Raw genomic sequence first — 72,089 nt, forward strand, 5'->3', positions numbered from 1 at the left:
AAGAAAAAAATATTCTAAAATATTTTACAACATGCTTCTGGTAATTTCAATCCAGCTTGCTGCACTCATGACTTCTTCCAAAAGCAACTAGAAAGCTTGAACAACATACATAGAAAAGAAAAAAAATCTATTATAAGTTGTCAGAGACCTATCCAGACAGCAAGGAATTGAGGGGCCAAGCACAGAGAAGTGAACTCAACATTCATTGCCACTGTTCTCACTGAGGCATCTGCTGTCTTAGAAGCAGATACTGAGTGAATGAAAAGCTGAGCAGAGCTTCCATTTGTCTTTTAAGCATAGAGATCAAGACCAGGAGGAGTTGAGGGTCTCGTAAACACCCAGGCAGTCAGTTGGAATACCAAAGGGCGATATTCTAGGAATAGCAATGAATTAAAAATAAACACAAACTCTGGAGTCCAGCTTTGTAACAGGTGTACTCTCTAGTTAAATTGAAATAATCTGTCCCAATCTTAACCACCTGACAAAGTAAATCCCCTCTAAGAAACGATTTTTCTTTAAAAAAAAAAAAATTAGTCATCAGGGAGAAGAATGCAAATAAAAAACACAATAAGACACCATTACATACCACCAGAATGTAAACAATTAAGGAGACTGATGATGCCAAGTGCTAGCAAGGATTTGAAACCGTTATATGTTGTTGGTAGAAATACAAACTGGTCACTTTGAAAAACTGTTCTGCAGAATTGGTTAATTGCAGAAAAGGCACATACTTTATCCCCAAGCAATTCCACTCCTAGGTATCTCACCAGCAGAAATTAATATATATGCACAAAAGGACACGCATGAGTGTGACACACATTATTATCTGAAAAAGCAACAAACAATAAAAATCTAAATGCCCATCACCATAGAAAGGATAAATAATTTGCAGCGTGCTAATACAATGGGATACTATAAACAATGAAAATGGCCAAACTATTGCTACACACAACATGGATGAATTTCATCAATATAATATTGAACAAAATGTGAAATCAAAGAATGCATACTATATTTACATAAAGTTTGCGAACAGGCAGCACTTATCTCTGGTGTGAGATGTCAAGACGGAAGTTACCTCTGGAAATAAGGGAGAAGGGACGGTCACAAGATGGTCTCTGTCTTGATCTGAGTAACGGTTACACACAGTGGTGTTGCTTGTGATCACCCATAAAATTGAATACTCGTGAACTATTAGTAGTGTACATCAGATTTCAATAAAAATTATTTTAAAAGATATATTTTTCATGCCAGGCATTAAATCACACCTGTAATTCCAGCACTTGGAGAGGCCGGGGTGAGAGGGCTGCCTGAGTCCAGGAGTTCAAGACCAGCTTGGGCAACTTGGCAAGACCTTGTCTCTACAATAAATACAAACATTTAACCGGGCGTGGTGGCACATGCCTATAGTTTCAGCTACTTGGAAGGCTGAGGTGGAAGGATTGTCTGAGCAAGGAGATAGAGGCTGCAGTGGCTGTGAGTATGTCATTACACTCTAGCCTGGGCGACAGAGTGAGACTCCAATGAAAAAAGAAAAAAAAAAGAGATATATTTATAAAATATGCATAGTGAAAATACCTTTCAAATATGAGGGCAAAATAAAGACATTTCCAAACATAAACTGACTGAGCTTATTATAGCAAACTCTCAATAGATGAAGTTCTAAAGAATGTACCTCACTTAGAAGGAAGGTGATATCAAATGGAATATGTGAAGAGCAGGAAGGAATAATGAACAAATACATGATTAAATACATAGATAAATGTAAACAATTAGGCTGTAAATAATAAAAACAATGCTAGTTTCTTGTCCCATTTTTTAAAAAGCTGAAAATGAAGCACAGGACATTGATTAACTTTAGATTTTGAAAAGTTAAAATGCATGTAATAATTTTTGGCCTAGCTTCTTGTAAATAAAAAAGAAGGTGTAACATTTTCAAACTGTTAGTGGGGAAAAAAAGCAAGAGAAATAGCATTCAGTCAGTCCAGAGGAAACTAGTGAGCAGAGGGAAATAAAAAATAGAAAAGGCAGAACAAATAAAAAGTAAAAAATAATATGGTACATACAAACCAAAATATATCAGCAATCACAATAACTATGAATAACTTAAATCCTTCAGTTTACAAACCAAAAAATGCAGGTTAAATAATATAAAAACAAAACGTAGGTATAAACTCTATACAAAAAAATTTAAAAGATAAGGATACAGAAAAACTAAAAGGATAAAAATGACATTTTAGTCAAATATTAACAAAAAGGAAACTACTGAAAAACTATGCAAATATCAGATAAATGGACTTTGAGGCAGAGGTATTCATAGAAATGGTGATGACTTTACCAAATTTGCAATTCATCAAAAAGAATTTACTATTTAAAGAATGTGGTCACTTAAAACAACGGAAGATTTTTATCACACATTTATTTCTTTTTCTGTGAATTTTTGCTGTGCAAGTATTGAGGATATGGTTCTTTCCCTAAATGATAAGTTAAGCAGATAAAAACCAGCCAGTTATACAAAATTTGAATAAAAGAATAAACTAAATGTAATGGACAGAACATAAAACACTGAACCACATAACAACAGGGTATGGATTTGTTTTGTCTAGCCTACAAAGAGCACTTAAAAAATAAACTGCAGCCTGAACAATAAAACAAGCCATATTTCAAAGAAAAGGAATCATAGAGATTTTTATCTGACATCAATAACATTAAAATAGGAATAATGACAAAAAGATAAAAGGATGCCAAATGTTGGGAAATGAATAAGCATAAAGAACATTTAAAAATATTTAGAATATAACAATGACTATATATCAGAATGTATGGGCTGCTGTTAAAACAATAATGGTGTTCACAACCTTAATAGATTATATTAAAAAAAGAAAAATGACTAATATTTATTGAGCTAGGCATCCACCTTTAGCAGTTAGAAAAATAACAGCAAAATAAGCACAGAAAATGGGTAGACAGGAAGCCATAAAAGCAGGTTCGGGGAAACCAAGTAGAGATGAGGAAGCATTAACTTGGAAGAAGGTCTTAGTAACGTTAGAGATGAAGAAGAGATAAACTCCAGAAATACGAAGCAGGAAAGCAGATCTCAGTGAATCAACTGACACCAAAGAGTGAGGGGAGGGGAGTCTTAAGGATGATTCCCCAACTCTGGAATTAATTCCAACTGTTTTTCACTGTGAGCTGGTGAACAACTTGGCTAAGTGTAGAAAATGGGGGTGAAGGAAGCTACCATTTCATGGATGCAAATGCAAACGAGAATATAGAAATGTGACTAGTCAGTTCTACACCATTCCACAGGGTGGGTCTTCTTAGTTCTCACAATAGTCCTTCGAGCTGCATCTGTTTATATTCTCATCTGAGCTTCAGATCGATCTCATTTTTTTCAGATATGTCACATTTGCTTTGTCAGAAAACCACCTAAGATGTTTGGACAAAGTGCGTATGATCTGACCATCAAAAGGAAAATAGTCAAATATAGTTTGAAGATAGATTCCAAACGGACAAGCGTTATCAACATGCCACTGAATTCCATCTGTGAGTCTCCTGATTCATTTTATTTTCCATGATGATACAGGTGTACTCCTTTGCCTAATAATAGCTATGATGCAGGTTAAAAAAAAAAGCAAGAACTTGAGAAATGCCATTCTTACAAACTCCAAATCCTTATTTCAATGTGTTCTGCTTGTTGGTTTATGAATCACTTGCAGAATTCTGTGGAAGCAGAAATAAATGAATGAAAGTTAAATCTGATGTCCTTAAAAGTCCCCAAACCAAAATGGGGCAGCTGTTTTTTGGTCAATAAATTAGAGTGCTTTATCAGACATAAGACAAGGCTCAAAGGTGAGTAGATTCCACCCAGCAAATAAAATAATATTGAAAGACAATCTTATCAGAATAAAAACCAGGAATTGTTTAGGAGAATTTCCTGTAGATAATAACTTTACATGAATAGTTGTTTTTTCCACAAATCTTCTCATGCCTGTCTAATCATACAATGAGGAAGTAAGTCAATAGAAATGTATTCTTCTGCCATGTTAATTTTGGACAGCAAAATCGCTTACTGTATCTTGAAGAATATTTATCCACACATGGCTACTTCTTCCTGGTGAAACCACAATGGTTATTAAAGTAAAAATGAAAGTACAAAAGGACTCAGGAGGAAGATTATTTTAGAAAAGCAGTTTCTAGAACAAGAAGTCAATTTTCAGCATAGAGTACATAAAGTTAGAAACACAGAAACTTCACTTCTAACAGTCAACTCAAATATTCAGGGTTAAAAACAAAGCTATACTTTATTACAAGAGAATATGCCCACAAATAACAGCGGGCATTAGAGGTCAACTATCAGGAGGCAGAAAAGATGTTGGTCTTGTTTTATAAATGAAGGTAAGTGAGAAGTAAAGTCTTTTATGTATGACAACTACATTGCAGATATCACAGAAAAACATCAGAAGGGAGAATGGATACCTGGTAAAACAATGAGTATATGAAGTATTAAACATTTTCTATATATGTCTGGTTTTTTGTTCTGCTTTTTGAGTTTTTTTGTGAGTCAGGATCTCACCGTGTAGCCCAGACTAAAGTGCAGTGGCAACATCACAGCTCACTGTAGCCTCAAATTACTGGGTTCAGGTGATCCTGTCATCTCAGTCTCCTGAGTAGCTGGGACTACAGGCATGTGCCACCGTGCTTGGCTATTTTAAAAAAATTCTATTTATTATTTATTTTATATTTTTGTTGTAGAGATAAGATCTTGCTATGCTGCCTGACTTGGTCTTGAACTCCTGGGCTCAAGCAGTCCTCCCACCTTGGCCTCTCAAAGTGCTAAGATTAAAGCATAAGTCCATAGTATTCAGACGTTATTGTTATTTTTCTCCGGGATCGATTTATCCCTTAAGCAAATTTTATACCAACAAAATTTAGTGTTTAAGTGCTGCCTCACAGATGATACCAGGATTATCAGCAGCAGTCTATTAGGCCAAGGAGGCTAGAGGAAGGAGCAATGAGTCATGAGTTAGAACACTTCAATCAAAATTCTAGCTTTACCACTGAGGCTGACACTGTGCATTGTTTACCAACAGCCTTTGTGCCTTCTCTATGCTTCCAACACCCTCTGTTTTAATCCATATCTTATTTATGTAAATACATACTACCCTTTTATATAATGAAATAAAGCTTTACAGTCTGAATTCAATAACTGGCTAATTAGTTCATTTGCTAAATATTTATTATGCATTTGCTATAAGCCATATGATAAGCATTACAATAAAACAGTGAACAAAACATGTCTATCTCCTCAAGTAATGTGTTGCAGGTAACATTTCTGTGACCTTATATTTGTATGTGCCTTTTGATAAGCAACATGGACTTCATTTTTTATTTTTGTCAGAACTGACAATCTTTACCTTTTACTTCAAGTTTAGATCATTTACATTTATTAGGATAACTGATATAGTCCGTTTTCTGTTGCTATAATAAAATACTTGAGGACTGGATAATCCATAAAGTGTCTGTTGGTTCACAGATCTGGATACTGGAAGGTCCAAGATTGGGCAGCGGCATCTGGTTGGCTTCTGGTGAGGAGCTTGTGCTGCATCATAACGTGGCAGAAAAGCAGAAGGGAAAGCAGACACCTGCCATGAATGTGGAGCAAACTCACTTTACAACAACGCGTTCTTGGGTAAGTAACTGGCTCCTGCTACAATGTTAATGCATTCATGAGGGCTCTGCCTCTGTGACCCAGACAACTTCTACTAGGCTCCAGGTGCAATGGAAATCGAGCTTCCAACACATGAATTCTGGTGGACAGACACTCAAACCACAGCAATATATAAACACACCCACAAATGCACACAACTTTCTCTGTCTTCCATATTTCTTATCCTCTGTTTCATATCTTTCAGCTTCTTGTTTCGCCATGTAGTTGTCAGATAATTTATTCAGGTTTATATTCATGTTTAAAGAGACTCTCTTCACCTGTAACTAATATTCTGTTTATGCATTAAGTTTTTAATATAAAATTTTATTTTTTATATCTAAAATTTCTATTTTGTTCTTTTACAAATATACCTAGTATTTTGGTGATCTTTTATTTCTTGACCTTCCTTCCTTCCTTTCTCTTTCTTCTTTCTTTCTTTCTTACTTTTCTTTCTTTGCTTCTTTTTTATTTTTGAGTTGGAGTCTTGCTCTATTGCCCAGACTGGAGTGCAGTGGCCGCTCCCGGCCACCGCAGCCTCGACCTGCTGGGCTCCGGCGATCCTTCCACCTCCGCCTTCTGAGTAGCCGGAATGACAGGCATGCGCTATGATGCCCGGCTGATTTTTTGATTTATTGTAGAGATGAGGTCTCGCTGCCCAGGTGGGTCTCGAACCCGCGGGCTCAGGCAATCCACTCACCTCGGCCTCCTAAAGGCGCGGGATTACAGGCTGAGCCACTGAGCCCGGCTTATTTGCTTCTTATTTGTATAAATGTATGAGGGTACAAGTGTAATTTTGTTATATGGATATTTTGAGTAGTGGTGAAGTCAGAGCTTCTAGTGTATGCGTCATATGAATAACATGCATTTTGGCTGCTAAGATTTCTCATCATTGACTCCCTTCCCACTGCCCCACCCTTCTGAATCTCCATTTCCTATATGTCCATACTCTACGTCCATGAGTATAAGTGAGAGTATGTGGTATTTGTCTTTCTGTGTCTGAGTTGTTTCACTTAAAATAATGGCTTCCAATTCCATCCATGTTGCTGCAGAAGACATGATTTCATTCTCTTTTTTATGTCTGAGTTAGTATTCTATTATGCATATAAAGCACATTTTATTGATCTAATTACCCATTGATGGACACTTAAATCGGCTCCATATCTTTGTTGCTGTGAATAGTGCTGCAATAAACATACAAGTGCAGGTATCTTTTTGATATAAGTATTTCTTTTCCTCCAGGTGGATCCCAGTAGTGGGACTGCTGGATCAAATGGAAGATCTACTTTTTTCTTTCTTTCTATTTTACTTCTTGAAGCATTTTTATACATGTTTATTTTACATATGGAACTTAATAACCCTAATATCTAAGAGTCTTTGGTGTCCAAATATATTGTTTATTGATTTTGCTGACTCTCTGTAATGATTTGTTATCTTGTAGATTTGGTAGTGGTTTTTTCTTCTGAGTTCACATTCTGTTGACCTTAATCTGGAATCATATTACAGTGAAAATGACTTCTTCCAAGAACATTCACATATTATGATATACTACTGATTGTTTATGGCTTAATTTCCCTAGTACATCACCAATCTTCAGGACTTCATTGCCTTTCGGGTTCACAGTTTTGTCTTGGCGAGGTTGGGAGCTGAAAGCAAGTCTGTAGATTTCAATACTTTCTGAAAGTCAAGAAATTCAGGGGAGAATGTTCTTTTTGTAACATGCATGATCTAGTGACATTTCAGCAGACAGAATCTTTGTAAAATCTTGCCTGTCTTAATACCAATAAAAAAATCCTTTATTTTTCCAACTGAGATAGTCAAAGTATAAAGTTCATTTGTCCAACAATAAATAGATTAAATCACATATGCTCCCTTAGCTACATAATTAAGGTAAGTAGTAATAGCCAAAGAGTTTCTTAAATACAGAATTAAAGCTGGTATTGAAAGACATCTGCACACATCCATGAAAATTTTGGGTGAGTCATTTTACTTGAGTATACAAGTACAAGTATTTGTTAGGATACTAGCTACTGAAAGAGTTTTGTCTTCAAATGAGAAGGATGAGAAGTTAGAAAACACAGGATGAGGAACAAACATTTGAACAAAAATTATGTAACTTACAATATAGTTATATGTAGGATTATCACAAAAATAAGATATATTCCATTTGTATATATTTCTAAACCTGGTAAATCACTTTCTTTCTTAAAACCCTTAAATGACTTCCCATTTTTTAATGATAAAATTAAACTCCTCAGCAGCACATGCAAGGACCTCTCATCCCTCATGATCTGTTTCCTCATTTAGAGGTCAGCCTTAATTTTTAATACTCTCCTCTTTATGGTTTGCACTCCATCCACGTGGGATTACTGAATGTGGCAGACATCTTCCCCAGAGCCAATCTTTCCCTCTTTCTTCCAAACAGAATCTTGAGTTTGTTACAATATTGAAAAGAGAACTTGTTCTCGGGGAATCCTGACCTATTACATAAACTGGAGGTGGGAATATCCCTTAGTCCTGGATGAGAAGTCTTCTTGAAAGTATCTAGACAAAAAGATCTCTTACTAATAAACTAAAATATATATTTTTTCATTACTTTGTTGGTGAAAAGTCAGGATGCCTGGTGCTAGAGTAGCCATCTTATAGCCGTTGAGACCATACGATTGGAGCCGAGATCATCAGATTTTGATGCTTACACTTTTCACGACCTCTTCGCCTCTTGGGTAGCCTTGAGGTCATTCAGCTAAGAAGGCCATGTAACCCATAAAAAATGAGTACAGGTGTCTAACTTAACATGTTAAAGCTAAACCATAGATCAACCCGGCCTACCTGTGACATAAGGCAATCCCAATTCACCTACAGTGTTCCCACTGCAGTTGCTGTGACTCAGTCATTTTAGTTGCTGGGGCCATAAACTTGGGAATTGTCTTTGGCTTCTCTTTCTGCTCATATCTCACAGACAATCTGACAAGGAAGTCTAGTTGGCTCCATCTTCAAAATATACCCAGAATCGGACCCCTTCTCACCATTTCTGCCACCACCCTTGTCTGACGCACTATCACCTCTTATTTCAGTTTTTACAACACAGTAGTGTGAAGCTTTAAAAATCAACAATCCAGTTCATGTCATTCTTTAAGCTTAAAACCTTCCAAAAGTGCTCCAAAGCTAAGTTCTGCCCGCCAATTCTCCCTGTACCTTCTTCCATGCAGACCCTGAAGTTAGAAGCTAAAGGTCTCACCCAAAGTCACAGGGTCTGCAGTGATAAGGCAAAGCCTAGAATTCAACTCAACACAACAAGACGAGAAGGGCAAGTTTGGAGTTCTTAAGTCATGTTCAACACCGACAATTTAATTCACAATGGAGAAAATGTGGGAAAGGATTGTCTTTCCTAACAAAATGAAAATTGGTCAAAGGCAGAGATTAGCTCTCCTAACTCTAGGATCTTTCTTAAATGAACAAACCATTTATTCTCAAAACGACCAAGTGTCTCGCATAATGATTGACTTTCTGAGTGGATAATACATTTCAGAGAATAGATGCTTTCCATTAATATCCATCACAGTCAGGAGTTTACTATTATTCTTCACTGTGCTACACCGAGCAAGTCGTTGAGAAAATCTTTTGATGGTATAGACAGTTATAAACAAGAAGTGGTGAATAATTATATAATAATTATACATATAACAAATTATGAAAGCATTGGTTCAATAACATCTTTATATCTCTGACATCTTCACTAAGGTCTCCTACTTGGCTAAAAGTGTCTCGTTCCTCTCATTCTCCCGTCTATTCCTACACACATTTGAAATACACTGTTAACCTGAACTTCTTCCTTAGGAAAACAAACACTAATCACCCACTTTGCACTAGGTCTGGTCCACAATGTTATTAACCCGCTGTGAATGCTAAAAATGGAAGTTCCCTTTTCTTACTGTGTAACATGAGACCTCACTTGCACGTTTTTCTACCCTGAATTAGTGCACATCGAGTAGGTAAAGTTATAAAGACAAATGCCCATTGCCCGTTGTCATGATTCCAACTCTGCCTGATTCTAGGAAGGGGGTTCAGGTGATGTTCCTTGTTCGGCTAGTATTTCCATCTTGATAGTGACGAGAGACCGATGGGACTAGACCACCAGAACAAATACTGTGTTACATATTTACACGTTTTAACAGCCCCAGATTCTACCTTTAAAATGACACTGTTTTCCATCAGTTTGAAAAAGCATTCTAAAAAGTAATATAACCAGTACTGTTTTGATTTCAGTATTCTAAGTTAAAAGTCTCCTGAATGCTTTGTGTCATGTCATCCTAGAGAGCAATATGTATAAGTCACTCGTTCTTCCTCATTTCATAGATGGGTTAAAAGGAGGATGAAATCATTTTTCCAAAGGTACAGAACAAACAATGCCAGCACCAAGCCACATGATTCTGTCACCAGTCCAGATTCCGACAAGGCCACCTGTTACATTCCCATGAACAACGCATCGATGGAGAGAGGTGGAACCAGAGACCCTAAAAGCTTTCCTTGCTCAAATTTCCTTGATCGGAAGTAGCATCAAAATTGCTCCCCATTTTCCACTGTGAAAATGCTGCTCTTGAAGTCATTTTTAAAAGGTTATATTATGGGATGCTGTCTGAGAAACAAGCATTTCCCAGGTTGTCCGCGTTCCTAAAAACCACTTGCATTCAAGAGGGTAGTTTGATTTTTACTTACTTAAGGGATTTGCTTCAGAAAGTGGAAAATAGACAGAATATGCTCAACTAAGAGCTTCTTTCATCTTTTTAAAGGTAAGATGGAAAACAAAATCAACAAAAGTCTTTCAATAACAAGAGCACGGTGCCTAGGGAGGTCAGTTAAACACAGTGTCTCCTGTGGCTTCAGTGAGACGTGCCATAGAGAAAAGGGGCTAGAGAATAAACTTGAGTCATCGTTGACCTAATCCCTCATGGTCCTGGAAGGACACAGGGTAAGAACCAAGAAAGCTCTGTACGAAGATCCAAAGGAACTGATATTCATCCCTCATCTGCTATCTACTAGCTGGGCGACTTTGAGTAAGTCATTTCACCTCTCTGAGTCTCAGTTTACTCAGATGATCAATGAGAGGGTTAAGTTAAAATGGTCACACGGGTTCTTTTTAGTGACACAATTCTAAACCCTGTACTTCAGCCTCGACAATTCCACTCTGGACCTCATCGCACCCCCTACTCACAACTAATACACCTTATCCAAGTGTTCTCCACAATGGAAAAGCTCACAGCTGCATGAACTGCAGTTCTGAGAAGCCGTTTCCCCTTCTGAAGTCAGAGTGATCATTTTACACCACAAATCTAATCATAGCATTCCCTAGATTGAAATACGTCGTAATTCCATAACTAGCATTTATGGCGTACTTATTGTGTTCTAGGTACCTTTCTTTTTTTTTTTTTTTTTTTTGAGTTGGAGTCTCACTCGGTCGCCCAGACTGGCGTGCAGTGGCCGCTCCCGGCCACCGCAGCCTCGACCTGCTGGGCTCCGGAGATCCTTCCGCCTCCGCCTTCCAAGTAGCAGGAATTACAGGCATGCGCTACCACGCCCGGCTGATTTTTTGCTTTATTGTAGAGATGAGGTCTCGCTGCCCAGGCGGGTCTCGAACCTGCGGGCTCGGGCAATCCACTCACCTCAGCCTCCCAAAGCGCAGGATTACAGGCTGAGCCACCGAGCCCGGCTTCTAGGTAACTTTCTAAGTGCTTTGTGTGGCTTAAGCTGTTCAGTTCTTTCAACAACCCTATCAAGGAAGTTTTATCATTATCATCCCCATTTTACAGATAAGGAAACAGAGGCATGGAACCCATAATCCCAAATACTTCCTCTTGAAATCTCTTTTCATAAGGTTGTTGAAAATGCATTGCTTTCGTCGACCTTAGGATAAGTTCAGTTCCTGACACAGGTGCGTTCAGTCCATGTTCAACAGCCTAATATCTGGTCATGTCCCCTTCCCAATACTCTGGACTCATGACAGCTCTTCTGAAACGCAGCCCTGGAGAGATAGGGAGAGCTTGCTGGCGTCCTTACCTCTGCCATTCTTTGCTTTGCCTAGATCATAAAAATGTCATAGACCAGAAGTCATGTTTTCCAAGAAGAGGCTAGTGTCGGGAGGTTCAGCAACTCCTCTCCCGTGCTCCTGTGCCGCCCTGTGCCACCCCCACTGTGAGATACCACCCCTCACTGGTTACCTTTATGTCTTCCACTCCTGTAAGCTTTTGGGGAGTGGAAATGATGCATCCCTGTGTTTGTGCTCCCAAACATTTGCTGAACGAATGGAAAGAAAGAAGCATATTTGCCTTTTTCCTCTCCTCGTTTCTCATTCCCAGTGCCATCTTGTTACTTTCGAGAAAGTCCAGTGGATTCCATAGTGATCTGAATACATTTTTTTCCCTTCCCCATTAAAAGTTCCCCATTCTATGACCTTTTCTAACAGGATTCCAATCTGTATGCTTGCTCACTTCTCGAATACGGCTCACATTTTCCAATCAGTTTCACAGAGTAGAGACAACAGGTGATCTGAGCACTGAGGCTGACAAGATAATTCTGATCAAGCCATAAATAGGCCACAGGCCACCTGCTTAACCAACACAGAAGGAAGGCCTCTGTTGCAGCATTATGAGACTCCTGGCTTTCAGAAATGCATGGGCTTTGATGTTCTGTCTACAGGTTGATCAGTTTTTTCCTGGAAATAATGTGGAGAAATATTTATAATTCAGAGAAAAGTTATTTTACTGATTATAAATGTTTGCCTGACATTTCCAGATTTTGGAAAAATCATTATCTTTCCAAAATAATTGAAAAGGTCATTTTTGAGATTCATATTTTTATTGTTTTAAACTCTTGCATGTATCTATCCATGGCAGTGTTTATAAAAGCATAACTTTGACAATTCTATCTAGAGCAAACAATGCAAAAAAGATTTGGGGTCAGAAAGCTGAATTGTTTCTCCCCATGGGAGAAAGCATACAAAATATTGGGAAGATAATTCTGCTCCTCACTGTCAGTCCCAGGTCCGTTTGAAAGTCCAGGCTTCTTGACACTTTGCACTTCTACTGCTCATGGCCTCACACAGCTTCTTGGTCTCAAGGTTTGAGAATTCTAGACTGTAAACACAGAAATAGGACAGAATGTGACCACAGCAGCCCATATTGTTTGCGGTCAATTTGCACCATTCTAAGGCTCCCTGACACTTCCAATACTGTTTACTAGAAAATGAAGAAAACAGGTTCCCAAAAAGGAATAGGAAGCAGCATATTGGTAGTCTGGAAGGTTCTCCTGAAAGCCAGGCAAGCACAGATTGACTGGAGGTGTGTTGTGGGAAGCAACAATATCCGCAAATCCACTCAAATTTGGTGGCATTTGATTGGAGATATCCAGGTTTGGACTGGGCATCTAGGGTTTAGACCTGCATGGAATGCTAATTTATTTGGCAGCATTGAGGCTATGAGAATTGTCACAGAAACTTTTGCTTGCAACCAGTAAACTTCTTTTTCTAAGACACATTACCATACACAAGTTCAACTTTTACATTTGATGCAGATATCCTCTTTGGAGTTTAGATGGTTTTGACTTTTAGAGCTTTGCAAAAATAGAATTCCAAAAGCAAGGAGGTGGACGTCTGAATAACAGATTTCTGCTAGTCCATTTCTCAGGTGATCGTTCGCATAGGTGAATTCTTAGTGCACTGAAGAATTCCTTCCCTTCTGTCCCTTCAGCCTGGGAATAGTGGCAAACTGTTATCAATAATAATACTTGGCGACTGGGCTCAGTGGCTCAAGCCTGTCATCCCAGCACTTTGGGAGGCCGAGGTGAGAGAATTGCCTGAGCCCATGGGTTCAAGACCAGCCTGAGCAATTTGCCAAGACCTCATCTCTACAATAAATCAAAAAATAAGCCAGGCATGGTGGCTTGAGCCTGTAGTTCCAGCTACTTGGAAGGCTGAGGTGGAAGGATCTCCTGAGCCCAGCAGGTCGAGGCTGTGGTGGTTTGGAGCGTGCCACTGCCCTCCAGCCTGGGTGACAGAGTGAGAATCCAACTCAAAAATAAATCAATAAATAACACTTGGCAATATACACAGAACCTTCACATGTATTACCGTGGTCCTATCACTACCCAGGAAGTCAGGCTGGGAAGTTTCCACTCTTTCAGTTTAGGAGATAAAGAAACTAACTATCCAAAATTAAATGACTTAGTCATTTTCACAAAGCTAAAGGATACTGAAACTAAGATGATAATCCCGGACTTTTATCTCTAGGTCCAGTGATTGTTCCACAGTCCTTGTGGCCTCTGTCATTCTACTTATGAGATCTTGATATATATAATTATCTATGAGGAATAAGCACATCTCAGGCTCTTAATACATATTGCTAGAATAAATGAATGTCTATCATAAAGGAGGGAGAAGGAAACTTGCCATATGTCTAGGGAATTAAAAGGTACCTTCCACATGGACCCTCAGGTAATCCTCACAGCTACCGCATGACGTAGCTACTATTACCAGCTCCACCTCACAGAAGCAAAAAATGAATGTTTGAGATGCTTAGTATGTAACATATTGGAATATTGCCATGAGCCAGGCACTGTGTACCTTGCTTTGCATATTATCCCATTTAATCTTTACAACAATCTTATCTGAAAGCACTATTATCCTGTGACAGAAAACCAAAGCTTGAAGAAGTGAAGCGATTTGTCCCCGGACAGACAGAGCTGAGTGAGATCCTGAGGCTTTACCCCCGCAGAGGTGTAGGTGTCCTCTGCCCGGACGAGTCCTGGCTCTCAAGGCCTGTGAGGGCTGGAATCAGGATCTAAGTTCAGCCTTTCTGACCCCTTCTGCTTCATCGAGAGCACGCTGTCGGCTGGGTCACTGTGGGCACTCTTTAGGGTTGAAGTTCATTAACAATCGGACATGGTCGAAATCTTTGTTCTCATTTTAAATGTTCTACAGGAATTATGGACCTAACATCAAGGAGATAAAATTTCAAAACTAGTCTTGCAGAAATTGTCTAAAGGGAAAGATCATCCAGATTCTTATTTTGTAGCGAAGACTCAGGGGAACACAAAATCCCTACAAATGAGATCAGGATCTCAAGACCTGCATGGGAGTTCCAATGTTGTCTTTCCTCTAGCGGACAAGAACATCTAAAACTCTCACACACAGTTTGGCGCTGTGAAATTCTGTCGTGCAGTTGTTTACATTTTAAAACATCTGCGCCTCCCTCTTCTTAAAAGAGACATGGGAATATGTGCACGTTTTCTAAAGTTAGAGTAAATCTTATGTTAAGATCTTTTTGAAATTTAATGGCACTACCTGAGATAGTTGTGCCAGGCTGCACAGTAAGAGTTTGGAATCACTGGTTGAGTGTTCCCAAAAACCCCAGCTCTATAATTTCAATAAGCAATGAGTCATGGGAAGACTTATCTGTGGAAGTGAAACGCCAAAAACCTCACTCCATAAACAAAGGCGATTCCATCAGCACTGAGTCAAACAGAGGAGATGAGTAGTCTCCACAAGAACAGTAAGGCCATTCCTCTGCAAATATTTATTAAGAATCTATTTTACACCTAGAACTCCATGGGTCTTGTTTTCGATAACACTGGTGAGTAATACAGGCTTTCTGCCGTCTTGTGATTTGCAATCTAGTGGTGGATATGAAAAACACATTATGTGCTAGAAAAAGTAGGGGGAGCCGGGCTCGGTGGCTCAGCCTGTCATCCCGCGCCTTTGGGAGGCTGAGGTGAGTGGATTGCCTGAGCCCACAGGTTCGAGACCCGCCTGGGCAGCGAGACCTCATCTCTACAATAAATCAAAAAATAAGCCGGGCGTGGTAGCGTATGCCTGTCATTCCGGCTACTCAGAAGGCTGAGGCGGAAGGATCGCCGGAGCCCAGCAGGTCGAGGCTGCGGTGGCCGGGAGCGGCCACTGCACTCCAGTCTGGGCGACAGAGTTAGACTCTAACTCAAAAAAAAAAAAGAAAGAAAAAGTAGGGGGGACATAAAATTGTAAATAACATGCCACGAAAGTACTGGGCTAACAGAGATCAGCTCCAGGGAGGAAAATCTGGAAGGCACCTTTGTATTAGATATTCGAGGTGTGCTTCCCACTCACCTGCAAATCACAGGGAAGACGGAGGTATCCATCAGCGAGGCCACCAATTCAGTGGGATGCTCCTCTGCCTTAATCCTACCTGCCCATCCTGCAGCATATGATGCTTTTAGCTACTCTGTCCTTCTTCCCAGTTTCCCTTCCAGTTTTCCTTTTATCCCTCTCCGTCCCTCGCTCCTTCTTCCTCTCCCCTCCCTCTTTGTATTCCCTCCTTTCCCCTCAACCCCTTTCTCAATTTCCTCCTCCTTTTCTTCCCCTTAACACCGCTTCCTCTCCACATGCCTACGAGTTTCTCCCTCTGGTGAACACTCCTCATAATGTCACCATATGCCGATGTCTCCAAATCGACATGCCCTGTCGTACCTGTGGTCTGAGTTCCAAACCCGTACATCAAATGCCTTGATTATCCTATTGACACCTCAACAAAGTATGTTCAAAACCATATTCAGTTTCTCTCAACTGTGCTTCTCCTCCTGAAACCCCATGAGTGGCACACTGTCCACTGAGATATTGGGGATAAAAGACAGAGGAGTAGCCTAACTTCTCTTTTATTTTTCTTTCATCAAGTGAGCAAGGCCTAGATTCTACTTCAGTGTGCCCTCACCTAGCTTCTTGCTGCAGAGTAAGACTTTACATGTCAAATCAAACAGTCTTGACTCAATGTCCTGAATATTATGCAGAGCAACAGGATTTCACACTCTGGTTGACTTTGTACATACAAATCTCATCTACTTCTATAGGCTCAGTACACAGGCCTCCTCATCAGCACGTTCTGCTGTCTGGCTTCCATATGCTTCATCATCACTCCATAGCTCCTACTTATACCAAATTGCTTTCAGAGACCAAACGTATTCTACTGGAGAATGCCTTCATGCTTACCAACACAGTTCTGCCGAGGACTTTCTTCTAGCCTTCCTTGTGGTTGCCCAGCCTTCAAAAGTCAGCTCACTTAGAATCTATTCCTCCACTGCCCATAGTTGCATTTGTGTGACCTTTCTCTGCTACCCCAGAACGGATCCATAATTTTATCAGAATTCTTCTTCTTTTGCACACATTCCCTTCTCCTTAGACTGCCAGATTTTAGCCTTTTGGTCGAGCCGTTTGCACCTAAATCGTTGCCATTCTGACAAACACTTTAGGCCCACTTCCTAGAAAAAGGTGCCCACAGTTTCAGGTGGCACACAGATACCTCGCCAAGGACTCTCTGAGGAATCTCCACAGACTCCAGGTCAAGTGGCCCTATTTAGATAGTAACTTGGTGAAGACAGAGGCGATATGTTTTTCTTTAATTGACTTTATTTTCCTAATACATAATGCCAAGCACAGAGTACTGCAGTCTCTCAATAAGTGAGTGAAGAATAGATCTTTAAGTGAGTGGAGCATAGATCTCTGATGTGTGTGTATGTCAGAGAGCTGGAGGAAGGAAAGACAGATGGAACAGCTTGATGGACAGCACATTCCATAAAACAAGGGACTAGTTGTAACTATATAGACAATGTGGACTTAGTTTCCTTTGTCAGGGCTTCAAACAGTAGAGGTAACATTTAGGGCTCAATGAATGCTTCCTATAATTAAGAAAATATAAACTGGAGGCCTTATAATCACAACTGGCGATCTGAAAATTGCTGAATGGATAAAGTCTGAGAATATCTCATTTTAGGCTGCTTACTCCCTACCCACCTGCTTTCAGTGCCTCCAGTGGAAGGATAAGTAATATCACCAAACAACACGGAACTAAGGATTTATCACATTTTCAACATCATGTGGCATGCATAGCATCTCCTAAATCTGATTCAAGGAGTATGTGTGTTTTCACATGGTTCACTAGACATAGATAATTGTATGGGGTGCTCTGAAAATTTATTTTTACTTCCCCAAGAGGAGTGACAGATTGATTACAATAGCATGTGTCAAAACAACTGAATACAGTGGCATAAGAATTCCGTCTAATAAACGTACTCAAGTGAGTCTTTCTCTGACTTATAACTTTCTTTTCTAAAATTGTCCCTGCTTGGGAGTAGTGTTTTGATTATTATCATCATGATTCATTCCCCAAATTGAATGCACATGAATACCTCCTTTCCTTTGACAGTCTAGATTCCACTTAATAATAACAAATTAAATATGTAATAACATTATATATATACTTCTATTTGAAAAACACTATATTGGTAGTGAGTCACAGGCTAGATTTCGAGGTCAGACAAACTGGGATTCAAGCCCCTGTTCCAATCATTTCAGCTGTGGTATTCTGAACAAGTGATTTCACAGTTGGAAAATTAGGGTTTTAAGTGGTTAAACAAAGAAAAGTTAATTTTATGAAATGATGCCTCTACTTCATTATTATTTCAGCAAGTACATTTTGCACATTAAATCAGAAAGTAATTGCATAAAGTTAGTTTTGTGTCTGCAGGAAAAATTTCCTTTCATTGTATCTAATCAGACAACCATGAGTGCAATATTGTAGCGGCCCAAGCTTTAGAATTTCCAGTAATCACTTAAAGTAACATAAATTGCAAATGCACAGTCCAGTGATTGCTCACTAGAGACTCTCAATAAATATTTATTGGATGAATAAATGAATTTAAGGGGAACGCATGACAAAGATATTGATACACTGAATGTTGATAGCCTTCCCAATGATATTTGCACATGATCATTTCACAAATATGAAAGTGGCATATAAAAATAAGTTCCCTGTTGTCACAAAAACTATTAGAATTTGATATGTGGGGAAAACATGGATCTGTGGGCCTAGAAATAACCTTAGAAGGAGATTAAATTTGCTGTGTAACAACCAACACTTTCAAACTTTATGTCAATTGTCTAAGACTTAGAATAATTTCCATTTTTTTTCATGTTCTACAAAAGGAAAGGAAAAGCTTTCACTTCCATTTCAAATCTTCCTCTCTTTTAACCAAGAGATGATACGGGCAAGAGAAGTCAAAAGCTTTGCTGGCTTTGGATCAGTTAACAAATATGGCATCTGATTCTTGTTGGTGGAGAGAGGGTAAATATTGGGTTGGTGGTGAAGCATGCCCCTACCAATGAAAGCAGCAGCCCGAAACCGAGTAGCATCTCTGGGCACTGGACGTGCAGGCAGGAGATAAGAAATAGTTAGGGAGCTTCAGCTTGAGGACAGCAAGAGGTTTGCGCACCACAATGTCACGCTGACCACACCTGGGGGCAGACTTGCATCTCCCCCTGGACACTTTATCATGATCCCTGAAGGGGAGCCCTGAATGCTCACTCCCATGTGACACACACATCAAGACGAATTTTAGTTAGGTCCAGTCCCTCTGGCACACCTACTGGACAAACCAGGAAGATGCTTATTACGAAGACCAGCTCAGCATTCCTGTATGCTCTGAATACTGGTATGCATCCAGTTTTTTCCAGAAGGAGGAATTTATAGCCACAGCATGGTAGCTTTCCAGGAGAAGAAAATTAGGCATACACATCTAAAGATGTTGCCTCTATCTTAGTGGATGGATTGGATAGCCTCACCCAACATCATGATAGTGGGAGGAGTTTCCCTCTACAAATTTAAATGAACATGTTCCCCATCTAGATCCCAGGGGGAAAAAAGATGTATTAGGAACCTCTAAAGCACCACGTGGGATCCTCCACTCATTCACTGTGTCTGGGTCTGGCTGCTGTCACAGTGATCATCTTTTTGGGGATGTGAGGCCACCCGAGAACCTTACCTGGGTGGATGCACTGTACCACTCACCTTCTCCCTAGTGGGAGATGCAGGCACCCCACATTATTTTCACACGTGCATAACAAGTCCATCCATGTCCGGTAGACCAAACCTTGGAATATAAAATGGGAAAGAGAATCCTTGGGTAATTCTTTATCGTTCCTCTCCACTAATGGATCATTCTGAAAAGCAGTTGATGTGACTTCTTGAGGACTCTCTCTTAGGACCAAACATTCTCGTCTTGACTCTTCCTCCTTTTCTGCTTTGCTGCCTACAGTGTAAGGGAGGGGCATGCCACCGTTAAGATGAAAGTCCTTTTGTACGCGTCATTCAGAAGTCACTGTCATAAAGTAAAGCTAGCATAAATCATGCGGCCACCTATGATGAAGTTTCTTAAATTTGAGATGGCATGGTGGTGTGATAAACAAAATAATAATGAGAGAGTGCCTGGAATAAAAAAGGGTAAAAATCCAAACTGTTATTGCTCCAGTTGTCCTTATAGGTGGCTTGTTCAACCCCTGCATTTTAGAAATGAGGAAACTGTAGCTTGGAGAAATTAAGCGACTTCTCTAAGCACAGTCAATTGGTGGCAAGGCTGGGAAAGCATCCAGGCCTCCATGCGTCTCAACACTGGGCTTCACCCATGACATCACAACACTGACTTCTGACCGACCAGTGACGTCAGCATTCTGTCCACTTGGCTGGTTTGGCTACAGCACAAAGGATGAATCGCCACATCCCCAGAGTTCACTGAGGAATTTTCTTGGGGCTCCGATTTCGCATTCTTGGTTCTCCCTCATTCTTTTGGTCGCTAGTCGCTTTTCATAGTTGCTTTGATTCCAGAAAGAGGTAACTATGATTTTTGTACACAAATATTCACCCTTCCGAATAGCTACATAACAAATATACATTATTTTGAATCAGTTCCCCAGAGCCCAATGTCTCTAAGTAAATGAGCAGATAAAATTTACTCTGTTGGTTACACTGGAGAGCACAAAACTTCAGAGCATGCAACTACAGCAATATTTGAACATCTTTCCAAAACAGAAGCCAGACTCCAATCCACATGGCTTTTTCCTCCTTCATCCCAGCCTATGAATGGAAAGTTTGCTCCAAAATTCATGTCAGTTCAACTCAACAGATGCCTGTTTAGGGTCCACTATATGCAAGGGGCCAAGTGAATGGATACCAATCCTTCTTTTAAGAATCTTCTCAAGTCTTTTCTAATCCACAAACATTATCCGCAGATACTTTGGATCTCTCTCCCTGAGTGCCAAAAGCACTTAACCAAGTCACTGTGTGGCATAATCAGTGTTACGTTTTCTTTCATTAGAGCAGAGACCTTGAACTCCCATAAGGGCAGGAACTGTACATGTGTGTTTGCTCACTCCTTTCATCTCTGGTATCCAACCCAGCACACACAGCATGTACTGGCCACTGAATAAGTATTTGTTAAATTAATTTGCCTTTCTCCTTGCCTGTAGGATAAGCAACTTGTCTCAATTTGCTAGAGACTGTCTTGGTTTTGCATAAAAGTCCTGCATCGCGGGAAGCCTCTCAGTCCCAGGCCAACGGAGAAGGCTAGTGATTCTCCTGTTCATACACTGGTCAACTTGTGAAAACCATGTCATCTAAGAGTGTCTTCCCTGAGCCTCTGCTGGGTATGTAATAAATAGTGAATATATATTTATCTGGATTTTTCTCCGTAGACACTAACTGGAACTCTTTCAAAACAGATTGTCTTCCCAGACTATTCCCCAAACTCCACTAACACTACCCTCATATGGCTAGAGTTATCTCGGAGAAACTTTTCTCTGGCAGAAAATAAATAAATTCCTCATTGTTAAAATCTGACCCCCATAGCTGCTCAAGTGACCAGGGGTTAGGGCGGATCAGAAGGAAGAGAAGAGCATAGTGACCCAGGAAGTCTCTGTGACGGGCCGCAGAGGTTTCACAGAACATTCAGGAGAGGAGTGGCAACTTCTCTTAGTCATCAGGAAGTGACTGCATCTTGTAAGCCTTTTTTGATGCAGCAGAATTAACAGGCCTTTTTTTTTTTGACCCCACATTCTGGAAGTGTGGTATTAAAAACTATAGAAGAGCCGGGCTCGGTGGCTCAGCCTGTCATCCCGCGCCTTTGGGAGGCTGAGGTGAGTGGATTGCCTGAGCCCGTGGGTTCGAGACCCGCCTGGGCAGCGAGACCTCATCTCTACAACAAATCAAAAATTCAGCCGGGCATGGTAGCGCATGCCTGTCATTCCGGCTACTTGGAAAGCTGAGGCGGAAGGATCGCCGGAGCCCAGCAGGTCGAGGCTGCGGTGGCCGGGAGCGGCCACTGCACTCCAGTCTGGGCGATTGAGCGAGACTCCAACTCAAAAAAAAAAAAAAACCCAAAAAACTATAGAAGGCATTCTGCGTTGTTTCAAGATTTTATATTAGCTTGCCTGATCCCATATTCTTTTTATCTTATGTCTCAGATAAGTAACGCAATGCATACATTCTAATTACTTTAAAAGTAGGAAAGCATACAAAGTAAACACTTTCAAGTACTGCCCAGGCCTCCCAAAGTTCTTCCCTCTCTATGGAAGAGGGCTCATAAAAGGTTTAGTGTGTTTCATTCTTGTGCTTTTCTTGTGAAATCCATGCAGATATTATATAAGAGAATTCTCCCCCCAGAAACAGAATCATTTATCTGCATTTGGTTTGACACACATGTATACAAATGAACTTTCTTTCTTTATTCATATAGATTTACCCCATTATTTTTTTAGTTTGAGGCTGTACCATTATATGGATGCAACGATGTGACTTCTTTCCCATTGGTGCATATTTATCTTGCTTTTTCGCTGTCACTGTTGATGGTACAAAGAACATCTGTGCATGTTTTATTGCTGCACCGAAAGGTATGTGGATTTTAAATTTGATATATTCGATGAACAAGTTTATAATTGGTGATTTCTTTGGAGGGCAATTTTGGCAGTATTTGGAATTCCCTAAAAAAACCGTCAGTCTGACAGGTAAAATATATCACACTATTATTTTAATGCTGCTTTCCCCGATTACTAGTTGGATAAGTTTTCTTCATTAGATCAACAACTCCTTTTTGAGTACTTACAATAGGCAAGGCCTCTGCTTGGTGCTGGTGGCATGGAGCTAGGTAAGCCTTCTCATTCTCATGGAGTTTCTATGGTTTGGGAAACAGACAATATACAAATAGACCCCCTCCCCACCCATGGCAGGTGTTTACAGATCCTGTGAGTCAACATAGTGAAGAGGAGGCAGAGAGTAAGTTGGGGGCCCAATTTTTACAGAGTGAGCATGAGACAGCTCAGACAAGAGACCTGAAGGAAGCGAGAAAAGCCTTGCGGATATCTGTGGGCCATCATGCTTCGAGCAGAGGGGACAGAAAAACAGCCAGGCAGAAGAAACATTCTTGGCATGTTCAATATCTTGGCCATTTTGATTTCTTCTGAGAGTTGCTTATTCATACATTTTTTTGTGTGTTCCCTGGGGTATTACTTTTTTCTTATTAATAAACAGGAAATCAATATACTGTGGATGGTCAAGATACTACTCATCCTTTACCCTTTATTTATGTTGCAAATCTTTCCATCTAGTTTGTTTTCCTGCAAGAGTTCTATTTATTGTGTTTCTTTCTTGTGTCTTGTATAAGAAGGTTTTCCTGGACACGCCACTTTGATTTTTTTCCTGTGAAAATAGAGGTCACATGCATTCCAAACCAATGACTCTCCACTGCCTCCATTCTGAGGACTCCTCATCCCTTCTGGTTTTCCTGCAAAAGCTCTTGGATTTAGCGGCAGGACCTGGGAATCCCCACCCCAGCTGTCAGCCTAAGGCATGGGTCTGCTCTGTGAACCCCACAGCTCTGGATTGGATACAGGGTTTTTCCCCCCGGCATGCCATGAATAAATGAGATTTGGATTAATGTACTGGGGTTCAGAGATAACACCAGAGGGGACGTATGTTTAGGCTCTCCTCTGGTGGGTTTCTGGAAATGGTTCCATAAATAGCTCAGTCATAAAATTGTCCCTACCCTATATTCCCCAAATTCCAAGAAAGCCTATGGCAGGGGAGCGCAGAGTATGAGGAAGTGATCCTTCAAACCTTTGGAGGACATTCAGAAGCTTGAAGTGGAATGCAAACTCCCTGGGTAGATTCTAGATCTGGCATATATCAGCTTTGAAACGAACCCCTAGGGCAGAGGTCCCCAGTGCCCGGCCACGGACAGTACCAGTCTGTGAACTGTTAGGATCAAGGTCGCGGAGCAGGAGGTGAGCAGAGGGGGAGCTCTGTCTTCTGTCAGATCAGTGGCGGAATTAGAGTCTCATGGGAGCCCGAACCTGAACTGTGCACGCGTGGGAGGGATCTGAGTTGCACGCTCTTTAGGAGAGTCTAATGCCTGTGGATTCCCCCGCCTCCCGTGGAAAAATTGCATTCCACGAAACCGGCCCGATGCCCAAAATGTCAGGGACCACTGCCCTTGGGCACAGGTCTCAGTTCCAGCCAAGCATCAGAGAACCATGTGCACAACTTTCTGAAAATGCAAACCAAATGCTGATTCACAGGGCCTGGACTGAACCCTGGAAACAGTATTTTTAATGCCTATGGGTAATTCTAGTGTCCACCCATGTGTGGGAAGCCTGAATGCAAGCATGGAGCTCACATCTGGCCATTTTGCCAATTATCTATATCTGTCCACCACATCTGTTCTATTTCCAAAACAACTTTGGAGCATTGGATTATTATGAGCCATTCGTTAATCTTTTGTAAGAATTCTGAGTGGCAAATGTCTTGCAAAATCAAGTGCACGCGCCTCTAATTATTCAGTTTTGTGATAATGAAACACTAAGTTTTGCCCCCCAGAGGGTGGCAACACACCCTTACACTGCCTCATGTCTGTAAATTTTGAGGCATTCTTTCTGAATATGGAGGATTTTAACTTGCCTTTGTTCTATTTTTCCCACTAATTTGTTATTTTCTCAGAAGTATACATAATTTCTACTTTTACCCCATTTCGTTACATCCAACAAGGTCAAGAACAATACTGGAAGCAGAATGGTGGTTTATAAACACATACCATCTGACCACACGCTACAGAAATCAGGAAACTGAATAAATCACTAATCATTTTTCAAGGGCCAGTTGTCTAAACAGCATAATGAGGATCTCTGTGTTCTATCCACAAAAGAAGATGTCTTATTAATTAATAATCATCATAAAAAAGACATCAACACTAAGGAAAAATAAAAGAGCAGCCTTACCTTGAGTAAAGCCCTAAAATAGAAAGAGGGTGTCCAACTTGTGTGGTTAGAAAATAAGACACCTACGGAAATATCAGAATATATATAATATCAGAAGATATAAATAAACACATATTTAGCTATCAGAATATATAAAGTGATTTTTTTCTGAAAGATTGAATTTTAGGGGCAGGGTTAACACAGGAAACATGTAAAGAACATAGTTGGGGGCGGCTTTCTCTATTTTTATGATTCTACAGAATCATCGTCGGAGTATGTCATTCCAATCCTAATCACAAGACAGAAAAACACGCTCCTTTGCTCTAACTTCCGGACAACGGGAAACCAAGTTTACGATGCTCTCAGGAGTCCATGATTCAATTTGGACAACTCAGAGGCCAACACAAACTATCAAGTCTTCTGAACCACATGGAAACAAGAGAAGTTTATGTTTTCAGACCTCCATCTGAGAAACTCTGTCTTCCGGAATCCATTCTGGAATGCTTTTCTGTGTCCCATCCCCGGCGTCCCAAATACCTCTCCAGCCTCAGCTTCTTCCCATCCCCTCTCCACCTCCACACACACACTCTGCACTCCTGCAGGACCGAGAAAGGCATCCCAGCATAAACATCCATGTTTTCTTCCCCTTTCAGCTTTCTCAGGAGGCATCTGTATTTGTATTGCTCAGCTCTGGACAATAATTGTGTGATCAAAATAATAGAGACAAAGAAGAAGAAGGGGCTGAAATGGCATGTGTCAGATCCAGGAACGTGAACTCCCAACATTATGCCTCCTGCCAATGACTGGCTGTCATGGGTGCAGAAAAGCAGGCCTTTTCTTGAAGAGCAGGGGGCAATTCAGGTGTGATTTATGCTACAACTCCACTTCCCCACCATAGATCAGCTGAGACTAGATCGCACCTGAAGCCACATGCTTGCTGGGCCCTACCTCCTTGTTATCCTGCTTCCTTACGAGTTCTTTCTGAAGGACATTCCTGAATGAATCACCTGCACCCAATCCTTGCCTCAGGCTCTGCTTCTCAGGAAACTGCACAGGTACTATGTCTAAAAAGGACTTTTAAAATGTTGCCATGTGTTGCGTGACTGACCGCAATGCCAAGCTGAAAGGGCCCAGGCAGTCCACATGACCATGAACTTCTCTGAGTTCCATCAGGTGTACCTCACCTTCTCACCTCAGCAGATCTTTGTACATGCGGTTTCCTACATTGAGGACAATTTCCACTTTATTTGTTGTCTAGAAAACTGACTTATCCTCAGCTTTGACTCCTACAAAAGTTCTCCCAGCTCTTCCTGCACACTGCCCTCCTCAATCTATGTCGGATGTCTGACTCTCTCTTGTGTAGTCCCGTAACACCCTGTACATTCTCTAGCCGTGTTAGCTTATAAGCTCAGGAAGGATGGGGGAACGAGTCTATTTTGGTCATTTCTGAATTTCCAGAATCAAGCATCATACCTGAAATCCAATGGGGATCCAATTTCCAATATTAAATTAAAAATGAGCAAATGTGTGAATGTCAACAAAATGGAAGCTGTGTTGGGTGATAGTGTGTATTATGTGGTACCTAGAAAGGCCTTAGGCATAATGTGGGTTGGGGGGAGTTTTCTGAACAGGTGGACAACAGTTCTCTACTCCACCTTGGCCTTCTTCCCAGCTACTCTTTGTCACCTTTCCAAAGCTGTGTTGGGGTGGCATACAGAGCTCCTTGTTGCACTTGGAAAGATCTTGAATTACAACCACTAGACTGCACGCTAATGAAACAGACTGTGTCTTATTTACCTCTTTATTCTAAAACCCTAACACAGAGCTTGGCACACAGAAGATGTTCAAGAAATGTGGAACAGGCAAATGAGTTTAGTTTTCTGGAGTACAGCCTAAAGACATGTATATGTATTTATTCAAAATAAACTCCTGGCAGAATAAGAGAAGATTTATTAGGGAGATTTATCATAAAGCCTTTAAGACTTATTATGGACACTCAGAAAAGTGGGAGAGTGGGAGGGGAGCCAGGAATGAGAAATTACCTAGTGGGTACAATGTTCACAATGAAGATGATGGGTACACCAAAAGCTCAGATTTTAACATGAGGCAATGCATCCATGTAAAAAAAAACTACCCTCATACCCCTAAGTCTATAAAAATGAAAATCACATAGATTTTTAAAAAGAATGAATGTCTTTATGGACTTTGCAGCAACTTAGATGGATTTAGCGTCTATCATACTCAGGGATCTGTCGCAGAAACAAAGGACTGAGTATCACATGTTCTCAGTCATAAGAGGACCCTGAACATTTATCATAATGAAAGGGATAAGAAAGGGATTGGTGGTAGTGGACACCGGATACCTGATCTCAAACCAAGCGAGGTGGGGACCAAAGAGAGGCCCTACTTCACCTGCATGATGACCACTTATCTACCTAATCCTGAATTGCGTCCTCCATCTTTAAAATCAAATTTAAAATAAATAAAAGTCAAAGAATGAACTTCTGAGCCTGATTTTCCTACCTATCTTTTTCATCGTTAATTCTAAAGACTGTGCTGGTCTTCCTCCTCTAGCATTGACTTACTCTCCTTTTCTGCAGCCAGCTCTATCTCCAAACCTCCATATGTGCTGTTGCTACCTTGAGCTGGAACACCTTCCCTGTGTCTTCCGTGCTCCCACATCTCACAGAATCCACTGAAGTCTTCGGTTGCATCCTGTGGCTTTCCCAGACTCTTTCGGGTCTGGTTGACATCATTCTCTGTGGGGTTTCATAAAAGAAAAACCACAGAAATGCTGTCATCTCCTCTAGGGCAGAAGTTCTGTCTTAGACACTGGGAATGCAGAGATAAATGACACAGTGCCCAGGGCGTAATTGGCATCCAGTAAATGTTTTTGGGGTTTTTAATAAGTCAATATACCAGAATGGGATTGAGCCAAAGATGCTTTCATCAATTCCTGCAGTCTAGACCCCAACTTAAGTGAGAGAAAAACAGTTTGACCCTGGGGCCACTCAGTGGCAGTTCATGTAGAGAAGTTTACAAATAGACCTAATGTAGTGAGAAGGATAATTCACAGTTAACACTAAAAGTTTGGGGTTGCTTTATCTCAAGAAGAGGTGTCGACATCATATTAACTTGAAAAATGTGAATTTCTCATTTAGAATCAATGGGGATTTCAGAAAGGAAATAGCTCATACTGTAGTGAAGTATGCTTGATTACTGGAAGAAAAGGACAGTTGTAGCCCAGACTTGAAGCCATCCCACCCCTCCCTGCCCCCCTCCACTGGTCCCTCCTCAAAACAGCAAGCACTGTGACCAGAACTCGCCTGTCTCCTCAAATGCATTGCCATCCTGCAGTTGCCAGAAGCCATGACATGTTCAGAACCCAATAAGGAAGGACGGAGCACACAGTGTGGAGAGGAATGGAGCTTGCTGGGGAAAGGGAGGGTGTGAGGAAAACTGACAGGGAAAAGGCTAAAAATGAGAAATACTAAGTGTGAACGAGAGTGTCTGAAGTTGAAGGCATGTCCATGTGGAACTCTGTGTGTTCTGTGTGAGGGATCACAGCTTAAATGACTTCAAGAGGCAAAAGGGTGCTGGAGTCTCTAAGAAACCAAAGAAGGTTTGCATAACCTACTGGCATTTAAATTAAAAAAAAAAAATCTGACCACAAGCTCGCAATTCACAGTCCGGGCAGTGGAATTTATGCTTTTTGTTACTCAGAGAAATACACTCAATCTGCCCCAAATCTTAGGCTTTTTTGTGGCTTGATGAATATCGCTGGAGTCCAAGTAAGAACAGACAACCTCACTACCTGCACCATCAAGGTCAGCCAATGGGGATTAACAGCACCTTGAGTCCACTGTTACCGAGGTGAGAAAATAGTCACCTATAGACAGTGCCTAGAGAGAGAGACAGATACAATCTACATGTGCACCTTGACTTTCCACTGATCAGAGGCTGGCTTCAAGCACGCTTGGCGTCCCCAGAATGTGGGTTCAAGTCTTGGCTGGGCTACTCACTAGCTGTGTGTCTTTGGACAAATCATTGATTCCCTCTTAGCCTCCACTGTTCACCTGTGTATGATCATTTGGACTGGAAGTGCCTTCAAATTCCTTTCAACTCTAAAAGTGAACGATTCTGGAGAAGCTTTAATTATTATAAAGTTGTTTATAATAAGCAAAAATCTTGACTGCAACTTCTTCCAGTATTTTGTATAATTTTTAAGGGAAGAAAGTATACCAAATGATTTGCCTTCCTATTATTATATTCATATAGTTAAACATCTCTCACACAGGATGTCATTGCTGTCCTCAGGAGAAAAGCAGTGAGGACTTTGCCAGGGCTTTAATATGCAAACATACCTATAAAATGCTCTGCATAAGCAAGCCAAAAATTTTTCTTAGAAGAGAAGAAAAGTTTTTGTAAAGCTTGATTAATTCTTAGTTGACATACACCCTGTTGATAATTACATCCTTTTAAATTGTTAGTAATAATAATAATAAAATCAGTAAATACCTAATTGTATAGAGTACTTACTATGTAGCGGGAATCTTCTACATGCCTTATGAGTATTTAATCTTCACAACCTTCTTATAAGACAGTTGCTAAGACTCTTCTGATTTTGCAGTGAAGGAAACAGGCACTATGAGGTCATATAACTCACTGAAAGCCATACAGCTGGAAGGTGATAGAGCCATTCAGCCAAGTCAGTCTGGCTTTGCCTAATCACAAATTCTAGAATTTTGCTGAAAATCATCGAATGTGGTATCTAGACCATAATGTTTTACAATTCACCCCCCCCCAAGCAATTGTGTAGCATTTTCACATCTCCAGAAGTCTGGCACTTTTGTTTCCTGTGACCGTCCAAACACTTCAACATCGGTACCTTTTCCCCAAGACCTTTAAATGAGTGAAGTGTTCTCTTGCTGGATCTGCACTTGAATGTGAACCAATTATAAGATCCTTATTGGAAATTAAGGAGGCACAGGGAGAGGTAACTAACGACATCTGTCATTGGCAAACTCAGGTTGGGTCAACCTTCTTCATCATTTGCTAATCCCCAAGCACTCCTACGAGTCATTTGCCCTTTCATTAGAAATTCTACCATTCCAGTTCCTTCTGGTCTTGGTTACTTGTGTGCATTGAGTGTCATTTTCTTGCCTCTGATTATTTAACAAATATTTATTGAGTGTCTGCTGTGTCCCAGTCACTATAATAGACTCTGGGGGGATCAAAGATGAAAATAGCACAGCCCCTGCCCTTGAAGAGCTTACAGTCTAGTAAAAGAGAAAAATCACTTAGAGACCTCACATATCTCGCTTTCTGTTTTACAGGATGAGTAGGAGTCCTCCTTGTCCGGCCTGGAACTCTCACCTCCAAATCCATCTTTCTTCCCTCCTCTCCTCCCAAGAATTGCTGGTCCGCCTCCCTCTAGGGATCAGTCTTGCACCACGGGAAAGTAATATGCCCAAACGTGAAGAGGAATTAACTTCCTGGATGTGACACTATAGACGATTTTTACTTTCTTCTTTAAATTTTTATCTATCCTGTCTAGAGCTTGTCCTGGACTAGCTAACATTCTTTTCTTCCTGCCAAGTTCAATATCAAGAAGCAATGCTGGGAGAGCTGCCTCTCTTGGGGAATACATATTTCTGCCCAAGGCCAAACTCATGCTCTCCTTGCACTGAAATCATGTTGTGTTGAGGATATTTTCCAGTTTTCTTAGAGCTTGTCCTGTCATTTGCTGACATCTTTCCATTAGGTGTTCCCCCACCCCATCTCATATTTGCTCACCTGTTTTCTGAGCAAAGCTCATAGCTTTTCTACAGCATAGATTATGTTTGAAGTATCACTGCTGTTTAGGCAATAAACAGTCTTTTCTCCCAGAATCAATTTTTTTTTCCTTATTATAGTCCTTTGAAAATTCTACATTCTAGAGACAATAACCAAATGTTTCTAGAGCCAATGATATGGAAAAAGCACAAAGAAATCAATGGAAATATGGACATTGGGCTTGGAAGCTGAACAATGTTACATCAGATGTGCAGCAGTCATCTGGCGCTGCCCAGGCTAACTTTATTCCTGAATTTTTCTTTGTAAGTCTTGAGATTTGAAGGTGTGGTTCTTAGGTCTGCTGGTTTATCTTTGGGCAACTCATATTAAGTCACCTAAAATCCCTAGGTGAGGAAATACACTCCTACCCATCTTGCAGTCTTGACTATTATTTTTTTTAATGTGAGAAAGTAACATAATATTTCAAAAATATTAATTATTCCTTTGGACTTTCATGTGCTTTTATTGTGGAAAAAAAACAAAACCTGACAATTTTTTTCTATAATATGCTTTATCTCACACCTCATATTGGCAATCTATTCCAGAAAAATTTTCAAAGAAGTTACATCTTTATAAAAGCTGATTTTCTTATTTTAATTTGGCCACACACTCCTCTTTTTAACTCAGAAAAACAATCACAGGACATTCGTGTTCTGGAACTTTGCAGATCCTCTTGTCCAGACTCCCGAGGAAGGTGAAGCCTATCAGGGCACCCGATGGAGAGAAATGCAGTACTGGCTTGGTAGGAGGTGATAGAGGTTGGCCATACATTGTATTTTGAAATACATATACATTGGGAAATGGCTGGAGCAAGCTAAGTCATCTATTATCATTTTTATAAATAAATGTTAATAGAGTCATACACACATACATGCACACATATATATGCATGCACACACATTTTTTTTCACAGATTTCTTCCACTGCAATGCCAGTAAGATGTCACCAGTTCATTAATGAGCTAGAAAGAGAGAATAAAAAAGAAAGTTTGAGGTGAGATTTAGGAAAAGTCAAAACTGCTGGATAATACAGAAAAGCAGGAGGGGATGAACTGGAGACAAAGTATTCAAGGAAGTTGGCTGTGGGGTTGAAGGCAGGGCCCTGGCTTCCAGCGCGTGTGCTCTTTGCTCTGAAATGCTATGAGATGCCATAAGTTGCAACAGAACAGCTTATCACAAAGAAGAGCTCGTTGAAATTACTTTTTTTAGGCATCCATCCGTTGGAGGCCAGCATGAGAAAGAAAAAGATCTAAACCGCTTTTCAGTACATGATGTGACTCGACAAAAGCATGCTTCACAGTCACATAGCAAGCTCCGGCAATTAAATTCGCGAACTCCTCCTAGAAAAAGTGCTACACGCCTCATTGCTGAATATCACTATGGTCACCTTTGCAGTACTCTTTAGGGGAAGCTACGCACCGATGCCAGAGCCTAGGCCACTTGTCAAAGTCATTTTGGAACGTTTTTCTGGAGTGGCCATCAGAGCCATCGTCGTAATGCCCTTGATGTCCCGAATGTCATCAAAATGTCTTCCTTTCAGTATTTCCTTTATTTTTGGATAAAGAAAGAAGTCATTGAGGGCCAGATCAGGTGAGTAGGGAGGGTATTCCAATACAGTTAACCGTATAGTGTTGCCAATGTAAGCACACAGTGGCAAGTTTGCAAACTTGATTGTCAGACTTCAACAAATAACGACAGCACTGAAGGCCATTCCAGAAAAGACTCCAAAATGTCTTTGACCTGGGGACTAGGCATTGCCATTGGTGCATAGCTTCCCAAGGGGCATACTTCAAAAGGTGACCGTAATGATTTATAGCAGTGAAGTGTGTAGCACCTTTTCTAGGATGGTTGACAAACATAATTGTTGGACCTGGGACATGTTAAGTACATAAGTTGAATAACACCTCACTCTTCTCTGGATCTTGATCTTAAGAGAAGGCTCTTATTGAGGGGTTTAATGGAGTGTGTTAGAAATTGAGGCTCCCAGCCAGACTCGGTGGCTCAGCCTGTAATCCCACACCTTGGGAGGCTGAAGTGAGTGGATTGCCTGAGCCTGCGGGTTTGAGACCCGCCTGGGCAAATTGGCGAGACCTCATCTCTACAATAAATAAAAAAATCAGCCAGATGTGGTAGCGCGCGCCTGTAGTTCCAGCTACCTGGAAGGCTGAGGCGGAAGGATCGCCGGAGCGCAGCAGGTCGAGGCTGCGGTGGCCGGGAGCGGCCACTGCACTCCAGTCTGGGCGACAGAGTGAGACTCCAACTCAAAAAAAAAAAAAAGGGAAAGAAAAGAAATTGAGGTTCCCAAAGTTCAATGTAAGGATGAAGGAAAGATTACTTAAATTTTTGGTAAAATATCTGGAAACTCAGAATATGAACTCCCGACAATTCTGTTACCAGATGCCCACAAAAGGATGACTAGGAATCTTTTGATCATCACCTTGCCTCTCTCTAGCTTCATTTAATTTTACAGATTTCCTTCTGAACCAATTATACAGAGATGGCATACATATCCCCAGTAGTATGATCTGTAAAAAGCCTGCGTGGTCTAAAATCTCCAACTACTTTAATGGATATCATTAAATACTATCTTATACTTCTTTCATAACTGTATTCAAGTGTCTAGAGAAGAAACACACATTAAAAGTTTAATAAATACATGTGAAATGTATTTTTCTCAGATCTTGTTTCTGAATTTCATTCTCCCAAGTCCAAATATTCATCCAACAATCCCTGGGAACTACAAATACATCATGGCGGAAACTCAATTTATGGTTTTTTTCTTTTTCTCCTACCCCCACCCCAACCACCCAAATGTGCGTCTTTGCCTGCGTTCCCTAACCCAATACATGGCTCTCTAACCCAATACATGGCTCCCCATCTATTTATCTATGACAGAGACCTTGAAAATCATCCCCGGCCATCCCTTCCTTCTTCTCTAGACCATTTGTTGCATCTTCTAGTCGTGACTGTTCAACCACTAAAACATTTCTCAAATCCATCCAACTCTCTGCATTGCCAAGTGCTGCCATCTTTTTCCTGGAGTACTACAGTAGCCTCCTCCATCCTGAGTTTCTCACGCACTCCTGCTAGATCCTTGCTTCCCAGTCTCCTCCTTCAGACATCAATCACAGCTATCAAGCTAAAATATAAATTTGATGAAGGCCTCCACGGCTTAAACTCATTCTCTAAATTCTTATTGCTCTTATGGCAGAATTTTAAATATTCCCCATAGCTTGTCAATCTCTTGATGTGTTCCCTGCTCTCATGAAAAACTCTCGGTCCCTTCGTTTCTGCCTCTATAAAATGGAGATAATAACAGTACATACCTTGTAAGATCACGATAAGGACTCAGTGAATATCTGGAAAGCCCTTTCAGCTGTTCCTGGTGCAGAGTCGATGCTGTATGCACGTTTATCAAACACACACATCGATAACCCTCACCTGGAGCTATTTTCCCCTATTTGGTTTCTCCGTCACATGGCCTCCCTTTAATTCCTCTGCGTCTTCAAGCCTGCTCGCCCTCAGGCACCTCTGTCCAAGTTCATTTCTCTGCAGGGAATTCTCACTTCCCACCTCTTCCTCATTATCTCCTCTCATTTTTTCTTTCACTCCCAGTTTAGAAAGGAAAGCTTGGTTGACACCCCGCCCTCCCCCAGTACCTATTCTTAGAGAAGCCTTTACTTTTTCTTTATAGGATTCCTCATAGTTCTCATTATGCACGTGACTTCCTGCTTAATGCCCCTTGGACTTGGGTTAGAAACCTAAGTCCAAGGACGCAAGCACTAAGGTTGTGTTGTGCTGTTTATATTCTAGCCCTGGCGTCGAGTACAGTGTCTAGCACACGGTAGGTTCTCAAGACAAATTTAGTAAATGAATGAATGAATGATCAATGGTATCCCAACTCTCCACCTATGTACATGATAACATGATACTGCACCCCTAGAGTTTGCTGACACCGTGGGGAAGAAACGGCCATGTAGTCTTGTCAGTTTTCTGAAAGGTGGATGTGACAAAGCCGAGCTTGAAGCACCCGGTTGAATGGCTTTGCGCAGTGGGACTATCTGTGCCTAAGCCTGAATATTTACACTCAGGGGATGCAAGTGTGTTATTCTCCCTAAAGTTCTGTCTCAAAAGCTGCAGCAAATGAAGTGAATTTCCAGTCCAGTGACAGTTTTTCTTGTCATAAAGAGTTCCGAAAGGTCATTTTGGGTTTTTTTATTTTTATTTTCAAGATGTGGGGTATGATTCAGGGTTAGGTATACAAATGGTCATTGAGCAGGTGAAGTTTGGGCCTCCCTTTGGTCCCCATGTCACCTGATTTGAGATCAGGTACCCTCACTGATGAAGTGTGCCCCCTCTGCTCCCTCCCCTGGCAGTTTCCCACTACTGCCAACCCCTTTCTTGTGGTATTATGATAATTGTTCACCATTTTGTTTATAATGCTTTGTTGCTGGTGACTTTATATAGAGATGAAAAATTCCTAAAGGAAAGAGCTTGTTTCAGGGCCCCCAATGGATCAAACCCCCTTTTCCAGATGTGGGGTTTCAAAAAAGGAAACGGAGAAAGTCATTCACAGAGCATCCAGCTGCTAGGCGTGTGAGAGTGAACTGCAGTCCTGTAGATTAGTGAGAAAAGGTTCCTTTCCTTGTTAACTATTTGAACATTAAAAAAAACCCTTTGTTTCTAAGGGAGCCGTGTAGTTAAATAACAATCTATGAAGGGACTCCCGATCACCCCCTTAAAACAATCACCTATTCATTTGTGCACTGGCTCGTATGCCCTGAATCATCTCAGCCTTGGACTGGGATGATTTACGAAAGGATCGGCTTGACGGTGAGCCAAGCACTCTTCTCACAGCAAACCCGGGATATAACCACTTTCGTGGCAGCAGGGTGTCTTGACATTACGAGGTAAATTACCTCCTCATGGATACCAAGTGGTACCAGGAAAAAGTAATTTATCCTCCTCAGGCTACACACACACAAAGGATAAAGCACTCTCCTAGAAGAGCAAATTGCTTTTTCCTCATCATTAAGAAATGCCATCCTGACACTGTGTTCTCTGTGTCCCGGTCCATCAGAGGGCTGGCTTTGATCATTCATTTTATACACCTCTCTCCCTTTAGTGGACAGCTTGGAAAAGAACTCAGTGACAAAATGAAGAGAGCTGCTTCCACTGAACATCAAAGGCAATGACTCCATGGAGTAATACTGGCTCTGTTACTCCTCTGATCTGTATCCCTGAAACATGGACTGCAACTATGCTGAAGAAAAAAATGTGCATTTCCTAAGTGGAGCAGAACACGTGCTACTTACTTTCAGTCACGCACGGATAGCCCGAGAAGAAGCATCCTGAATGGTGTCTCTCACAGCTCGTTACACCTGCTTTACCAAACTCTGTGGAACGGACCCTGGACTTCAACTTGACCACAGCTCGGTATCCCCTTGGTGAGAATAAGACGACCTTTGCCAGGAGATCCATGAGTTATTTTCAGTCACGAGGCATCAAGCTATGTCCTCAAAACCTCAATTTCATAAATTATCCTTTGTGTCTTCCAAGAGTTAATGTGACTGCCCTCCTCCCAAATGACTCACTCCCTTTCTCTCCACAGAGACAGGTGTGCCACAGATTTGATTGCATCAAAAATAAGCACTTACTAAGGATAGAATGTTTACAGAATTAAAGACTGGCAAAACTGTTAGACATCTATCAAGATGGGCAGGTATAAAAATACACAAGGGTGTCCTGACCCATCACAGTTTCCAGGGAAGAATTAACTTCAAAATGGCAGTGATTTTTGTGGTTTGTTTTATTGTGCTTTCTGGGAACACTGCTATATTAATTGAAATAAATAAAACATAGACCACAAGCCTTCATATGCACAATTATTATTTTGGTAATATAATTTTGCCCCAAGCTTTATTTATTTTTAAATAAGGCCTGAGTTTGCGGACATGAAAAATTAACATTTACAAAGTAATAAATACAGCATTTAAAATGTGAAATGGTTCTAAATTAATAACATCTTCAATTAAAGTAATGCTTTGGAGGAACACCAAATTAAAAGAAAAATGGTATGAAATTATCCTGCCATCAGTAAATGCATGAAGCAGAGCTCATCCCATGTAATGAGAACCCTGTCCTTGTCATGAAAACTCTCTCCATGTAATGAGGACCTCTCATGCAATGAGGACCCCCCCTTTAATGAGAAACCCCTCTGTGTCATGAGAACCCTCATGTGACGAGAATCCCCTCTTCCATGTAATGAGAACCCACCCAGGTAACAAGAACCCCCCCATGTCATGAAAGCCCCCTCCATGTAATGAGAACCCGAAGTCATGAGAAATGCCCTCCCCGTGTCATGAGAACCCCCTCCCCCGTGTAGCAAGAACCTCCTCCATGTAATAAAAACCTGCTCCATGTAATGAGAACTCCTCATGTAACGAGAAACCCCTCTTCCATGCAACAAGAATCCCCTCCGTGTCATGAGAACCCCTTCCATCATGGAACGAGAGCTCCCATGTCATAAGAACCCCCCTCCGTGTCGTGAAAATTCCCTCCATGTGATGAGAACCCCCTCCATCATGCAAGAAGAACTCCCTCCTCCATGTCATGAGAACCCTCTCCTCCATATCATGAAAACTCCATGTCATGAGAACCCCCATGTCATGAGAATCCCCTCCTCCATGAAATGAAGACCCCCTCCGTGTCATGAGAACCCCCTCCTCCATGAAATGAGAACACCCTCCATGTAATGACAACCCCCTCTTCCATGTAATGAAAACTCCCTCCATGCCATGACAACCCCCTTCTCCATGTAGCGAGAACCCCCTCCACTCATGAGAACCCCCATGTCATGAGAATCCCTTCCTTCATGTCATGAGAACCCCCTCCATGTCATGAGAACCTCCTCCTCCATGAAATGAGAACACCCTCGTGTCACGAGAACCCCCTCCTCCATGTAACAAGAACCCTTCCATGTAATGAGAAACCCCCATGTAATGAGGGTCCCTTCCTCCATGTCATGAGGATCCCCTCCATGTAGTGAGAACCCCTCCATGTCATGAACATCCCCTCCATGTCATGAGCACCTCCTCCATGTCATGAGAACTCCCCCTGTGTCATAAGAACCCCATCCTTATCATGAGAACCCCCTCCATGTAGTGAGAACCCTCTCTGTGTGATCCTGAGGACTGTTCACTTCTCCCTTGGATTCCACAGGTAAAGACAGACACAGACAGAAGAACCTTACCGTCACCTTGGTCCGTTCTGCAGCTACAGATAGCACTTCTGTTCTCGTGAGAGTCATACTTAATCTAGCAAGTCCTTCCCAATCTCTAACAACATAATTATTTGGCTGATGAATTTTATACTTGTTAAATGTAGCACATGTAATATCAGGCATGAAAGACAAGGGAGGGAGGGAGGGAGAGAGAGAGAGAGAGAGAGAGAGAGAAAGCAGAAATGAAATAAGGAGGGACTTGAAAGTATGTACCCGACCCTGACTCCCTGCCCCTTGGGACTCTGGCTTGTTGCACACTCTACTTCTTCTTGGGAGGTTCCCTTTCCTCTTCACTTTTAAGCAAGGATTAATAACTTATGCAAGTCTTTCTCTCTTTTTTTAAAATAACTTTTTTAAGTCGGGGTCTTACTCTGTTGCCCAGGCTGGAGTGCAGTGGCACAATCACGGTTCACTGAAGCCTCCAATTCTTCGGAGATCTTCTATCTCAGCCTCCTGAGTAACTGGGACCACAGGTGAGCTACAACATCCAGCAATTGTTTTGTTTTGTTTTGTTTTTTTGAGTTGGAGTCTCACTCTGTCGCCCAGACTGGAGTGCAGTGGCCGCTCCCGGCCACCGCAGCCGCGACCTGCTGAGCTCCGGCGATCCTTCCGCCTCAGCCTTCCAAGTAGCTGGAACTACAGGCGTGTGCTACCACGCCCGGCTCATTTTTCGGTTTATTGCAGAAATGAGGTCTCGCTGCCCAGGCGGGTCTCGAACCCGTGGGCTCAGGCAATCCACTCACCTCAGCCTCCCAAAGGCACGGGATGACAGGCTGAGCCACCGAGCCCGGCGCAATTTTTTTTTTAAGAGATGGGGTTTTTTTTTTTATGTTGCCCAGGCTGGTCTCAAGCTCCTGGGCTCAAGCAACCACCCACGTCGGCCTCCCAAAGTGCTGGGATTACAGGCATGAGCCACCGTGTCTGCCCCTTATTTAAGTCTTTCTTGTATTTCCCTTCTGCATTCCTCTTTTCACTTCTATTTCAATGCCATTGTATGAAAGGAATTTTAAAACGATATGCATTGCATAGACATCTTATTTGTATTTCATTCCCCCAGTGTGGCTGGGATTTTATGTAATGCTTTACTTATTTAGTTATCCAATCAAACATTTATAGAGTGAATGCTATCTGCTGGAAACTGCGCTGTATAGTGGGGTTGCTCACTGGAGAAGATATTGTTGCTTCCACTCCAACATATAAAAAGTCTATAGACCGAGAGTTACTGTGTGAATACACAAATTAGCAAAGCGCAAAAAAAAGAAGAGCACTTTTATATTCATTTTTTATTTCCAAAGATCTTCTGAGTTGACAAAGATGAGCAAGAAAAGGATAAGAGACTTTTGCTTCTGGTGATTAAGTCACAGCAACTACATTTACCTCCTTGTCTGAAATCACCAAGCATTGGCAAAACACACAAAGCAAAGGTGTCAGCCACTGAATATCAGGCAGTGAAATCCAGAGACGGGAAACCAATGAGATGAGCCCTACACATTTTTCAGTTTACGACCTTGAGATCATTTCCAGGCTCTAACTGAGCAGGGGGGATCCTGGGCAGAGTCTAGCAGGCTCTCAGAGTTGGAAACTCAAACTCTAAGTCCAGAGGTGCCAAGGTAGCTGAAACTGGCAAAACAAGGGACTGAAAAGGAGAAAGCTGCACAAAGGTTTCCATAGGGTCTCCTTGAGCAACTGGAAGACTATTAACAAACTCACAAATGTTAGAAAACTACTCAAGGTAATGGAAGAAACATCCAGAAGTTTTAGAAGCAACCATTCTCTGAGTACTTATACAGGACAAGGATGTTGCCTTTCCCCATCAGTCAGACTACAAAGCCTCCCTATTTCTGGGTAGATACCAGAAATGTCTTGCCTTTGTGTGGGCATAATTAGCGCTAAATACATCACTGCTCTGAGCCCACCAAAATATTTCAAAAGCAAGTCCCTAAAAAGATCAGCCTGCTTCCAAGTAACTTAACTGCACCCAGAGCTAACCTTGACTATTTATAGCAACACAAAAAATATCCGGCACCAGAAAAGGTAAAAATTACAATGTCAGGTATCCCGTTCAAATCCAATTAAAATGTGCAGAAATGCAAAGAAATAAGAAAAATACAAATCATGAGGAAAAGAAAAATCAATCAATCTAAACAACCCAGAATTGGCATAGATGTCAAAAGCGATAGGCAAGGATATTAAATGAGTCCTTATAAATGTACTCCATATGCTCAAGAAGTTAAGCAGTGACATGGAAAATATAAAAATAACAAACTCAGTTTCTAGGATTGAAAACTGCGATATCTGAAAATTAAAAAAAAAAACAGGATGGGAATAATGACAGATCAGACATTGTATAGATAAATGGATTAATGAAATTGAAGAAATAGAAACAGACGTTTTAAAAAGTAAACAGAGAAAGAAAAAAATATTTGGGAGGCCAAGGTGGGAGGATCATTTGGGCCCGGCCGGGAGTTTGAGACCAGCCTAGGCAACATAGCGAGATCTTCGTTTCTAAATAATAAATACATTTTAAAAGAAAAAAAAAAAAAAGAGCACAGTGAGGAAGACTTCCAGCAGCCCAGCATTATATAATTGCTAACCCTTGAAGGGAAAGGATGAGCAGAAAACAATATTTGAAAATATGATCACATTGAGATACCACCTAACTCCAATAAGGATGGCCATCATTAATAAATCAAAAAACAACAGATGCTGGTGTGGGTGCAGAGAAAAGGGGACACTTTGACACTGCTGGTGGGAGGGCAAGCTAGTCCAACCTCTATGAAAAACAGTGCGGTGATATCTAAAGCAACAAGAAATTGACCTTCCATGTGATCCAGCAATCTCCCTCCTTGGAATATACCTGGAGGAACATAAATCATTCTATAAAAATGTTGCCTGCACACGCATATTTATTGATGCACTTTTCACAATAGCAAAAACATGGAACCAACCCTACTGCGCATCAAAAGTGAACTGGAAAAAGAAAACATGGTACATATATATGATGGAATATGACGTAGCCATAAAGAAGGACAAAATAATGGACTCTGCAGCAAACTGAATGGAATTGGAGACCATCATCCTTAGTGATCGATCACAGAAACCAAGAACCGAGTACCGCATATTCTCACTCATAAGTGGGACCTGAACATCAGTCACACCAGCGCACAAGGGAGGGATCGGCGATCACTGGACTTTGCTAGGGGAGGGGTCAGGGAACAACACAAAGGGTACCTGGTCCTAAACCAGGGAAAGTCAGCACCAGTGAGGAGTCCAAACTTCACCTGCACATACACTACTTTATGTACCAAATCCTGACTTGTACCCACATCTCTATTATAAAATAAAGTTATTTAAAAAAGAAAATTATAAGAAATTCCACGAACCCCCAAAATACCAAATATGAGAAGCACTACACCCAAGTACATCATAATCAAATTTCTCAAAACTAGTGATCAGGAGAAAATCTGAAAAGCAGCCAGGGATTATTTTTTTAAAGACCTGTTTATAGAAAAGAATAGAAAATATGAATAACAGCAAATTTCTCGTTAAAAATGCAAGAAAGCAAACACTGGAGCAATCTGTTTAAAGTAATCAAGCAAAACTTTAAAATAAGACTTCTATACTCTTCAAAAAAATATCTTCAAAAACTAAAGTAAAATAAATACGTTTTTGACTTGGAAAGTCAAAAGAATTTATTACCAGCCAACCCACACTATGAGAAATGTCAAGGGACGTCTTTTAGGGAGAAAAAGAATGAAACCCAATGAAAATATGTATCTACACAAAGAAAAAAAAATACAGAGAAATGATCAGTAAATAAGTAAATATATCATTATTTCTTAGTATTCAAATCTCTCAGGTGATCCTACTTCCTCAGCCTCTGGAGTAGGTGGGACTACAGGTGCATGCTACCACACTCAGTTAATTTAAAAAAAAAATGTTTTTGTAGAGATGAGGTTTTGCTATGCTGCTTAGGCTGATTGTAAACTCCCGGAATCAGGCAATCCTCCCGCCTTGGCCTTACTGCGGTGCTAGGATTACCGGAGTGAGTCACCACACCTAACCTATTCAAATCTCTTTAAAAGACAACTGAATGGAATTTCTGCTTCTGGAAAAATGGAATAGATGTTATTTTCCTGACCCACCAAGGACTGCTAAAAACACTGGCCATCATGTATAAAAGAAACGTAAGACAACCTTGAAAGGTAGAGAAAGGAAGGCATGCTGGGATCTTGAAACTAAAGGAATGACAGGATGGTGAGTTTCCCAGTTTTTCTCTTGGCTTCATATATCCCAGGTGATAATAATTTTCTTTTTAAAATAACTTTATTTTATAATAGAGATGCGTGGTATAAGTCAGGATTAGGTACATAAAGTAGTGTATGTGCAGGTGAAGTTTGGGTTTCTCACTGGTGCTGACTTCCTCTGGTTTAGAAGAAGCCAGCAACCTAGAAACGACAAGAGATACAGACATTAAAAACCTCAAGAAAAACTTTTACTCTCTCTAGCTAAAGGACTAGGAAAGAGCTAAGTCTGCAAGACAGAAATACCTTAATGGCGAAAACCTGAATGCTATTCCCCCACCCCCACGATCAGGAACAGAAAAAGATGTCTCCTTTCACCACTTCTAGACAATGTCACACAGCCAAATCAGTACACAACATCTACAGCCAATTCAGTAAACAAACAAACAAAAGAGCAAATTAAAATTGCTTCCATGTGGTTTATTTGTCACTTTTCCCCAAATTGGTCTATAAGTTCAACATAATCCCAATCAAAATGCCAACAGACTAAAAAGTGTGTAGAAATTAAAATCTGATTGTAAAATATATACAGAAAGGCAAAGAATTTGCTATAGTCAAAATAACTTCAAAAAAAGAATGCCACATATTTTCAGTACTTACTGTAAGTTCCAATAATCAAGAGAGTGCGATATTGACATAAAGATAGAGAAAAAGATCCATGGAATTTAAAATTAAGAATCCAGAAATACACCTATATTGACTATGATTTTCAACGGGGATGTGAAAGCAATTAAGTGCAGAAAGGATCATCTTTTCCACAGTGGTTTGGAGATATTTAGATATCATATGTAAAAAAGTTAAATTTTGATACGCAACTTGTATCAAATGCAAAAATTAGCTCAAAATATACACATAGTCCTAAATGTAAAACATAAACTATAAAACTTCTGGATGAAAACAAAGGAGAAAATCTTTGTGACCTTGGATCAGGCAAATATGTCTTAGATACAGCACCAACAATATAATCAATAAAATAAAAATAATAAAATTAGAATTTGTCAAAATTTAAAACATCTGTTCTTCAAAAGGATAAAAGGAGAAACCACGAATTGGTGGAAAATACTTGCTGATTATGTATCTGATAAAGAACTTGGGTTTAGAATCTATGAAGGACACTTAAAAGCCAATAAAAAATGAGAAAACAAACAACTGAATCAGGCAATGGGTAAAAATTAGAGAAGTACCAAAAAGGATACAGAAAGTCAACACATAAAGGATGCTCAACATCATTATTCACAAGAGCAAGTCAAGACACCATGAGATACCACCTCTCATGGCTACAATGAAGAAGACTGATTATGCTCCTACCATGTGATCCAGTCTTTCCACTCCCAGGTATTTACCCAAGAGGAAGGAAAGCATATCTGCATGCAAACACTTGCACATGAATGCTCACAGAAGCTTTATTTGTAACAGCCAAACACTGGTATCAACCCAAGTGTCCATTGACAGGAGAATAGATAAGCTAGTGGTGGTATATTCATCAAATAGAATATTACTCAGCATTAAAAAGGAATGAAATATTCAGATAAGCAATGCCATTGATGAATTTCAAGGTAATTATGGTGAGTGAAAGATGACACAAAAAGCATATACTGTATGATTCCATTTATTTAAAACCCCAGAAAATGCAAACCAATGTATAGTCACAGAACACAGACCAGTGGTTGCCTGGCAATGAAGATACCTTTGGGTTGAATCAAGTCTGTGTTCAGTACCTTGACTGTGATGGTTTCACAGATCTCTGTAAATGACAAAACAAATCAAATTGGATACTTGACATATATGCAGTTTTTTGTTTGTCCATTTTTCCTCCATAAAACTATCACAAAATCAGTTAAGAAGTAAAAAGATGAATCATGTCAGTGTTGAATTGGTTGTTGGGATTGGTTGTTAATAGACTTGGTTTTGAGTCCTAGCTCTTCTCCCTAATGGTCACGTGAGTTGGGCATGGCCCCAAACCTGTTTCCTTATTCATAAAAATTATAATAATACGAACCAACTCTCAGGGTTGGCATTGCATTAAATGAGACAATAAATGGAAAAAGCACTTGTGAATTATAACCATCATAAAACAAAAGATACTATATATTGATAGAAGATAATAGATACAGATAGTAGATGATAGATAGACAGATAGATAGTGACAGAAAGGTGTATAATTTATCTGTTGCTTTAGTGATGTTTCAGATCCTAGCCCACTTAATTGATAATCTTTCCCAAGTGTTATTGTTGCTAATAATTCAAACAATAGATTATCCTTGGAGTTTGATGTATTTACAGTCAAAGAATCCATTTGCATAAGGTGATCTTTAAGCTCTTTGGAGTTATGCATATAATAAAAAAGATACAACTTTTCATCCTAGAAAATCACAATTCCACATGCATTTTACATACTATTTGGGGACTACGCACTCTTTACGCCAATCACATTTAAAGTCTTTAATGGGGTAGTTAGTGAATTCCTATCATTTCATGTTGCCTCAGCCCTGATTTTGAAATTAAACTGGAATTTCCTGTACCAGAAGCAGCAGTTAGTCACCCTGCACACAGTCTATGGCTCTCCACTTTTTCCAGTTCTTTAGTGATATTGATCCAGATTATTCGCCTTATATGACCATCTCCTGGTGACACCCTCCCTGAGGGACAGCTAGATACAGCCTACTTGACTCACCCAACTGACACTCACACCCTACATGGACTGCACAGATATGCGTCTCTCTCTCCCTCTTCCTTTCCCTCCATCTGTCTTTCTCCCCCCGCCATCCCTGTCATGGGTACCTTGAGTGTGTGTCCAGATGACCCCCTTCTTTCTGTTGACCCCGTGAAACATACCACCCTCTTGCCTCTGGGATCTGTAGGTTGTATCTGCTTCTGTAACATCATGTATTTTACTGAGCTGCCTTCTCTGTGTCTCATCTCACCAAACTTAACTCTCCTCCCCATCAGGGCGCTCCTGGAGGGTAGTGATCTTAGTAGGAATAAACTGAACCAGGTCAGACAAGAAACACAAGGTCATCTGCCAGTGCAAACATGTTTTCTGTGAGAGAGACACCTGATCACACGTCAGACACTTAGCCATTCGGCCATCCATCAGGACAAGGAACTGTCCTGAATGGCGCACTGCAAATGTCCCCTGGAGCCCCATCAGGACAAGACAAGAGTTTATAGCCATTCTCACAAGAGAGAATTCCAGACCACATTCAAGAAAAATACGACAGGCAAAGATCCCAGTATTAAACACTGCATTAGAATTATATCTAAAGATCCAACTTCCTGACATCTTATGACATTTCAACTAGTGGCCTCCCAGCCTCTGCATGGACGCCCCGAGTGCCAGGAAATGTGGGTGCATTTAATAGTCCTAAGAGTTGACAATTCTTAAGAAATAAGTGTTCTTAGAAATGCTACACTTGTCATCACGGAAGACGGTTGAGCCGAGAGGTTAAGGAGGCGAACTTCAGAACCCAGTTGCCGGGGTTCGAATCTTGACCTCTACACTACCAGGTGAAACTTTCCCAGTCCCTAAATTGCTGAAGGCCACAGGCAAAGATCACTCAGGCCATCTTACATTTTGTTCAAAAAGCACTGGAAGCATAAAGGATAAAAATGGGTAAGGAATTAGTGTTTACTAGACGCTGCTGCTTTCGTAGTAAAAAAAGAAAGAAAAAGGTCCTTCTCTACCCATTCTCCTTCTTGCTCTCCATTGATGATGGAAAGTTGCTTTTCCCTCTGTAAACCTGGAGGCAGCCCAGCCAGATGCCGGCAGGAGGTGTGTCTACCGCTTTGAGATTGTCTGGGTATCCCTTCAAATAAAAGAATAGTACATTCTCCCAGAAAAAGATTGACATGACTAAAATGTTTACCATATTCTCAAACTCATGAATACGAACGGTTTGTTTCTAATAGGCAAAGGAATAAACAGGCCATCAGAGACCCTGTGTGCAGTGGATGCAGACAGCCATCCTGCCAGGACACAGGCGGCCCCAGCACTGCAGTCCTGGGCCCCTGAGACAGTGACTGAGGGCTTCGGGGGCGTCAGACCTGTGTTCGAATCTCTAGTTTGAAACTGGTAGTTTAGGTTGGGGCAATTGAATAATTCTAGCTTCAAATGTAGATTGGAAATAACACCACGATTATCTTACCATGTTTTCATTAGGGCCAAAGGAGACTATCAATGTAAAATAATTGTGACAGAGGTGGTTATTATTATCATTGCAACTGCATGGTATCTGTGTGACCATAACAAGACCTAGCAAAGACGATTGAAGGTTTTTTTTTCTAAAACTGTTTTTAACTTAATAACTTGAAACAAATAATACTGAATATTTCAAGCAACGAGTTTTAAAGTGACTCTAGGTATAATTTGTCTCCAAAAATTTTGTAAGAAAACTATTTTTAATATTTGATACCAGTTCTAGATTAAGTACCTTTTCACAATTCTATACAACTGTAGTGGACATTTCCTCTGAAGGGTATAAAATGCCAACCATGTTAGTTTATTAAGCCATTTAAACTGGTTTGTATGCAGATCTCAGACCGGTTTCTCCAATTTTTCAACTATTTGAAGAGTATCTATGATTACAAAATAAGTACAGAGACATAACTAGTATCATTTGAAATGACTTACCTGTGAGAATCAGAAGCTTTCCCTGCTTTGAGCCCAGTGAAATGAAGAAATAAATAAGTTGCTGAGACTGAGATAAACATGGTAAAACTAGCATTATAACTCCAAAGATTTGTAGTCATCACAGAAATTCATATTTGCATTGACTGTATAATAAAGTATTATGATTTTGGATTATATTAATAAACATGACCTTAGATTAAAATAATTATATTTAGCAATTATCTGTGGGCAAGGTGGGATTTGTTTCTGAAATAAAGTTTAAAATCACCGCTCAAAGGTATAGAAATGAGCATTACCTACTCAATGCTTCACCTCTTCAGGGATTCAGCTGCTATAATCAAATGAAATGTGAACTTATACTTGGCAAGTCACATAGAATGATTTTTGGAGACTATCGTTACTTGAGGGAGTTTTTGAAAACCGAGGAACTATAAACATCAACACTTTAGTCTGAGAAAAAAACGATTCGGAAGGATGATCAGAAACCCTAGTGAGAGAACGATCAGGTCCATGACGGAGCAGCCCTGCCTTGTTCTGAAGAGGGAGAGAAGCAACTCATTTACCTGGGCCAGGGTGGTGACAGCTGATGGAGGTGTGGTGGAGGGACTGGGCCCAGGGTGCTCTTTACTGCAGAACTATTGACGGAGTCCGCAGCCCAGTATCACGCAGGTCGGACACTCAACTTCTGTCTGTGCTCCTGTTGTTGGTGATGTCAACGGCAATCTATGTGTTAGTCAACAGAGGGACAGAGGAAGGGAGGAAAGAAAGGGTCCCCCACAAAATGCCTGCTTTTTCAGGGCTCACCAGGCTTATTTACAGGTGGAGTGTCACTGAATCGTCTCAGCAGCAGCTGATCTCACTCAGTACCAATAAGAAAACCCATCATAATACTACAAGAAAGGGATTGCCTGACCAGGAAGGCGAGGGGAACATAACATCAATAAGGGTAACGGATCCCAAATCAGGCAAAGTGAGGATCCGTGGCAGGCCCAAACTTCATCTGTATGATGACCATTATGTACTTAATCCTGAATTGTACCCCACGTCTTCAAAATAAAAAAAAAGAAAGCAAGTTGTGCAATGTTAAAACATGTCCATCCATTCCACACATACTGCATGCCTCAGCTTGGAGAATATAAACAAAACAAAACAAAACAAAACGTGATCCTTGCTTTCAAGGAGATTGCTGTCCGAATTGTGAAAACCATAAAGAAGCGACTTACCCAAAGTCAAATAACCCTGGTAGGTGTAAAAGCATTTGAAAGCGGATTTCTCTACCGTGGTACCCGTCCGTGTGCTTTGCACCGTCACACCAGCGGGAAGCATGCGCTGCTCTTTCCACCATGTTCCTGCACCACGTCCAGATTGAGGGCGTGGGCAGGTCCATTCCATAGTTCTCTATATTTTCTGGGTCTGGTTTTGCAGGCCTTGCCTGGCCACCCATCAAGCCATGAAATACAACAGGAGGAATCGCCTAGAAACCTGCCATCACAAATAATTACCTAGGCCAAAAATTGCAAGTGGAACATATTTTAAGACATCGACTTACATGTTGTTTTTGCCTCTCTAAAATTTTCCCTTTCTCTTTTCCAGATTTCAGCTTGTGGCTGGCTCTGTGTTTGTTACATTGGGGAAGGTAGGGTTAAGGGAGAAAACCGAAAGCCCTGTCTGTTTTGGCTTCTGTACAGATAGCCGGGCTCAGCGGCCCAGCCTGTAATCCCAGGCTTTGGGAGGCCGAGGTGAGTGGACTGCCTGAGCCTGCGGGTTTGAGACCCGCCTGGGCAACTTGGCCAGACCTCATCTCTACAACATATCAAAAATTAACTGGGTGTGGTAGTGCGCGCCTGTAGTTCCAGCTATTTGGAAGGCTGAGGCAGAAGGATCGCTGGAGCCCAGCAGGTCGAGGCTGTGGTGGCCAGGAGCGGTCACTGCACTCCAGTCTGGGTGACAGAGTGACACTCCAACTCGAAAAAGAAAAAGAAGAAAGACAGGTAAACAAATGGACAGAATGCTTTGGAAAAGGGGTGTTGCTTCTCTGCTCAACCCCATTGGTTGACTAGAATGAGACCCTCTTGAGATTAGAAGAGATGGGGAGAGAGAATGTGGCCTGTAGTGGGTTCACTCTCCACCTGGCTTTCTAGCAGCATTCTTGGGGGAGGACACCCACAATCTAGTGGGTGTATGGTACATTTGGACACCCATGAAATAGGCAGCATCGCCAAAGATTTCTATTCTTTACAAGCAGCAGAAAGTACTTTTTGGACAGAAGTACCTCATGCATCAGGACAATGAGACAAGAACCAGAGAGTTCACAGCATACCCCTCCCCAGCATGTAGTCAGGGAAACCGTAGCACGATTTTGGAAAGGGGCAAAGGCAACCATCTGTCTCCCACAAGCTCAGCAGGACACGTGGCCAACAGACAAATCAGATGAGTCATAAATACAGAGTTATGTTTCTAACACTGTACACTAATATCTACAACTCCTTCAGAGAGAGAGGAAGAATGTCGGGGAGCAAACAGGGAGGAAAAGGTCATTCCATGCTTCGTGGCTTCAGAACACAGTCCCTTCTTCTTTCATTGATGAGAGAAAGGTGTCACCTGCAGCTCCCAGTCTCCAATAAGGTAAAATCTTTCTGAACATCTGGTCTGCCTCATCTATACTGCAACATCTTTACTTCAATAAGGGGTGTCTATAAGGTCCAGTCATTTAGCTAAAATAAAGCTTGAAAAGATTGGTCGCTTTGTTAATTCAGGATTCTATAAATGTAATGGAAAGCAAATAATAAGTCTATGTAGCTCATTATTTTCGATGTAGCACATCACATGTGGTAGGGCTCTCCACCTCTGTCCTCTCCCTGAGACTGGAGAGGATGCTCTTTGCCTGGTGTAGCCAAAGTAATAGTCTCTTTCCGGCCGGGCTTGGTGGCTTAGCCTGTCATCCAGCACTTTGGGTGGCTGAGGCGAGTGGATGGCCTGAGCCTGCGAGTTCGAGACCAGCCCGGGCAACTTGGCGAGACCTCATCTCTACAATAAAATAAAAAAAAATTAGCCGGGCATGGTAGTGTGTGCCTGTAGCTCCGGCTACTTGGAAGGCTGAGTCGGACAGATCTCCAGAGCCCAACAGGTCGATGCTGGAGTGACTGTGAGTGTGCCACTGCATGCCAGCCTGGGTGACAAAGTGAGACTCCAACTCAAAAAAATAAAATAAAATAGTCTCTTTCCTTCTGTGTCACTCTGGTTACTGAGTTTTAGACTTCCCCATCAGGACTTCCCTGGGATGTTCATTCCTCTTAGTGACAGACTTAGAGCTGTTGGATCAAAACCCTTCATCTTGGTGGTTGTTCTACAAGAAAGACGAATTTCTTCAACCTTAGCAGCAAAACGTCTCATGACAACTACTACCCAAGACTCGTCTCCTGTCTGAGGGAGGGGTGCCAGTGCCCATGTTTATGGCCTGCTTTGGGTGGTCTGTGCTTTGCCCTGCCTCGCTGGCATAATGAAAAGCACATCTTGGAACGCAGTGAGGTCTTTTCCCGGGATACAGATAAAAGTGATGGCAAGGCGCATACAAGTAACGGATGCCACAGCTCTGGCATAATCTTGACGACTGTCCTTACTGGCTGCAGCATGTCAGCTACTCAGCATATGGAGGCCAGAAGCATTGCCTCGATTATTGTTCATCATGAATTAGGCGCTCATGATTGGTAAATAAAGTAGAAAATAGGCTCGAAAAATCAATATTTGCAGAACAAAGGGCAAGGAAAAGAGATGTTTTTTTTCAAAGATCACGTGAAGAAAACAAACAACCTTGGTGTCCAGCTTCCTTATAAGAAAATGGCTCTGCTCAAAGCATCCCCGAGGGGAATATCGTTCCCCTGGTTTGCCGTGCTTTCCACAGGCACACACCTTGTTCTCTCCTCTGGCTGCTCCAATTTGTCTGCACATGCTTCTTGCAAAGGATGAAATGGGGTGCACAGCGGCCACTCCCAGTGAGGAAAACACCAGCAATCATCCCGGGGGGCTGCCTCCAGGGATGGGCTGCCTCCCCGCCGCCTGCCTCATGCCACAGGTGTGTTGCTGACAGGTAGGGCGGCCGCCTGCTTCACTGGGACCCTTCTTCACCTGGCCTCAAGACGCTTTGCTTGTTCCTAAAGTCTCACGGAGTGGCTCGGGCTTAGCTGCCTCAGATGTTGTCAGGAGGTAACATGCCACCATTCCACCCTTCAATATTCATCCTCCAGCCCATTCCTCCCAGATCAAGCCTTCCTCTTTCCCGGCCAACACAAACCAGCCTATCTAACAGAGAGTAGAGCCGTGGCAGAGAGAGCAGGAGAGAAGTGCCCGATTACTTACATAGGTTTGCCTCACATAGCGAATTTTAAAAAGGTACATTTCAAAAGAATCGTTTTGTTTCCGTTCTCATCTATTTTTATCAGTGGATTTCACAGGTAAAGAAAGGACTGAAGATTTCACTACTTGGAAAATCCTTATTGCATTGAAATCTCCAGGGAACAAAACACTTGTCATGTCTCTGGGTCTTCCATTTTCTTTTGTGTGTGTGTGTGTGTGTGTGTGTGTGTGTGTGTGTGTGTGTGTTGGAGTCTCACTCTGTCGCCCAGGCTAGAGTGCAATGGCACGCTCCCGGCCACTGCCACCTTGACCTGCTGGGCTCCGGGGATCCTTCCGCCTCAGCCTTCCAACTACAGGCATGTGCTATCATGCCCGGCTATTTTTTTAAATTTTTATTTATTGTAGAGACGAGGTCTCCCCAAGTTGCCTGGGTGGGTCTCGAACTCACGGGCTCAGGTGGGCCTTCCATTTACTATCTCTGTAATGTGGGCAAGAGTTACCATATCTGCCCTTCCTGCTCTTGGCCCCAAATGCCCTGGCCGCATGCACTCCCAGAAATGTATTCAATGACGAGCTCATGAGCCTTTTCTCAAAAAGTCTCTCCTTCCTGACTTCCCTATTTTTCCTTTTTGTTTTTGTTGTTGGAACACCCTCCTCTTCTTTCCTCTTTTTCCTGTAGAACATATGTTAAGACTGAGTACTTTCTATTATTCTTCCCCCAAAGTTCATTTGGTTTAATTTTCGTATATGTCCAAATAATTGACCAGGTGACTTCATAAATTAATCCTCCAGTAAAGAAAGTGTCACTTGCAAGGTTGTCGCTGGTGGGTAGCACCCGGTTATATAACTTAATTGAGAAAGTATTATTTTGGTGAGGGCACATAAGTTTGAAACACCTCCATGGATGAAAATTTGGGGTCTTTATATATCATCTGATTGGGGTGATAAAAAGATAAATTTAACTCTGAATTTGTAAGTACTCCTGAGGGTAAGATTTTGCAACTGTAAATATCGAAAGTTGAACCCCCCCCAAAAAAAACCAAAGCCTTAAACAAATACCATTAAAATAATTGGTTGCATGGAGGTCACAAATATACATCTACATAATTAACGGGAGGAAATTGTTCTTGTGTTATATGAAAGGCTAAAATTTCTACCTCATGCATAAATTCCCTTCTCCGAAAAGGTATATCTCAAATAATTTATATGTAAGTAAATATAATACAGTCTGAAAAGTTATACTAGATGACAGGAAAAAAAAACTCTACAGAATACAAAAATACAAATGTTAAATATAATTGTGGAGAGTTTAAATACAATTTGGTTAATACAATGTGAGAGAAAAATTCCAAATTCACACATTATCTATGTCTATACAAAATCATATTCATGAATTCCTAACTCAGTTGATAAACTAAACTACTATAATCACTTCTTTTATACTGCTAAAACTTCATATTCAAGCTTCATTTAGAAAATTGAGTTAAGTTCAAATATAATAATCATATATTGTCCAAACAAGGGTAATTTTAAAAGTATGAGGAAAAGTATAAATAAGCAAATGAGAAAACAGGAATAAACTGTTAGTGACTCAAGCAAGCCAAGACCTATGGTCATTCATGTTATATAGAGTGTTATTTATGAATTTTGCTTCTTCAGGGCCAAAACTGTGTAGTATGTATTTTTGTATTCCTTACATAGTATGATATCTGGCATGTAGTAGATAGTTAAATGCTTTAACTAATGAAGGAATAAATAAAATAATTAATTAAACTATATTCTACAGATTTCAGTAATGATCCTCCCAAAGACCCAGAATTTTATATACACATACCAGTTTTATACAGCTAGTCAAAATATAGAATTTGTTTTATTGCAATTTTTCCCATGAAGAAAAATATATATATTTGTATATATAAACAGTTATATTTGTATAAACAGTTATTGAGAAAGGACTGATTAAAAATGGCATCAGGCAAGCCACGCTCGGTGGCTCAGCCCGTAATCCCGCGCCTTTGGGAGGCTGAGGTGAGTGGATTGCTGAGCCCGCGGTTCGAGACCCGCCTGGGCAGTGAGACCTCATCTCTACAATAAATCAAAAAATCAGCCGGGCATGGTAGCACGTGCCTGTAATTCCGGCTACTTGGAAGGCTGAGGCGGAAGGATCGCCGGAGCCCAGCAGGTGGAGGCTGTGGTGGCTGGGAGCGGCCACTGCACTCCAGTCTGGGTGGCAGAGTGAGACTCCAACTCAAAAAAAAAAAAAACCAAAAAAAAAAAAAAAAAATGGCATCAGGCTGGACTCAGTGGCTCAGCCTGTAATTCCAGCACTTTGGGAGGCCGAGGTGAGTGGACTGCCTGAGTCCGCGGGTTCGAGACCCGCCTGAGCAACTTGGCGAGACCTCATCTCTACAATCAATCAAAAATCAGCCGGGCGTGGTAGCACGCACCTGTAGCTCTGGCTGCTTGAAAGGCGGAGGCGGAAGGGTTGCGAGAGCCCTTCAGGTCACCACTGGGGTGGCCGTGAGCATGCTACTGCACATCAGTCTGGGCGACAAAGTGACACCAGCTAAAAAAAATAATAAATATATAGTTCTTTTAAGGTTACAAGAAACATGTATAAGTTATTGTTTTTCTTTTAAAAAAATATTTATTTTAAAAATGGGGGGTTCAATTCAGGGTTTGTTATACAAGTGATCATTGCACAGGTAAAATTTGGGCCTCACTTTTGTCCCCACTCCACCTGGTTTGAGTTCAGGTACCTTCACTGATGAAGTGTGTCCCTCTCCCTCCCTTGGCAGTTTCCCACAACTGCCAATCCCTTTCTTATAGTATTATGATAACTGTTCAGGGTCCACTTATGGGAGAGAATATGTGGCACTCAGTGCGTTGTTTCTGGGATAGAACACTGAGTATTATAGACTCCAAGTCCATCCAAGTTGCTGTGAAGTTCATAATTTTGTCCTACATTATGGCTAATTTTTAAAAAATTATTTAGTAAATTTACTGGAATAAAGAGCCATTTATTCTTGGTTGATTTGGAATAGCTAATGCAAAACAATCTAGGTTACTTATCTCCTTGAAACCTGCAGAGTATTTTGAAATGCATCCAAAAATAAGGTGGAGCCAGGCGCAGGGGCTCATGCCAGTAATCCCAGGACTTTGGGAGACAGAGGTGAGAAGGTTGCCTGAGCCCAGAGGTTTGAGACCAGCCTGGGCAACTTGGTGAGATCTCATCTCTGCAGTAAAATTTTAAAAATTAGCAGGGTGCGGTGGTGCACACCTGTCGTTCCAGTTACTTGGAAGGCTGAGGTGGAAGGATCACCTGCACCCATCATGTGGAGGCTGCAGTGACTGTAATCATGCCACTGCACTCTAGCCTGGGCAACAGAGTGACTCTGACTTAAAAATAAAAATGAAAAATAAGGTGAATGAATGGACTGTGATAGGGATGGAGAGATGAAGAGATATACCATCGGACAAAGATAGTAAAATATGATGGTAGAATTTGTGTGATTGGTACATGGGTAATCACTGTAAATTTTTAAAATTTTAATATATTAGCAAATTTCCATAGTAAAATGTCAAGATAGAAAGTACTTACACATTTGCATAACTAATGTGTGCATTTCATTATATATTTTCCTCTAAAAAAGACAACTGTAGTAAAATGACTCTATACCACTCAATCCTTGCCATCTGTCCCTGTATACAACAGGCATGACCACCCATGGCCCAGGACAGCCAGGAATGTGGTCCCACACAATCTTTTGACGTGTTTTTTACCATTTATTTTCTTCATGACCCGATATGTAGTTCCCTTTTTGAAGTTCACAATCATACCTTACGTATGACATGGCTTTTGGGCAGCACGTACATTTGTGAGCAGCTATTTTCAATGACAAAGCACGTGAAGAGCAAAAGCGGAACAAATCCTTCTGGCGAGCACCTTGAGAACGCACTAAGAATTGTAATCACTTCCATCGAGCCAGACATCGATAGATTCGATTTAAAAAACAAGGTCAAGTTTCCCACTAGTTTTTTATTATTCTTACTTTTGAGGACTTTATAAGAAAAAATATTTAAAAAGAAGTCTTATACACTAGCTATGTTACATAACGTATGTGCAGCCCAAGACAATTCTTCTTTACCCAGTGCGGCCCAGGAATGCCAAAAGGTTGGACGATCCTGGTACACAGCATTGCGTGCCTGTCTCCTGTCTATTCTTCTTCCCTCATGCTTCTTTCCTCTCCCTACCTCTCCTTCCTCCCTTTGCTTTCTTTCTCCCCCTCTCCCTTCCCTTTCTCACCACTGTTTCTCCCCTCTGCCACAACACCCCAGTGCTGTCTTTCTCTTTCACTCCCCACCCACCCACATTCTCAAAAGTGCAACATGGAAGTGAGGGTGGGCAGGGGCGGGGGTGAGTGAAGGTGTGAATACACACATCCATTGTTGAAGTATCTTCCTTAGACAGCCGTTCTTCTTAATGAACGTACGAGAGCATGATGCCATCATGAGGACACAATTCATTTTAAGTTACAAGAACAAAGCCATCAGCTGATTCAGAGACCACACATTGGGTACCGGCCCAGAGAACAAAGCCCATCGAGGGTTTTATTTTCTTTATTAACCGATGCATTCTTGGTGGCAAGAAAAATGCCCAACACATTGTAAGTACTCAATAAATATTTATTGAACTGAATACATTGGGGCGCCAAAAATGTACACACGTTCTAAGAGATGTTAAGAGATGTTGGCTGTAATCAGAAGTGTCTGGACGCTGATGGTAACCGCTTTGAGCACCTCTTGTAATTGCAGAAGTCAATGTGACGTGTATTCATCTTATTGTGTATTGCAATTTTAATACAGATTTTTCCTTTCTTAAAATGTGTAAGCTGGGCTCGGTGGCTCAGCCTGTAATCCCGCGCCTTTGGGAGGCTGAGGTGAGTGGATTGCCTGAGCCCGTGGGTTCAAGACCCACCCGGGCAGCGAGACCTCATCTCTACAATAAATCAAAAAAATCAGCCGGGCGTGGTAGCGCGCGCCCGTAATTCCGGCTACTCGGAAGGCTGAGGCGGAAGGATCGCCGGAGCCCAGCAGGCGAGGCTGCAGTGGCCGGGAGCAGCCACTGCCCTCCAGTCTGGGCGACAGAGTGAGACTCCAACTCAAAAAAAAAAAAGTGTATACATTTTTTGGTACCCTCTGCAGGTACGTTCAAATATATATATGCACAAATCTGTAGTTCTGACTACTTGAAAGGCTGAGGCAGAAAGATTGCCAGAGCCCAGCAGATCGAGGCTAGGGTGTCCGTGAAGGTGCCACTGCATACCAGCCTGGTCGACAGAGTGAGACTCAGACTCAAAAAAAAGAAAAAACTAAACAGTGCTGGGAAAAATAAAACTCCTTCTACTCACAGCCCTGAGTGTGAGGCCGAGCCCACAACTGCGTGGCCTCTGCTTAGGCCAATGTCTTTTGCAGCCATTAGGCATCTTTGCTTTCGTGGCCCCTTTCTTCATGAAAACAATTTGAAATTACATTTTACGACTATTTTACCACTGAGACAAGTCTATCCCAGTCTGTGTTTGTTATTACATACTATTATTTTCATTTTTTTCTCAGACTTTTAGAACATACTAGAATTGCCTTCTCTTTCACCAGCTGCTCTGAGTGTCATCAGCTGTAGACACTGACCCTTTTATGGCTAATGGATACACTGGTCCTGACTACCAGGCTTCCATTTTGAATCTGTATTGCGTTTTCATACTTTCCTTCTCCTTCCCGACTTTCCAACCATCTCCAGACATCTTTTCAGTGGTGATAATGTGTACTTAGGGCTCTACACCAGGACTCCAAATCTTTTAAAATCAAATTTTCAACAGAAAATGTCCTTTTGGGGGCAGACAACCTTTTAATTTCTCTCTTCGAGCATAGAAGAGTCAGCTTGTTACATTTATCCTCTTCCCAGGCAGAGCCCGGCTTGACCAGAGAGCATCTATTGAATTGAGAGAGTGAGGCTGAACAGAACGTGTACTGGGCTTTTGAATGGGAGTTGTGCTAATATGCCCCTTATGATATCACTTAATACCAATGAAAAGTCTGCTCCCCTTCCATAATCCTGAAGTGGATATAAAAATAAATATGAGTAGGAATCTTTTCTTACATTAAAAAAGGCACATAAGGGAGTCGAGTAATATTAGAAAATATTAACTCGTATTACCTTTTTCTGGTTCTAAGCACACTGAAGTCGATCATTTTCAAGAAGTGTAGACTAAACCATTCAGTTCAATATATGGGTTTTGAGAACCTGCACGTGTGTGCAGTGTCCTAGGTGCAAGGGATGCACAGATGTGAGTAAAGCACCATCCCTGGCCTTGAGGAAGTTGACATCTACAAGAGGAGATACATTTCGCAATAAGTAATGTCAATAAAATGTTAAATTATATGACAGAAAAAATACACAGAATGAGTGCCATGTAAGCAAAGAAGGCTTCGGGGATATTCCCAACTGTCTTCTCACTTCACATGAGGAATATCAGAGGCCACGTCACACCCATGCAAGCAGAGGCATATCTCTGTAGGCAGACTATATTCCCACTCATTACTGGGCTTGGCCATGTGACATGCCTGGACCAATGGGGTATGAGAAAAAGTGACAGTGTGCCAATCCTAAACAGAAGCTTTGAAATGAACTGCTTGTTTTGGCTTAGCCTCTTGCATTTCTTCCCTTTGACATGAAAATAGCATGTCCAACTTGGGGACAATCCCTTCACCCTGGATCCTAGAATGAAAATATATGTGCACCCACCTAGAACATAACCAGGCTGAGCTGCACCACAACTGCCCTACACACCCATTGTAACCACGCTAGACCATCTGGTTAAACTTTTATGTAACACAGTTGTGAGTTATTTTTTAGTTGCCACGCACCCACAAGTTGAAAGTCAAGTAACCTGAGCATGCCCCAGATGAACCAAGCTTGCAACCACAGGGGGAACCTAAGTGCTCTGGTCAAGGAGCGGGACCTGAATTAAGAAGTGGACCACATGGCAGGTCCAGGATCTGATCAGATTGAGCCCTGGTATCACCTGCTGTGAGAATCCAGTCAGATCATGCCTTCCAGCATCGCCACATTGCAAGATCCAATCAGATCATGCTTCATTACCCTGTGCTTATAAAACCTGATCTAGCTCCCAGCTTGGGGAGACAGATAAGAGTGTTTCCTTCTGATTCCTTTCCATACAGCTTGCATTTAAGCATTCATTTTCTCAAAAACTGGTGTCATAGTATTTTTTCTGAGCAAGAAAAAAAATGATCATTGTTATAAGCTATTGAGATTTTTTTTACTACAGAAAAGCTGAACAAAATGTATAAATTTGGCTATCCTAGTTGTTCACAGCTTTTCTGTATGACAGAGCCATGCATTTATATCTTAGAAACGGAACATGTGCTACTTAACTGGCCTTAATACAATTACTGGGAAAATATAAGCAAAACCAAAACCAAACCCAACAAACATGATGTTTTACCATGGTTCTTTGAAAAAGATCCAGATGATCCTATTATTAAAAATATGGATAAAATCTATTCTGATGAACTTTTTGTGAAATTCATACACTCATACTTTTCTTGTGGCAAGATTTGGTCCCAAGCCTTTGGGAAAGTTACTGTGACAACTGAAAAAAACTTCCTCTTTTGACCATTCCTGGAAGCATGTGGAAATAGTTTTTAAAAATAAGAAAAAAATTTCTCTTCCAGAAGCATTTCTTTTCACAATTATAATGACAGAAAATTATAAAATCATATACAACTATACAGAGATATATTATCATATTAGGTAAGTTATAAACAAATAGTTTTACGAAATGTTATGAAATATTTTTATTTCTTTCTGAGTTGGAGTCTCACTCTGTCGCCCAGACTGGAGTGCAGTAGCATGATCCCAGCCACGGCAGCCTCTACCTGCTGGGCTCCAGCGATCCCTCCGCCTCAGCTTTCCAAGTAGCTGGAACTACAAAGCGCGTGCTACCATGCCTGGCTAAGTTTTGATTTATTGGAGAGATGAGGTCTCTCCAAGTTGCCCAGGTGGGTCTTGAACCCACAGACTCAGGTAATCCACTCACTTCAGCCTCCCAAGGCGTGGGATTACAGGCTGAGCCACCAAGCCTGGCTATGAAATATTAAAGTTGTGCTTATGAATATCAGGTAGTAACGGGGACAAGGTTTATGACATGACGTTAACTGAAAAGAGAAGGCTAAGTCTGTAAATGAAAAGTCATTATGACTAGGTAATCTCTGTAACCATATGAGTACAAGCGAAGATTGGAAGAAGTCCATGGCATCCTGTTTCCCTAATCTAACTCATTTCAATTTTTTTAAATGTGTTTGAGATGGGACAGGAAAAGACAAAAACAACATGTTGTAGAAAAGAGGAGGCAACACTCCGGCTAGCAATCCTTCTGTAATCATGTTTATTCTCTCATTGCTGAAAATTCTCTAACATTTTGGAAAATCTGTGTCTAATCTAAAAAACGACCCTTGCTATTCTAATAAGAAGTCTAGTTTAGAGTTCACCTACATACTCATTTCAAGTAAATTGGCTTTTGTTTGGCATTTGTCCCCAGTGGTAATGACCTGAAGTTTGAAGTAGATGCATGTCAGGGTTAACTGGGGATCTTTCGAAAAATACTGATTCTTGGCCTCTGTCTGAATGTCCTTCATCAGAATGTTTGGGGGATGGATTCTAGGATTTTGGTTTATTTTAAAATCTTCTCCATGTAATTCTTGTGTTTCCAGGTTTGGGAAGCACATACATTCTGCTTTAATTCCTTCAAATACCTGAATAGCAAAAGTGCAGGAGTGAGTTATTTTGAAAAATGTAATCTTGGAAGACCATGCAGAAAGAGAGCCAGCACGAAAAATAGAAGATATAACTTCTATCCAACTTCTATTATCCAGCAATGACAATCCAACCTTCCTGTTCTTTATTTATTTTCTATTATAATAGAGTGCTTTTGAGAAAATTAAGTGATGTGGTCAAATAACAGGTAACTGGACTGAACCTAAAAAGAGCACCTCTTTAAAAGTGCATCTCACTTAGCTCCCTAGAATCCATGGAAAAGTTCCGGGAATCTCAAAAACAAAAATTGGTGCCTGTCCGCACCATGGTGAAGTCTTCAGTGGAGTGCCCAACTCTGAGTCATTTAAGTTCCTATCAATAATTTGGATAAGAACAGGTAGTGATAGAGGTTGAAAGGGCGATACACTAGATGCCAAAATATGCATAGATTGTTTATGAACTGGAACAAAAAATAAATACATGGAAGTAAAATCTACTGGAGATAATTATATCTGATGAGGTCCAACAATTAAGTTTGCATATTTATCCTAGAAAAAGTGCTACGTACCTCATTCCCGAATATCACTATGGTCACCTTTAAAATGCTCCCCTTGGGAAACTAAGCACCAATGCCAACACCTAGTTCACCTGTCAAAGCAATTTTGGAACTTTTTTCTCTGGAATGATTATCAGAGCTGTCATCACATTACCCTTGATGTCCTGAATGTCACCAAAATGTCTTCCTGTCAATATTTCCTTTATTTTTTGGTAAAGAAAAAGTTATAGGGAGTCAGATCAGTGAGTAGGGAGGGTGTTCCAATACAGTTATTTGTTTACTGGCTGAAAACTCCCTCACAGACAGTGCTGTGTGAACTGATGCATTGTCATGATGCAAAAGCTCCCTGGGGGCCATTCTTGCACACACCTTTCTCATTTCTCATGCCAAGATTTTCCATTGAGATTTTTCTGTTTCTCCATCAATGTTTATTTGGTCTGCTATGCTTCTCAATCAGCCAACAATTTTGGCACACAATTCAACAGATTTTGCAGTTTCATCGGTTCTGCCCGTTACTGACTATCCTGACTTCTTTTCACCAGTGATGCTTTCCCTTCCCTCAGAAAAACATTTAATCCATTTGTACACTGCCATTTTTTTCATGGCATCATCCTTATAAACTCAGACTAACATGTCCCTGATTTCACTTCCACTCTTGCTAAGTTTAACAAGAAATGTAATATTTGTTCTTTGCTCTAATTCAAGCTTTGACATTTTTGCGAGGGCATACAAAAGCATGCAACAACAATAATGAACATTTCTCTGCAAGACACTGCCACATGTCACAACATGAACAGAGCTGTGAGACACTGATATACCATGGTTATGAAACTTTACTGTGTTGCTTATACAGTGCTGCTAATATAAGTGCATGGTGTCAAGTTCGTGAGCTTAATTGTCAGACCCCGTATAGTTGAGTCCCAAAAGTTTACTGGTATGGAATATGGGTGATGTGATCAAACAGCTATAACTACATAAAAAATTCAAAGTGTAGGTGGATTACAAGCTCAATATAAAAATGAATTGGAGGTTGTGGAGAGACGGTCTTGCTATCAAATAAGACCAAGATGTAGCTGCAGGATAATTTTTAAAAATATTGATAAACTAGCTTAATTTTATGGAGTGTTTGTACATATGCTGCCTGGAATAAATGGAGTGATCATTATGATTTATACTTTACTATTTAGAGTCTAGCAGATGCTAAGTAATAGTCTCTGAATTTTGGAACAACTGGAATATATATTTTAATGTATGGAGAACCTAAGTAAAAATCACAATATATTAGAAGCAATTAAAATAATTAAGAATACTTAATTTGGGTAATAGGAGATTTCAATAGGTAGAATCTTTTTGTATCAATAAATGAATATTTTCTTTCTTTATTTTTTTTGGGTAGTAGTCTCACTCTGTCGCCCAGACTGGAGCAGTGGCTGCTCCCGGCCACCGCAGCCTCGACCTGCTGGGCCCTGGTGATCCTTCCGCCTCAGCCTTCCAAGTAGCTGGAACTACAGGCACGCATTACCACACTGGCTAATTTTTGATTTATTTTAGAGATGAAGTCTTGCCAAGTTGCCCAGGCGGGTCTCGAACCCCCGGGCTCAGGCAGTCCACTCACCTCAGCCTCCCAAGGCGCGGGATGACAGGCTGAACCACCCGAACCTGGCTAAATGAATATTTTCTATAGGCATAAAAATTTTAGTTAACAAGATTAAGATGACTAATGAGAAGCAGCCAAAGGGTGTTTCTTTCATGGAGGGAACTGAAAAAAAGAGATCCTCGGCACAAAAAACCAGCCAACTGAAAAGTCAATCAGCCTTTGCTGGAACTAGGCAGACTCACCTGAATCACTGCACAGACGATAAGCACCCTCTGGATGCAGTGGGGGAGGTGAGTGAGGAGAATTCAGGAATTCTGTGCTCCTGCTACAAACTCTGATGGTCCCTGAACCTTGTGGGACTCTGGTCCATGGCAGGAAACTGCTTTGCTGAAAACCACGTGGAGCAGTCCAGGAATAAAAGCTCTGAGAGGCTCCAGAAGCCACTTCCCAAAAACTCAACCCTTGATGCTGCTTCCTAACTGGCCTGGGAGTGAATGCGGGGACCAGATGCTTTCATTTGCCCCAAGGGCAAATTTTGCAGAGGCAGACAGTTCCTGACAGAGGTGAGCTCCCAAGAGAAGACCTGGGACGGCTGCACTTTTACATTCTGAATGCAGACTGCCTGAGGATAAGATGGAGGACCTGGGTGGGAATTGTCCTAAAAACCTTTCACTCCCCATGTAAACTCTTCTGGTAGCCTCTGCACAACATGGCATTACTCCAGTGACCAGGTATACTCTTTCCCAATCCCTACTGGGGTAGACCCTTGTGCATACAGGGAGGGAGATTGAGCACTTCCCTCTGGTTCCCTGTTCCAACCTCAAAGGCTCAAAACAGACCAGAAACTTAGATAGTCCCTACAGCCCTGCCCATCACCTAGGTCAGCTGGATATTTCCTTGGGCAACACCGGCCAAGAAAAAAGCCCACAACCACCAGTGCAACTGGTTCTCTCTTGCACGTGCCACTTCTGTCTGGAGGTCAACTTGCACAGCCAGATATAATACCTCAGATTATGGAAAGGTCTGATCCAAAATTCCAGCTAACACCACTACCTAAGTCACCCCAGCCACGCAGAATGCCTTGAACTTGTGCAAGTACCTAGCACAGCACTGCCACAGATGGAAATAGAGAAATTCACCACATCCAGGCTATATGCAACCAAGGAAACCCTACAATACTGATATCAGTGCCCTGCCAACCTCAGATAAAAACAATTAGTCTGATTGTTTAAATGAGAAGAAACCAGAAAAATAATTCTGGCAATGTGAAAAAGCAGAGTTCTTCACTGTACTAACTCTCCAGCCATGGACTCTAACCAAAATGAAATCTTTGAAATTCCAGAGATAGAATTCAAAAGGTTGATTATGAAACATCTCAATGAGATTCAGGAGAAAGTTGAAAACCAATATAAATATACAATTTTGAAAAAACTATTCAAGATATAAATAAAAAATTCTCCAAAGAAATGCACTTAAGAAAAATCTGGGTAGGCACAGTGGCTCACATCTATAATCTTGTCACTTTGGGAGGCTGAGGTGAGAGGACTGCCTGAGTCAGCTGGTTTCAGACCAGCCTGGACAACTTGGCGAGTCCTTATCTCTAAAATAAATCAAAGAATTAGGTGGGTGTGGTGGTGTATGCCTGAAGTTCCAGCTACTTGGAAGGCCGAAGTGTAAGGATCACCTGAGCCCAGCAGGTCAAGGCTGTGGTGGCCATGAGCATGCCACTGCACTTCAGGCTGGACAACAGAGTGAGACTCTGACAAAAAAATAATAAAATCTGAATTTGTGGAAATGAAAGACTCATTAAGGGAACTGCAAAATTCAGTGGAAAGTTCTAACAGTAGACTAGAACATCTAAAAAAAGGATCTCAGAACTTAAATGCAAGACTTTCAAATTAACCCAATCAGACAACAATAAGAAAAAAAAATTAAGAGAACAGAACAAAGTGTTCAAAAAATGTGAGATTATGTAAAATGTTCAAATCTAAAACTCATAGGTATTCCTGAGGAAGAAGAGAAAGCAACAGGTTTGTAAAACCTATTTGAAGGAATAATTGAGAAAATCTTTCCTGGCCTTTCCAGAGATTTAAACATCCCTCTACAAGAAGCCCAAAGATCCTTGGAAGATTCATTGCATAAAGGTCATTACCAAGACATATAGTCATCAGGTTATGCAAAATAAGCATGAAAGAATTCTAAGAGTAGTGAGACAAAGGCATCAAATTACTTACAAAGGCAAAATCTATCAGACTAGCAACAGACTTCTCAACAAAAATCCTATAAACCAGAAGGGATTGGGCCCTATCGTCAATCTCCTCAAACAGAAGGATGGTTAGCCAAGATTTCTATATCCCAAAAACTAAGTTTCGTAAATGAAGAAGTAGTTTTTGTCAGACAAGTAAATGCCAAGGAGTTTTGTCATCACTAGACTGACTTTATAAGAAATACTCAAAGGAATTCTAAATATTGTAACAAAAGGTTGAAATACAGCAGTAGAAAAACACTGGAAATCATAAAGTTCACAGGGACTATAGAACACTAATACGAGAGAGAGAGAGAGAGAGAGAGAGAGAGAGAGAAAGAAAAGCAACCAGGTAACAACCAACATGATATATGAAATAGTAACTGCATATCATTATTAACCCTGAGTGTAAATGGTCTCAATTCCCCATTTAAAAAATATAGATTGGCAGAATAGATTTAAAAAACCTAATCCAAATATGTCCTACCTTCAAGACACCTATTTAATTCACAAAGATTCCTATAGACTCAAGAAAAAGGGGTGGAAAAAAAGTATTCCAGGAAAATGGAAATCAAAAACAAATAGGAGTGGTCATTCTCATATCAGATAAAACATACCCTAAATTAACAACAATAAAAAAAGACAAAAAAGGTTATTATATAATGATATAGGGATCAATCCAACAAGAAGATATAATAATTTACAATACATATGCACCCAATACCAGAGCTAGCAGTTTTATAAAACAAATTCTAATAGATCTAAGAAAAGAGATAGATAGCAATACAATAATAATGGGATATTTTAACACTCCCCTGATAGCAATAAACAGATCATTGAAGCAGAAAGTTAATAAAGAGGCATTGGAGTTAAACAGGATCTTAGAGCAGATGGAACTAGCAGACATCTACAGAACATCCCACCCCCAAACTACAGAATATTAATTTTTCTCATCAGCACATGGAACATTTTTCAAAACAGAGCATATGCTAGGCCATAAATTAAGCCTCAATAAACTAAAAAAAATGGAAATCATATAAAGCACATTCTCAGATGACAGTGAAAAAAAACTGGAAATTAACTCCAAAAACTCAAAAAACCAAACAAATACATGGAAATTAAGCAATCTACTCCTGAATAATCTTTGGGTCAACAATGAAATTAAGATGGAAATTTTAAAATTTCTTGAAATGAATAACAACAAAGACACAAAATATCAAAACTTTTTTGACACAGCCAAATCTGTACTCAGAGGAAAATTTATAACACTTAAGGCTTACATGAAAAATACTTAAAGATCACATATTGACAATCTAATGTCATACCTCAAGGAACTAAAAAAGCACAACAAACCAAACCCAAATCTAGCAGAAGAAAATAAACAACAAAGATCAGACCAGAACTAAATTGAGACCAAAAAAGAATACAGGGGATCAATAAAAAAGTTGATTATTTGAAAAGATAAACAAAAATGATAGATCGCTAGTTAGATTAATTAAAAAATGAAAAGAGAAGATTCAAATTAGCATGATCAGAAATAAAAATGGATACATAACAATTGAAAGCAGGGAAATACAAAAGATCATGTAATATTATAATGAACACCTCTATGCAAATACAGTAGACAATCTAGAGGACATAGATAAATTCTTGAAAACATACAATCCCCCATCCTTGAATCAGAAAGAAATAGAAACACTGAACAGACCAATAATGAGTAGCGAGATTGAAACAGTAACTAAAAGTCTATCCACAACAACAAAAAAGTCAAAAACACAGTCAAATTCAACCATTCTTTCTAAAAAGAATTGGTATCAATTTTACTGAAGCATTCCATAAGATTGAAAAGGAAGGAATTCTTCTACCTCATTCTATGAAGCCGGTGTCACCAAAATACCAAAGCCAGGCAAAGACACAACATAAAAAGAAAACTACAGATAAATATTGCTGATGAACATATATGCCAAAATCCTCAACAAAATGCTAGTAAACTGAATTCAACACCACATAAAAATAATAATAATAGTCCACCACAATCAAGTGGGTTATATCCCAAGGCTGCAAGGATGGTTCAACATACACAGGTGAATAAACATGATCCATCACATAACCAGAATAAAAAACAAAAATCTTATGATTATTTCAATAGACATAGAAAGAGCACTTGATAAAATCCAACATTGTTTCATGATAGAAACCCTCAGCACAATAGGCATAGAAGAAACAAACATTACTCAAAATAATAAAAGCCATATACAACAAACCCACAGTCAATGTCATCCTGAATGAAGAAAAGTTGAACATATTCCCCCTCAGAACCAGAACAAGGCAAGGATGCCCACTTTCACCATCCTATTCAACACATTACTGGAAGTCCTAGCCAGAGCAATCAGGCAAGAAAAATAAATAAAGAGTATCCAAATTGGAAAAGAAGAAATCAAACTATCTCTGTCTGTCAGCAATATGATCTTGTACCCAGAGAATTCTAAAAACTCCTCCAAAAGACTCCTGGACTTGATAAATGAATTTTGGTAATGTTTTAGGGCAAAAATAAACACACATGAATCAGTAGCACTGCCAGACACCAATAGTGACAAAGTTGAGAAGAAAATAAGAATTCCATTTCATTTACAATAGCTTTCAAAATCTAAAATGCCTAGGAATATATTTAACCAAGGCAGTGAAAGATCTCTATGGTGAGAACTATAAAACACTGATGAAAGGAATTGTAGATGGCACAAACAAATGGAAAAAAAAAAATCCCATGCTCATGGAATGGAAGAATCAACACTGTTAGAATGATCATATTACCCAAAGCAATCTATGGATTCAATGCAAGCTCTGTCAAATTATCAATGTCATTTTGCACAGAATTAGAAAAAAAATCTTAAAATTAATATGAAGCCAAAAGACAGCGAGAATCTCCAAAGCAATCCAAAGCAAAAAGAACAAAGCTGGAGGTATCACAATGCCTGACTTCAAGTTATACCACAAGGTTATAATAACCAAAACAGAATGTCACTGGTTTAAAAGCCTACTCATAGACCAATAGGACAGAATAGAAAATCCAGAAATAATCCCAAATACCTATAACCAACTGATCTTTGACAAAGCAGATAAAAACATACACTGGGGAAAGGACAGTCTATTTGAACAAATGATGTTGGGAAAATTGGATAGCTAAGTGCAGAAAAATGAAACCTGATCCCTATGTCTCACCACATACAAAAGTTAACTCAAGATAAAGGCTTAAATATCAGATGTGAAACCATAAAAATCCTAGAGGAAAACTTTGGAAAAATTATTCTGGACAATGGCTTAGGCAAAGAATTTATGGCTAAGGTCTCCAAAGCAAATGCAACAAAAACAAAGATAAATAAGTGGGACTCAATTAAACTAAAAAACTTCTACACAGCTAGAAAATAATTATAATAATCAGCAGATGTTGGGAGCCGGCCACGGAGGCCCACTGAGCGTTAGGGATCAGGGAGGGCCGTGGACCTCGAGACCGCTAGGACGTGTTCGAGAGCCGTAGACCCCATTTTCCTCCCCCTTTTGCCATGCAGCACAAGAACAACCTAAAGGAACTCTGCTGGCCTAAGCTGAAGACTCTGTGACTGTGACAGGCATAGCTGACTCTAGAAACCCATTGTTCCTGTTTCCCATAAACTGTGGTTTCGGCCTAGGTATTAGATATAATTCAAATTCAGGTCACATTTGGGAGCCTTTTATACGGTACAAGCTTCTTTATAAGATTTAAAAGAATATTTATAGAATTAGTATATACTTAGGGAGAGCTGTTTGCAGCTTTTCAATGGTGAAGATGATTTTCGAGAGTGGCCCAGCACAGAGTTTGGGCTGGGCCACATTCCTGAGAGCCCAGCATGTACTTTGGACTGGGCTGCATTCTTTTGGGCCGGCTTTAGCTACAGTTAGTGTAAGGTCTCTTTTCTACCTATTATAGAAATTGAATTTATTTTATTCATAGAAGGTATTGTAGAATAGGTCATGCTACAAATCATGTTAGTTCATACATAATCAATCATAATATTTTAGGTTTAATAAGAATATAGTTAACTTTAAGAATTTTCATCATCTCCACTTTCTACTATCGAAGTTTTTGCCTTAGTACATTTACAATTTACATTTAGGTTTTAGAAGCTTTGCTGCTGCTAATCAACTTTATATATTAGAATTAAGAATTGGAAAACTTTCATAGAAATTAGGATAGACATATAAGACTTGGAATAGCCATTTTGTTAAGAGATTGTAGTCTATTGTTCCAAAAGGTGGCCCACCGTGGACCTTGGACTGGGCCACATCCTGTAGGGCCCAGTGTGGTCTTTGGACTGGGCCACATTCTTTAGGAAATTGGCTTAAGCTATAATTAAGAGCTTCCGTAGCATTGTATAAGTGGTAGAGTTTAATTTAGTCGTCATGGGTATTGAGTGAGCTTTAGAAGTTATTGATTATCAGAACATCATTAGACTAGTAAGGATTGTTACAGTGCTTTTGAAGAACATTAACTAGCAAAGGGAACAATGAGACAATCTTGGGGTTTGTTCCTCCTCACACCTAAGCATCTGGTGGGTGGGGGATGCCCCCCCCGCACCTGGCTTTGTGTTCACGTGAAAGACTTGTGAGACTGCCTGTGTAAAATTTGGGGATAAATACCTGCTGTAACTTTCAATAAACGGCTTCTGCTCATTTCACTGAACAGTTGCCCACTTTCTTTCTTTCTCTTTCTTCCTCTTTATATCTATCCTTCCATCTTTCTTTCTTTTAATATCTATCCCTACAGATTCGCCGACGCCACCACATCTTCCAAGGGACTCCCCAAAACTTGCAGGGGCTGGCCCCCCGCAAGCAGAGTAAAAAGCAACCTACAGAGTGTGAGAAGATATTCACAAAGTATATATCTGACAAAGGGCTAAAATCCAAAATCTACAAAAAAGTCAAACAAATAAGCAAGAAAAAAGCAAATAGCCCCATTAAAAGGTGGACAAATAACATAAACAGATATCTCTAAAAGAAGATATACAAATGACCAACAAACATGAAAAAATGCACAGCATCACGAATCATCAGGGAAGTGCAAATTAAGACCACAATGAGATACCCCTTACACCAATCAGAATGCCTGTTATTTAAAAATCCAAAAACAACTGATATTCCTCTACTAGCATATAATGTTGATGTGGATGCAGGTGAAAAGGGAATGCTTCTGCACTGTGGATGGGAGTGTAAATTAGCACAACCTCTATGGAAATTGGTATAGTGATTTCTCAAAGAACTAAACGCAGATTTACCATTAGACTCAGCAATTCTCTGACTAGGTATCCACCCAAAGGAACAGAGGTCATTATACAAAAAGAAACCCTCATTTGTTTGTTTATCACAGCGCAATTCACAATTGCAAAGATGTGAAATCAACACAAATGCCCATTAACTGATCAGTGAATAATGAATAACGAATACAGATACAGCCCATGGTGTATATGTGTGTGTGTGTGTGTGTGCGTGTGTGTATGTATGCGTGCGCACACATGCGCGCACACACACACACACACACACACACACTATTCAGCCACAAAAAAGAATGAAATAATGTCTTTTGTGGACACTTAGATGGAATTGGAAAACATCATCCTAAGTAAACTAACACAGGAACGGAAAATCAGATGCTGCATATTCTCATTTATAAGTGGGGGCCAAACTAAGCATCTGTAAAGGCATATAGGATGCTGTAATAGACACTGGAGACTCAGAAGGGGGAGGCTGAGGAAGGGTGGAGGGATGGAAAATCACCTATCGGGTCTAAATGTGTCCAAGTGAGGGGTTGTGGGCACAATTACAGCTCAGACTTCCTCACCACTATACAATGCATCCATGAGACCAAAACTATTTGCACTCTCTAAAGCTATTGAAATCAATCAATAAAACTCACATTTCATTATTTTCTGTCACAGTAGTAGTTATTACTTTGTGTTTTTAAAAATATTTTATTTTTAATTGGCAAATAATAATTGTATACATTTACAAGGTACAATATCTTGTAGATTCAAATTGCTAAAAGAGTAGCTGTTAAATGCTGTTACCACAAAGGAATGATAACCATGTGAGGCGATGGATATGTTAATTTGTCTGATTTAATCATTCCACAACGTATACGTGTATCATAACACACACTGTCCTCTACGAGCACATGATTGTTTTAACTGTTCCATGTGGAAGAATAATTAGTTATATTAACCATGGGTAGCCATTATAAAAATTAACTATTACATTTTTGAAAGGGAAAGACTGAGGAATAGTTCCAGATTGGAAGAGAATAGAGGGAAATGTAATATTTTATCCTGGTGTGGATCCTGGACCAGAAAGAAAAAGGATATTGTTGGTACAGGTAGCAAAACTTTAGTGGGGTCTGTAGATTAGACAGTATTTTTACATACATAGTTACTTTCTTTTGGACAGTTGTATGATGGCTATTTTGGAGAGTGTCCTTGTTCTTAAGAAGTATACACTGGATAATTTATGGGTGGCAGTATACCATGCCTTAAGACTGTTCTCAGATGGTTCTGAAAAAGAATAATGAATAGAGAGACATATAGATAAAGAGAGAGCTCAAATGTAGTCAAATGTTAAGAATTCAGGAAACATTGGTGAAAGACACACAGATGTTGTAAGCTTAATATAATCTTAAGATTATTTTAACATAAATTATATAAAAAGTTAAACTGTAGAAAGAATCAGGAAAATTTCAATATGAGAGATTAAATTTAATTTGTCCTAGTTTGACAATTCCCCTTTGCCTCTGACTAGAGAAATTAAAATCTCTTTAGATGAAATAATCTTCAACCAGTCTCCTCAAAATTCCCAAAGATCAAGTTCAAATAATTATGACCTCATAATACAAAATTAACCAAATACATGAATAAACAATTCTCTAAGAATCAGCAGAAATAAACAACACATTTACAGTAGGACTTTAGGTGTTAAAATTTTCAGATAAAGAATATGACACAAGTATATTTAATGATTATGAAGCAATAAAAGCTAGAATCCAAAGAAGTTAATAGGAATAGCATTTTATCAAAAATAACCAGGCAGATTTGACAATATACCAAGAGATTTTCTAGAAATAAAAACATAATTATTGAAATTTAAAACTCAGTTGTTTGTAGAATAACTATGAGAAAAATTAGGTAACCAGAAAACAGGTTTCAAAATTTATTTGTCAGAATGCAGTCCAGAGATGCGAAAAGATAAAAGAATATAAAAGAGTTGTTAAGCAATGGAAAATTTAGAAGATCTAACACACATCCAATTACAATTCCAGAAGAGATGATAGAAAATGAGACAATGGGGAGAGGTAATATTGGAAAAGATGCCAACAGAGAGTATATCCCTTAGTACAAAGTTAAAGCATAATGTAAATAAAAACCATACCTGGCATATCAACATCAAACTGCAGGGCAACGAAGGCAAAGAGATCATAAAAACACATAGGGGACAAAAACAAGTCGTCTAACTGAAAAGATAATTAGGCTGCTATTCTCAATAGCAACGATAGAAGTCAAAAGCATGAGAATAAAGCACTGAGATAAAATGAATATTAACCTAGAAGCGTGTGATTTACTGGTCCTAGCCTCAAG

The sequence above is a fragment of the Carlito syrichta genome, unplaced genomic scaffold (assembly GCF_000164805.1).
Source record: "Carlito syrichta isolate Samal-C Ts95f unplaced genomic scaffold, Tarsius_syrichta-2.0.1 Scaffold314276, whole genome shotgun sequence".
NCBI lineage: Eukaryota > Metazoa > Chordata > Mammalia > Primates > Tarsiidae > Carlito > Carlito syrichta.